The 69,060-nt window shown below is 41.2% G+C and overlaps 8 protein-coding genes and 1 long non-coding RNA gene across 12 annotated transcripts in view; 6 read left to right on the top strand and 3 right to left on the bottom strand.

Annotated features, from left to right (window-relative positions):
* The window catches only part of LOC146498051 (vesicle-trafficking protein SEC22b-like), a 4,665-nt gene extending 1,961 nt beyond the window's left edge, over positions 1 to 2,704 (top strand). Inside the window, exons 4-5 of the mRNA XM_085141304.1 lie at positions 1,476 to 1,622; positions 1,814 to 2,704. Of these exons, the coding sequence (XP_084997430.1) occupies positions 1,476 to 1,622; positions 1,814 to 1,968 (302 nt within the window). The 3' untranslated portion in view covers positions 1,969 to 2,704. The remainder of the gene's footprint in view (positions 1 to 1,475; positions 1,623 to 1,813) is intronic.
* Positions 2,705 to 2,816: 112 nt separating this feature from the next.
* LOC146498050 (vesicle-trafficking protein SEC22b-B-like) lies at positions 2,817 to 9,711 on the top strand. Its single transcript, XM_085141308.1, has 6 exons — positions 2,817 to 5,122; positions 5,545 to 5,559; positions 6,925 to 7,034; positions 7,115 to 7,275; positions 7,377 to 7,520; positions 7,682 to 9,711. The coding sequence occupies exons 1-6, from the start codon at positions 5,060 to 5,062 to the stop codon at positions 7,831 to 7,833; spliced, it is 645 nt and encodes a 214-aa protein (XP_084997434.1). The 5' UTR covers positions 2,817 to 5,059; the 3' UTR covers positions 7,834 to 9,711.
* Positions 9,680 to 13,029, bottom strand: imp3 (IMP U3 small nucleolar ribonucleoprotein 3). Its single transcript, XM_085141305.1, has 7 exons — positions 12,796 to 13,029; positions 12,549 to 12,656; positions 12,275 to 12,349; positions 11,314 to 11,393; positions 11,156 to 11,207; positions 10,955 to 11,027; positions 9,680 to 10,823 (listed from the first exon to the last, which is right to left on the bottom strand). The coding sequence occupies exons 1-7, from the start codon at positions 12,930 to 12,932 to the stop codon at positions 10,797 to 10,799; spliced, it is 552 nt and encodes a 183-aa protein (XP_084997431.1). The 5' UTR covers positions 12,933 to 13,029; the 3' UTR covers positions 9,680 to 10,796.
* A 277-nt stretch (positions 13,030 to 13,306) lies between these two features.
* Positions 13,307 to 21,197, top strand: LOC146498048 (uncharacterized). Of its 2 annotated transcripts, XM_085141303.1 has the most exons (3): positions 13,307 to 14,103; positions 14,250 to 14,324; positions 14,544 to 21,197. In XM_085141303.1, the coding sequence occupies exon 3, from the start codon at positions 15,231 to 15,233 to the stop codon at positions 21,195 to 21,197; it is 5,967 nt and encodes a 1,988-aa protein (XP_084997429.1). In that variant the 5' UTR covers positions 13,307 to 14,103; positions 14,250 to 14,324; positions 14,544 to 15,230. The 2 variants fall into 2 exon arrangements, with proteins under 2 accessions (XP_084997429.1, XP_084997427.1); XM_085141301.1 differs by lacking the exon at positions 13,307 to 14,103 and having other exon boundaries at positions 14,151 to 14,324.
* Positions 21,198 to 24,892: 3,695 nt separating this feature from the next.
* Positions 24,893 to 50,224, top strand: slc35a3b (solute carrier family 35 member A3b). Of its 3 annotated transcripts, XM_085140513.1 has the most exons (8): positions 26,007 to 29,922; positions 30,646 to 30,857; positions 30,939 to 31,093; positions 32,632 to 32,754; positions 32,906 to 33,080; positions 46,465 to 46,583; positions 46,692 to 46,825; positions 48,694 to 50,224. In XM_085140513.1, exons 1-8 carry the CDS (start codon positions 29,825 to 29,827, stop codon positions 48,785 to 48,787), a joined length of 1,110 nt encoding a protein of 369 aa, XP_084996639.1. In that variant the 5' UTR covers positions 26,007 to 29,824; the 3' UTR covers positions 48,788 to 50,224. The 3 variants fall into 3 exon arrangements, with proteins under 3 accessions (XP_084996640.1, XP_084996639.1, XP_084996638.1); XM_085140514.1 differs by lacking the exon at positions 26,007 to 29,922 and adding an exon at positions 24,893 to 26,000 and having other exon boundaries at positions 46,465 to 46,825; XM_085140512.1 differs by having other exon boundaries at positions 46,465 to 46,825.
* On the top strand, positions 33,851 to 46,034 carry LOC146498047 (uncharacterized). The gene is made up of 2 exons (XR_014870607.1): positions 33,851 to 40,057; positions 40,132 to 46,034. It is a non-coding gene; the product is annotated as an uncharacterized LOC146498047 (long non-coding RNA).
* A 583-nt stretch (positions 50,225 to 50,807) lies between the features above and the next one.
* Positions 50,808 to 55,202, bottom strand: fam78ba (family with sequence similarity 78 member Ba). The gene is made up of 3 exons (XM_085140515.1): positions 53,949 to 55,202; positions 53,481 to 53,760; positions 50,808 to 53,129 (listed from the first exon to the last, which is right to left on the bottom strand). Exons 1-3 carry the CDS (start codon positions 54,281 to 54,283, stop codon positions 52,887 to 52,889), a joined length of 858 nt encoding a protein of 285 aa, XP_084996641.1. The 5' UTR covers positions 54,284 to 55,202; the 3' UTR covers positions 50,808 to 52,886.
* Positions 55,203 to 55,303: 101 nt separating this feature from the next.
* cmpk1 (cytidine/uridine monophosphate kinase 1) lies at positions 55,304 to 61,031 on the top strand. The gene is made up of 6 exons (XM_085140516.1): positions 55,304 to 55,572; positions 56,782 to 56,928; positions 57,411 to 57,563; positions 57,912 to 57,988; positions 58,239 to 58,335; positions 60,512 to 61,031. The coding sequence occupies exons 1-6, from the start codon at positions 55,429 to 55,431 to the stop codon at positions 60,551 to 60,553; spliced, it is 660 nt and encodes a 219-aa protein (XP_084996642.1). The 5' UTR covers positions 55,304 to 55,428; the 3' UTR covers positions 60,554 to 61,031.
* A 1,790-nt stretch (positions 61,032 to 62,821) lies between these two features.
* Positions 62,822 to 68,465, bottom strand: bcl6ab (BCL6A transcription repressor b). The gene is made up of 9 exons (XM_085140511.1): positions 68,348 to 68,465; positions 66,668 to 66,839; positions 66,269 to 66,490; positions 65,373 to 66,179; positions 65,140 to 65,267; positions 64,854 to 65,021; positions 64,640 to 64,770; positions 64,378 to 64,515; positions 62,822 to 64,177 (listed from the first exon to the last, which is right to left on the bottom strand). Exons 1-9 carry the CDS (start codon positions 68,376 to 68,378, stop codon positions 64,034 to 64,036), a joined length of 1,941 nt encoding a protein of 646 aa, XP_084996637.1. The 5' UTR covers positions 68,379 to 68,465; the 3' UTR covers positions 62,822 to 64,033.
* Positions 68,466 to 69,060: the final 595 nt, after the last annotated feature.

Below are 69,060 nucleotides of genomic sequence, written 5' to 3'. Positions count from 1 at the left end.
ATTCTAGAATAGATTAACTTTATTTTTCACCCCAGAATTCTTTACACAATACCCCATAATGACAAAGTGAAAAAAGTCTGCAATAGAAGTTTAAAACTCTTGCAAATTTATTTAAAATATATATATATATATAACATGTACATGTTCACAGCCTTTACTCAATACTTTGTTGAAGCACCTTTTGTATCCTTACCTGTCCTTTCTGAGTATGATTCTGCAAGCTTGGCACACCTATTTTGGGGGGAATTTCTCCCATTCTTCTTTGCTGATCCTCTCTAGCTCCGTTAGTTTGGATGGGGCGCATCGGTGCATAGCTTTTTTCAGATCTCCCCAGAGATCTTCTATCAAGTTTAATCCTGGGCTCTGACTAGGCAAATGAATGACACAGAGTGGCCCTGAAGCCATTTTTGTGTTATCTTGGCTGCGTGTTTAGGGTCGTTGTCCTGTTGGAAAATAAACCTTCACCCCAATCTGAGGTAGCAACAATCTGTAGCGATGGTATTGGCCAGGTGATGCTTAGACATGATGCTTGGCATTCAGGCCAAAGAGTTCAATGTTTGTTTCACCAAACCAGAGAATTATGTTTCTCAAGGTTCGAAAGTCCTTCAGGTGCATTTTGGCAAACTCCAGGTGGGCTGTCATGTGCCTTTTACTGAGTGGCTTCCCTCTGGTCACTCTACCAATCTGTCCTGATTTCTGGAGTGCTGCAGAAATGGTTGTCCTTCTGGAAGATTCCCCCCTCCCTATAGAACAATGCTGGAGCTGGAGCTATCTGTCTGTCTGTCTAGACTGACTACCAGGTTCTCGGCCACCTCCCTGATTAAGCCCTTTCTATTCCAGACGCTCAGCTCTAGGGAAAGTCCTGGTGGTTTCAAACTTCTCCCATTTACAAATGATGGAAGCCACTGTGCTCACTGGGACCTTCAGTGCTGCAGACATTTTTCTGCACCCTTCACCAGATCTGTACCTCGACACGATCCTATCTTGGAGGTCTACAGACAACTCCTTGGAGTTGGGCATGGCCTGGTTTGTGTTCTTGCATGCACTGTCAAGTGTGGGACCTTATATAGAAAGATGTGTGCTTTTCCAAATCATATCCAATGACCTGACTTTACTACAGGTGAACTCCAGTCAAGGTGTGCAAACATCTAACAGATGCTCAGTGGAAACAGGATGCGCCTGAGCTCAAAATTGGGAGTCATTGCAAAGCCTGCAAATATTTATGTGTGTTATTTTTAGATTTTTTTATTTGTTACAAATTTTCAGGACTTTCAATCTTTTTTCACTTTGCCATTATGTCATTTAGAGGTGAAAATGAATTTAATCTATTTTGGAATAAGGCTGTAATGTGACAAAATTTAGAATAAGGGAAGTGCTGTGAATACTTTCTGGATGCATCGCAAACAAATACGTGGCACTACTCACTTTCTACAAAAAGAAAGAAAATTTTTATAGCATCCTACATGTTGTTCCAGACACCTACATCCAGAAAGTTAAGAAGTCATATGTGGACAGCAGAGCTCGGAGGACCTTGAGCAGTGTTAACACAGAGCTGCAGGACATCCAGAGAATTATGGTTGGAAATATTGAGGAGGTCCTGCAGAGAGGAGAAGCTCTTTCTGGTAAGTACTAAAAAAGAACTGGATGATATTCAGAAAATAATGGTGGCAAATATTGATGAAGTCCTGCAGAGAGACTCTCTCTGTGGTAAGCGTAGCCAGTGTTGGTAACACATGCCATCAAATGGGAGATTCTGATCAAAATGACCAATCAGAACAAAATTAATGTTTCCTTCATCCTATTTCTTTCTCAGCTATCTGCACAAAAGCCAGCAATCTCTCCAACATGGCAGAAAAGTACCACAAGGATGCCAAATATCTCAACACCCGCTCCACCTATGCTAAGTTTGCAGCTGTGGCAGTGTTCTTTGTCACACTCATCATCTACGTGCGTTTCTGGTGGCTCTGATGTACGTCCAGACAAGGATTTCGACACGGAGCTGGAGTTTCTCCTCGAAGAGCACTTAAACTCATGTTACAGTCTGTTATATACCAGGGTGCCTTGAAACAGTCTTAAGGACTGTTTCAGTCTTACGGACCTGTGTTGAATGTAGACGTTCTTTCTGTGGTTTACTCAGTGGTGGGTTATACAATAGAAGCTGAGCTGTAAGTCTTTATTGGGATGTTTAATGGGTTTTTATATATAGTAAATGTGCATACTGGAAACATTAAAGGGGACCCATCAGGCTCATTTATGCTTTCATATTTATAGCTTCAGAGCAGTTTTGCGTGAGTCAAAGTTCAAATGAAGCTTCTTGATCTTATGCTGGGCCTCAATTAAATTTCATGCAAGCGTCACCTTTTGTAGCTGACTTTTTTCTCATTGGCTGCTGCTCATAAGCAGGTGGGTCTGTGCTCACAGGCAGAGCTGTGTGGCCGAGGTGACCAGATTAGAGATCTGCACTGTTATATATACAAGAGAAAACAAGCAAGAGCATGATAGGTCACCTTTAAGAGCAGAAAGAGTTCATGTTTCTACACACTGATGTTGGAGCTTCTGTTAGCGTGTTTGCACTGATGAGAATCCATGTAAGCACGTGCAGGGGTTAGAGTCTTAAAACTGTGATCAAATGTGAATGTTTGTTTACAAAGTTTACACAAGTGTGAGAAAGTGTTATTAAAAATGTTAAATATTTATCAAGAAATCAATTTGTTTGACTTTTCTTTATATGACACAATTTATGTGAAACTCTTCAAGGCTTCAGTGCTGACGTGAAGTGAGTAACACTGATTATCTCTTCATCGTGGCAGCTGTTAGTGGGTGGGGATATATTAGGGAGCTAGTGAACATTTTGTCCTCAAAGCTGGAAAAATGGGCAGGTGTGAGGTGTTCTCGGTCTGCAATGGTCAGTATCTATCAAAAGTGATCCAAGGAAGGACCAGTGGTGAACCAGCGACAGGGTTACTGATGCACTTGTGGTCCAATCCAACAGATAAGCTACTGTAGCTCAAATTACCCAAAAAGTTCATGCTGGTCCTGATAGAACCGTGTCAGAATACAAGGAGCATCACAGTTTGTTGTGTACAGGGCTGCATAGCTGCAGACCAGTCAGGGTGTCCATGCTGAATATTGTCCACTGCCTAAAGCACCAACAATGGACACGTGAGGATCAGAAATGGACCACGGTGCAATGCGAGAAGGTGATCTGGTCTGACTAATGTTTTATTTTACCTCACGTGGATGACTGGGTGCATGTGCATCACTTACCAGGGAACACCGGGCAGCATGATGCACTATGGGAGGAAGGCAAGCTGGTGGAGGCAGTGTGATGTTTGGGCAATGCTCTGCTGGGAAACCTGTCATCCATGTGGATGTCACTTTGACACGTACTACCTTCTTAAGTAGAAGACCATGTGCACCCCTTCATGGAAACAGCATTCCTTGATGGCTATGGCCTCTTTCAGCAGGATGATGCACCCTGCCACAAAGCAGGAATTTGAGGAGCACAACAGCGAGTTTGAGGTGTTGATTTGGCCTCCAAATTACCCAGATATCAATCCAACTGTGTCAGGTTGGTTGTGTTGGTCACTCTGGTACGAACAACACGCCCGAGGTGATACCACGATCAGTTCGGGCAGGTTGTTCCATCTTCTTCACTCCCAATTCTGGAGGTAGTCTGATAAAACCCGGCTCTGTTTTTGTGATTAATTGTTGTGCTTGATTGATTTCTCTCTCCTCTGTTTAATTTTAAACAAGTTTTTGACAGATTCATAAACTGTACTTTCTTATTTTTAGGTCAGGTCATCTAATAAATTTGTTCAGCACTATAAAGACTTTAACTGCCATTTCAATTGATCACATACAAATTTGCAACTTGGTTTAAACAATTAACAAATTTCTAAAGTATTTGTGCTTTGTTGTTTTTAGTACAGAGCGTCTAATAAATTTGTTAATCCCTCTATAGACAAACCAAGCAGCTCGTGTTTACACAAACTCAGAGCGAACAAGAAAAACAGAAAAAGCGAGTCGGACCAGCGAGGCTGAGCTGCTTTTTATGATTACTTTTATGACAATCACTGAGCTCTGACTGTAAATGAAGAAAGACAACAAAGACTCTGTTCATTTTTAAACTGTATATAAAAGATGTACAGCCAGCCACTGTGGCATCACCCTCTGGTTTCCTGTTCTTTAATTAGACTAAGTTATAAGTTTGTGCCAACATAATATTAAGGCCTCATTAAACGGTTGTAGAGACATTTAAATATCCTCTTTTTATTGCAGAAAATGTTTTTGATTAATATGCTTCATTAATTCATTTGAATTTATAAATAGTCTCATCTACTGTTTATTTACCTGCTGTGATAGTAACGTTGGTCTTTCACCTTCTGAGTCTGTATGTGTGCCAAAGTACTTAAAACTTCCTGATATACTTCCTGTTGCAGTAGCAGGATGTCATTAGTTATGAGTACTTTGGTATGTGTTTACAATACTGTGCAAAACTTTCGAGACATTCCTCATTTGTATTTATTTTGCTTCCAAGGAGCCAACTTTAAATTATGTATTTAGGCACTTTGTTACAGCTTCCTGTTGCAAAAAATATAATGAATAAATTAATCAGTGAAAAATATCAAAGATTGTCAAGACTGACAAACATAAAATAGTATTTTTGCACCAACAAGGTGATTCCTAAAGAGCAATTAGTTAGAAACTTGGCCTCAGCATGGTGCACTGTGTGTTCTTAAGAAATGTGAGGAAACTGTAGACAGACAGACAGACAGACAGATAGATAGATGGAATTCAAACAATAAAAACTAACAATAATAATAATAACTGGTACACAGTGTAACTTTTTTCTCTTCTCCGCTGCTGGCTGATGGACCACCATCGGTACAGGTGATAAACCGGTTGTATCACATACTTTGCACACTGCCTCTGACTGACAGCAGAGCTCACTGCAGGCAGATGAGCCATCCCCCGATTGCCAGCGGACAGTCAATACACTCTCCCGGCTGGATAATAAACTCCCCTAGCTGACGGCAGATCCTCAACCTCAAACACCATGATTTTGCTGACAGTGATCACTCGTCTGACGGACGGACTTCCGCTCGCTGCATCTGTACAGGTATGAATGAAAGCTGAGGACCCCAGTATGAAGATACCTGCACACCAAACTCCTCTTAGAAAAGGATTTGTTTCTTACACTTGGTGCTCAAGGATCCATGAGTTTATTGCAGCTTCAGCTCAAGTTGTAATTTATTGAGCAGCACTAGGTGTAAGATGTTTTACAAACAAGAAGCGACTGAAAGTTGAGCTGAATATAAGATTTTCTGGTCCCAGAAAATCTTGCAAAAGTACTAATGTGATGGAATATGTGCTAATAACATGACGCAAAACCTAAGAGTCTATCTCTGCCTGTAACTGTGGGGATCATTTTATTACAAGAAATAATCAGATGCATTATTAACAAGGCTGGTTCAGATCACACCGTTACCTCTATATAAAGTACCCCATTATCAGGTTTAATTGTGCAAATAATCCAGATAGAGAGACGACCAGACTGTGATTTTCCAGTGAATGAGAGCAAATATTTTTGTAAATATTTTGTAATTTCACACAAAAAGCTTTAAAAGGAAAAGCATGAAAAAGAAATGTATCTCAATTTTCCTCCATACAGAGACATTTTGCAGGTTCCACGTGTGAACGACTCTCTGATGAGAATAATGTATACACGCTCTCATCAGATAGTGTATTATGTACACGTGTTCAACTCCTCATTAATGTAAATATCTAATCACCCAAACACATGACAGCAACTCAATGCGCTCTATGCATTTAGACATGGTTAAGATGACAACCGAGCATCAGAATGAGGAAGAAAGGTGATTTAAGGGACTTTGAATGTTGAATGATTGTTGTTGTCAGACAGGCTGCTCTGAATATTGTAGGAACTGATTATTTGTTGGGATTTCCCCACACAGGAGAGGATTATAAAGAATGACCAGAGAAAGAGAAAATAGCCAGTGAGCAGTGTAATGATCAGACTGGCTCAAGCTGACAGGGAAGGCAACAGAAACTCAAATGACAGTTTTTCAAATTCATAGTATGAAATAAAGCATCTCTGTATGCACAAAACATCATATCTTGAAGCAGGCAGGCTACAGGAGCAGAAGACCGCATTGGGTGCTGCTTCTGCCAGCTATGAACAGGAAACTGAGGCTACAATTTACACAAAACTTTCCCAAAGTCGTGCAACAGAAGATGAAAAATGCTGTCTGGTCTCATAAATCTTTGTTTCTGCAGCAACATTCACATGGTAGGCTCAGAATTTAGCATAAAAAACATGCAGGCATAGATCTATCCTGCTTCGCGTCAGTGGTTTATTCTACTGGTGGTGGTGTAATGTTGAGAATATTGGCACAGCTGAGCATCGTTTAAACACCACCTGAGCGTTGTTACTAACTGCATCCACCCTTTTATGAGAACATTTACTGATGGCTGCTTCCAGCAGGATAACACACCATGTCCCCCAGCTCATTTCATATCAAACTGGTTTCTTGAACATGACATCAGATATTAATCCAATAGAGCAGCTTTGGGATGTGATGCAACAGAAGAATCACATAATGGTTGTGCAACCAACTGAGTTGCTGTCATGTCAACTTGGACCAAAATCTCTGAGGACAGTTTCCGGCACCTTTTGACTTTGCATCATAACGAATTAAAACAGTTTGAAAGGTAAAAGGATCCAACATGGTGCTAGCAAGGTGTATCTAATAAAGTTTCTGAGTTTGTAGGCATTGCTTCTTGAATTTTATACTGTTTACACTGTGTGGGTACTTGGTGATGAATGCATAAATGACTAATCATTTTAACTTTAGGTGAGATAAGAATGAGCTAAAGTCTGTTTTTATCTGTCTTTGTCAGTCAGAAATAGACCTCCAGCTGTACCAGAGCCAGGTCAAGCAGTTGTGCCGTAAACTGGACGCTCAGAGTCCAGAACGTTGTACCCTTGATACCGGGGACAAGAACTTTCAGTAAGATCACACATTTTGTTGATAATTTTGGTGAGGTTTAACTTGAGTCAAATATAACTAATGGTTAGGCCTCGTTTCAGTTTTTTAATATCCCAGGGTGTGTGTTACATTATCCTCTGCGAGGCTTCTTTTCCCAAAACGATGGCTTTTGAATACCTCGAAGACCTCAGCAAAGAGTTTTATGTCCAGCATGGAAAAAAAGTACCCACAGTAACCAGGCCCTACTCTTTCATAGAGTTTGGTAAGACTGAAGTCCAACATCTTTTATCACACAGAGACATGACACTAATCCCTGTAAACAAATAAAATGAACATTTTATAGCATCTTACATCTTGTTCCAGACACATATATCCAAAAAGTGAATAAGCCATCTGTGTCGATCAAACTCCGGAGGACCTTGGAAAGTACTAAAAAAGAGCTGGATGATACTCAGAAAATAATGGTGGCAAATATTGTTGAAGTCCTGCAGAGAGACCCTCTCTGTGGTAAGTGTAGCAGGCGTTGGTAACACATCCCATCAAATGGGAGGTGCTGATTCTATTCAGAATTATGTAGACAATTTGTTGTTATTCCAATTTACAAATTACAATGTACACGTATTCAGAGATGTTCAGTTCATCCCAATGTTTCGATTTTATCCCCTCAGGTATTGCCAAAAAAGTCAGCAACCTGAGCAGCTTTTCAAAAAGTTACCGCAGCAATGCCAAAGATGTCAACAGCTCCCCCGGCTATGCTAAGGCTGTAGCTGTGGCTGTGTTCATCACACTCATCATCTACATGCGTTTCTGGTGGCCCTGATAGACTCTTGGACAAGGACTTCTCCTCGACCGGCACCTAAACTAATTATACATTGTGTGCCATATACAGCCCACTTTGATGTGAAGTGTGCCGGACCAGTGATAAACATATAAAGTTACAGAAAAGTTTCCTTTTTAGCAAACTTGCTTCACATTGGCTTTCCCTCATAAACAGGTTGGTGGAGCTTCTGTCAGCGTTTCAGCACTGATGGAGACTCCATGTAAGCATGTCCAGAGGTTAGAGTCTTAAAACTGCGATGTTTGTAATTAAAGTTTAAACAAGTGTGAGAAAGTGTTATTAAAAATGTTGAATATTTACCAAGAAATCTGTTTGAGTTTTATATATGACAGTTTATGTGAACATCATGAAGGATGCAGGCCCTTTCTATATATACACAGAGGGTAAAATAAGTATTGAACACCTCACTAATTTTCTAAGTAAATATATTTCTAACGGATCTATTGCTATGAAATTCTCACCATGTGTTGTTCACAGTTTCCCCACACAGGAAGCATCTTGAAGCTGTAATCACCAACGAAGGCTTTTGTACAAAGCATTCAATTATTTTCAGTATGTACAACGCTTTTTCCCTCTATCATTTCCCATTACTACACATAATCTATGACCACCTGTGATTTTATGTTCTTACTTGTGTGGACTGGACAGGTTTTTACTGACATGTGGTGGGAATTTCATGTCAGTAGCACCTTTAGAAATGTATTTACTTAGAAAATTGGTGACATGTTCAACACTTATTTTACACACTGTTTGTACAGTGGTGTGAAAAAGTCTTTTATCCCATTCCTGGTTTTCTTTTTTGTATGTTAGTCACACTGAAATGTTTCAGATCGTCAAACAAATTTAAGTGTTAGACAAAGATAACACAAGCAAACACAAAATGCAGTTTTTTCTAAATGAAGGTGGGGGGATTACCCTAAGAGCACAGCGACAACTCATACAAGTGATTATAAGAGACCACAAGAGAAAGAACGACATCCAAAGAACTGCAGGCCTCACTTGTCTGAGTTCAAAACTCCATCATAAGAAAGAGACTGAGCAAAAATGGCATCCATGGCACAGTTACAACACGAAAACCGAGAACAGGAATCCAAACGAAAAGAAGCATCATGCCAACATTAAAATATGGCAGTAGTAGTGTGATGGTCTGCAGATTTTTTGCTGCCTCAGGACTGGAAGACTTGCTGTGATAAATGGAACCATGACTTCTGTCTACCAAAACATCCTGAAGGAGAATATCCAGCCATGTGTCCGTGACCTCAAGCTGAAGCACACTTGGGTTCTACAAGAGGACAATGATCCAAAACACACCAGTAAGTCCGCCTCTGAATGACTTAAGAAAAACAAAATGAAGACTTTGGAGTGGCCCAGTCAGAGTCCTGACCTGAATCCGATTTTAAGGTCATGAGTGGCATGACCTTAAAAAGGCAGTTCATGGTGGATAAGTGGGCCAAAATTCCTCCACAGCGACGTGAAAGACTCACAATTGCAGTTGTTGCTGCTATGACTGAGCCAACCAGTTATTAGATTTAGGGGGCAATCACTTTTCACACAGGGCCATGTGGGTTTGGATTTTTTTCCACTTCACACTAAACGTTTAGTTTAGTGTGCACTTTGTACTTACTTGTGTTATCTTTGTCATATATTTATATTTGTTTGATACGAAACCCCCCACAGAATATCAGGAAGAGTACTGGTGATTACCAAAATCATCTTTGATATTTTTGTTGTAACTTTTTATCCACCAGTATGCATAAGTGCTTCAAACTATTTATAATATAAAAATATAATTAAACACATTTCCAGTTCAATTTTACAAATAAAAATCTGAAAAAATAGACGAGCACTTTATTTTGTGATAAAGATGTCAAATTACAGTTAATTACTTGCATTCCTGAACATAAAATTCTGTTTTGAATGTTTGAGTGCATTTGCCTAATAAATAAAAATGCTTTTTTTGTCGTACTAAAAAGGTTTTTGACAAATTTCTAAAATATTTGTTCTTTCTTGTTTCAGTACAAAGGGTCTAATAAATTTGTTAATCCCCGCATAGACAAACCAAGGAGCTCGTGTTTACACAAACACAGAACAAATAAGAAAAACAAAAAAGCAAGTCAGACTAGAGAGGCTAAGTTGCTCTTTATGATCCCTCGGACAACAACCACTAAGCAGCTCTGATGGAAGAATGAACAAAGATGACAAAGGCTTACTGCTGTATTAAAGACTTGTACTGTATATATATATAAGATGGGTGTAGCCACTGTGACATGATCCACTAGTTCGAAAAGCTTTTTTATTTTTTTAAATTTGAGCTACACTTTTTTCGCCATTGCCATTTGTCCTTCACACTATAAAACTGAGGGATGTTGGACACCAACAAGGACCATGACGTACAAAATAAACACGCTGTATTAACTAAGGCTGAGAACTGGTGATTGAGTCCATGAACGCATCAGGGAATCATTTCTTGAGGTTACAAAAAGAGGGCGCTAAGAGGCATTTTCCTATAAACTTCTATAAACCTGGCAAACACCAAAGTCGCCCCCTGCTGGTCATTAGAATAAATGTAGGTTTAGGGTATGCCCATCTTTTAAAAAAAAGTTTACAAAATCTTGTGGTAGTGGCGTCTCTGCAGCTTTAGTGACAACAATACAGACTCACCTCAACTTTTACAATCAGTTATACTTGGAAACTCACTGACACACATTTTACAGCTGCCGTTCAAATATAAGAGAGCTTCTGTCAAAGTGTGACAACAGTAAAATTCGTCTTTGTTCTCCGGACTGCTCAAGTCCTGGGTTCTGGGGACGCAGGAGGACTTTTCACTTTCCCCCCAGTTTCCATAATAAAAGGAACCCACACTGTCGTTTTTCCTCAGCACAGTAAAAAAAGCAGAGATCTTCTTTCCATCGCTCAGTGTGATGAATGACTTTGGGAGAACAGATTTATGCCATCATATCAAAGTCGTCCCGCTGCAAAAGAAACACAGTGATGAGCTTCAAGGCATCAGAATTAGGATTCAGTCCTGAAAACTGTCGATTTAAGTAACAGATAATCATTCATAACTGAAATATGTACATACAAAGTCTGACAAATCACTCACCTCTTCATTGTAATTCATCACGTGCTGCTTGATCTTCGAGGAGTCCACCCACGTGACGAAATCTTCCATATTTCTTACATTTAAAAAGGTTACAGTAATAGTGTCAGCATTTTCACATGTGCAGTATAGTGAAGCATCTGTGTCAAAGGCCCTCTGTGTTGGTAAAGATATTGTGAGAAGACTAAATACCCGGAGACCAACCTTGTGACGAGAAACGCTGGGTCTGTAACAATATCCGGGCCAACACGCACATCTGTGACTGAGTCAAGGACAACAATGAATCTGTTTTAATCCTTGAATGAAGACAAATCTGAAGTGTTAAGCATAACAATTTACAGTAACACAGCAGTCAAGGATACGCCCTTGTTCGATGAAAGTAATTGCTGTCTTCAGGTTCTGAGCCATACGAAGATTCAACATGATGCTGGGCAGCCGCCTCCTGCAGGAATCACACAGACAAAGTATACATAGAGGCTTGCATTTATACACAGCACTGTATAAAAGCCTCAAGCCACCTCTCATTTCTTTATTTTTGCTAGGAAGATGGGAAATACATGCAGAGATTTAATGAAACATGTCCAAACATGCATTGAAATACAGTATATAATAAACAGTCTGTACAATTCTAACAAGCTTGAAACTCAAAATATGACCACCTTCATGCTTCAACATAGCTTTCTTGTCATTTCTTTAAGTAGTGTTCAGGAATATTTCTCCTTGCTTCTGGAAGAACATTCAAAGCTCTTCCTTGGATGTTCGCTGCCGTTTGTTCTGTTTTCTATCAAGATGATCACACACTGAGATCCAGACTCTGGGGAGGCCAATCAACGACTGATACTGTTGCATAGTGTGTTCTTCTATCCAGGTATGGATAGAAGCCTTGACTGACAAATGAAGCCATTGCCAATCACCTGTTTTCCAAGTGGTACTGCATGGTGGATCAAAATCTGATGGTAGTTGTCTGTGTTCATAATTAAATGAAATTTGACAAGATCCCAAACACCGCTGACTGAAATGTAGCCTCAAAGCCAGGAGTGACAAAAGAGCCTTTATGCTTGAACAGTTCATAAGTCAGTTTTAAGTGGCTTAGCAAAACAAACAATGATCGGGCACAAGCAATGGACTAAGAATGAGTGAAAAAGCAGCCAATCTCCAATAAGGAACTTTCAGAAAGCCTGTAGAACTTTGCACAAGACCACTTTAAAAATTACATGAAATTCTGGCGCCTCAGAAGCAAAATATTTAAAAAATGAGGAGCACCTCCAGACTTTTCCACAGTACAGTACACTTTATGAGTTGAAGATAAAAACATAAATGTACCTGCAGAATGAAGAAGCTGTGACTTTCTCTGTGAGGGACAAATTCTGTCTGGTGGGGATGAGACCAATGCTGTATCTGAGGTGAAGGAAGAAAAAGATTCTCTGTGTAATATCAACAAAGGTTTAGAAAACAATAAACAACACAGCAATCAAAATCAAATCTGCTCAAAACCAAACAGGAAACAAGCACAGAGTTAAAAAAAAAATGTCAGCTTGACTTAACATTAAGAGGATTTTATCTATATTAAATAACTGTGTAATATCCAAAACCTTACAGTTTTTCCAGTAATCGATGTGTGTTCTGTGCTCTGAAGCCATCTTTCTCATCCAGGTCTCTGATTTTTCTGGCCAGGTCTCTGACATTCCGACTGAGCTTGTTGTACCTGAGACACAGGAGGAAAAAATGTTATGGTGTCTGTGTGATTTGTAAATATCAGCTGAAATATGGTATAAAAATGTGTTTATACGTCTATACAGTGTAAATAACCGATGCTAAAAGCTAGCTAGCAGCCACAGACTTACTTGGTGTAGTCCTCCCTTTTCTCGATGTGATACTTCCGCAACACCTTGACCTCGTGCAGGTTGTTGTCCACCTCCCAGTTGATGAAGTCGACCTTCTTCAATAACTTCTGTTCGTGATACTTTAATTTACGAACCATTTTCACAGCGTTTCACACCACCTCTGGAGAAACAGGAAGCACGTGCTGTTATTTTTCTTCTTCGTCATCGAGAACTGAAGGTGGTGGCCCGCAACAGCGCCCCCACCCCGCAACCTCAGTTATCGTCTGTGCTACCGTGTTTTATTGTAACAGAAACACCTCGTGGTTTTTTTAAATAATATTTTTTTAATACTAATGTAATAGTTAGCTTACTCCCAAATATCAAATGTGATTGGAAAGTCACGCTAGGTTGTTATTATTAGAGTTATATAAATAACAGTTTTAAATTACTGATAATATCTGAATTATTATTTTTTTTTACAGCCCAGTAAATGTCAGCAGATAGCTCTTGAATCAGAGGGAGACTTGAAGTGCTTTGAAGAACTATTCCAGCGAAATATGGTGTAAAGCCAAGGGCGTAGATTTGGCATGGACGGAAGGGACATGTCCCCACCAATATCCAGCGATTATTGAATTGTCCCCACCAATAATTTTTGGTGGGGACAAAACAAAAACAAAACAAAACCGATAGAAATAAAAAAAAAAAAAAAAAAAAGCGATCTGTCAACGTCTCATTCACCCAGCGGTGCAGAAAGAGTTAAATTACGTTCGCCACTGAAGTCCTACCTCATGTGACAAATATGGCCAATGTGATTGGCTGTGCCTTTCAGGGAGCTCTGTTTAGTTTTAGCAGCGGCAATCCTGCGCTGCGAGGACCTGCAAGGAGGAGGATGGCAGCAAAAATAACCTGAATACAAGAAAGTATTTTTCAAAGAAACCTGTAAGTCACTCAAAGTCAAGTTCACTCGTAAAATCTGTCCATCATAATAACGTTACAGGCTATGCAGGGCAATACATGCCCCTCTTATTACTCTTTCTGGGTTGCAAAATAAACTTTTACAATTTTTTCAGGCGAGAATGTAGCTGTGCAAAATTCCAATATCTGAACCTGGGAGAACAGCAAACTCCCGGCACATCGTTTTAGGCTTTGGCCCACATCAGTCTAAAATTGTATGTAACCATGAATAACGTGTTACCATGGCCACTGTAAATGCCGGCAAAGCCACTTTACTTTGCGCTTTTATTTTGAAGAGTACATTAGCACTTCCTCTTTTATTGTGTCAGACTTCCTGTTCTGTTCTCAGCGAAACGACAAACACGTTGCTTCAGAGTGAGTAAAAAAGTTTATTTTTTGAAAATACTCGTGCAAACTATGTATTTTATTTATCTGTCACATGCTATAACTGAAAGTTTACTCAATGTGGTTGAATTCGTTTTTTATTGTATATGCATGTCATTTGTTTGTGGTGTGGAAAGACTGGCTAAGAGATGTGCATGGAGGAGGTTGGCTAGCTGGTTCAGCATGATTAGCACCCTTGGAAGCAGAAAGAGGTTGGTTTAATGATGCAAATGATTGTTTATGTATTTAAGAAACAGAAAGGTTGTTGTTAATTCATTTTATTAAATGCTGTAACATAAATAGTTTAAAAACTATTGATTTATGTCAATGTTACTATTTAAGCTAATCAAAATAATTTTCTATGGTAAAATGTGAACATTTCTGCACTTTTACTTAAATGTTTAATGGTATTTGTTTGTGCATCTTTATAGTTTTCACGGTGCCATATTGTCGGTGGTTTAAAGAGGAGAGAATAAAGTTGCATCAGTCGAAGCTCTCTGCGTCACAAGTGGTAATTCCAAGTGGGCAGCTACAGTGAAAACTCCTTGACTGCAAGAGACCTGCCATCCCTGCAGAGAACCTGACACCATTTCATCAGAGATCCAGATACCAACCTGTTACCAGCCAGCTGATTCCACTCGCATAACACAAACTGCACTCGCAAGGTTAGAAAGAACAGCATACTAAAGCTCAGGACCCCAGATACTGAACGAGACATTGACTATCAAGAAGAAACACGGGACTGCTTACACCCATGCACAAGCTTAATGCATAACTAGAAACTCTTTAAATAATATTACGAGGCCATAATTTATGGACTTCCAACACATAATATTCTTGAATCTGGTTAATGTTTCTTGGTGAGCAAAATGTGTTTTTTGTTGAATAATAATTCACAAGATGTCTGTTTATGAAAAGGTTTAAAAGGTGAAGCTTATTAACTAATTTATGAACATTTGTTGTTGCTGTCTTATACTAAACATACCTTTGAATGTCCATAAACAGTAAATGTTTGACACAGCGTTACTCTGTGGTAAAGATTAACTACAGCTTAAAAGTATAGTCAGGCAGTAAGGCAATCAAAGCTATAATCGACTTAAGGCAGCTACGGAAACAAAATGTCACTACCAGAAGAGCAAACAGACAACCCCACAAGGGCACCATGTGAATCCAGCTCACCAGAAGAAGAAACAAGCAACCCTACAAACGCACCATGCAAATCTAGCTCACGTGAGAGAAAATTAACAGAGAAAGGCCTAGAGATGCAAAAGCACGATATCAGAAAACGTGAAAAATCATTCAACAAGACTTATGACTCTTGGAAGCTCGTAGCAAGGGAAACTAGAACAAAACTAAAATCCCTCTGCTCAGCAGAAGACCTCAATAAACTGCAACAAAACATTGAAGCAAAGCACGACGCTGTAAGTTCACAGTATGAACCTATCCTGCGTAACAGTAACACCACACCTGACATTGTCAACAAAATGGACGCCTGTGTTACGCTAACAAAAGAGGTATGTAACCTCATAAGTGACCGTCTAAAGACTGTTCATGAGGAATATAATAACCATCTTGAGAAAGAAAGAGTAAGAGAAGTGTTAAGCAAGAACAAATATGGGTCTGTTTTTGGCGACAGCATAACGGAAACTGCAAGCTCTATAGAGTTGTCAGAGCAATTGAGCCATCACTCTGGTTCATCCTGTACCCGCAGCAGTAGAGTAGATGCAGAAGCAGAGCTTGCTGCCAAGCTGGAGCAATCAAAGGCTATGGAAGAAATTAGAGCACAGCAAGCACATCTTCACAAGTTAGAAAGTGAATGGAAACTCAAAGAGGCAAAAATGTTGTCAGAAATTAAACTAAAAGAGGTGGAAATGCAACAACAGTTGGAACAAGAAAGAGCAAAACTACAGCAGTTACAAGCAGACAAAGAAGTTGCTATAGCAATAGCTCGCGTGAAGGCGTACAACAGCCTTGAAGGGTTTGAGAACCACAACGGGGAAATTGATAGTAAAATTAGCTCTGCTTGCTACAGAAGGCAAATTGAACCTCAGATGAATCCAAATGCCGCATCATTCCAACCCCACCAAGCAATTCCAGAAATGACAATGACCCAGGAGTCTGTCAGCTTAGCACAAGCAATCGCTAGCTCATTAAGTATGAATCGCTTGCCAGTCCCTGAGCCTGCCACATTCAGTGGGGACCCTTTGCAGTTTACCGATTGGAAAATGTCATTCATGAATCTGATTGACCGAAAACCCCTTCCAGCAAGCGAGAAGATGTTTTATCTGAAAAATTATCTCGCAGGAGAAGCACGCAAAGCGGTAGAAGGTTTCTTTTACCAAGATTCAGAAAATGCATACAAGGGAGCATGGAAGGTCTTAGAGGACAGATATGGGAACCCATTCATTGTACAGAAAGCATTTCGTGATAAACTCATGAGATGGCCAAAAATCAGCGCAAATGACCCACTAGCGCTACGAGAGTTTGCCGATTTCCTCAAAGGATGCTCTGAAGCAATCCCACACGTCAAAGGACTAGCTATCCTAAACGATTGTGAAGAAAATCACAAATTGCTCAAAAAACTGCCAGAATGGATCGTGCGCAAGTGGAGTCGAATTGTTGTAGATGAACTTGACAAATCTGGCACCTATCCAAATCTTGCATGCTTCACAGACTTCCTGAGTAGAGAAGCACGGATAGCTTGCAACCCGATAGCTTCTCCACTGTTGATGAATTTCAAACCTGTAGATGATCGAATCCCAAAGAGAGCCAAAGTCTTCAACACAAACATGCAACCAAAGAGTTCCGCTCAAGAGAAACAAGACACAAACATTAGTAAACCAAAATCACCTTGTTCTGTTTGTAGAAATGAAACTCATGGAATCTCAAAGTGTCCCATCTTTGCAGCTAAGAGTGTTGAGGATAAAAAGGCATTCATCCATGAAAACCGGCTCTGCTTTGGATGTTTAAGAAAAGGTCATATCACCAAAGATTGCAAAAGGCGACACACGTGCAACATTTGTGAACGTCGTCATCCAACCTGCCTGCACGAAAACAGGAAGCAAAACCCTGCAGAAGCAGTAACAAATAGCTCCACTCCCACGGAAGAACCTGTAAACCAGGAAACACACAAGGTCATGTCTCATACATCAACACAACGCGTTTCGGCTACCTCAAGTATTGTCCCAGTCTTTGTGTCTTCTGTACAAGAGCCACACAGAGAAATACTCACCTATGCATTGCTAGACACACAAAGTGACTCAACATTTGTCTTGGACGACATACTTGATAAGCTGAATGTGGATGTCCAACCAGTAAAACTGAAACTCAGTACCATGACGGCTATTGACACAGTCATCTCGAGTAAGAGTGTTTATGGTTTACAAGTTAGAGGACTCCACTCTGAGAGTTGTATCCAACTGCAACAGGCTTATAGCCGCGACTTTATCCCAGTTGATAAGTCGTACATCCCAACGAAGGAGACAGCATTACTGTGGCCTCATCTCAGAAGCTTGGCAAATAAGTTGCCACCTCTCCAAGATTGTGATGTAGGGCTCCTGATTGGATATGACTGTCCATCTGCGCTGGCTCCTCTTGAAGTCATCATAGGTGACAAGCATGAACCCTTCGCACAAAGGTCAGAACTAGGATGGAGTATAATTGGCTCATCAAACCCCCACCTAGACAGACAAGGAAACCAGAGCTTTGTGCATCGGCTCACAGTAAAAGAGTTGCCTGTTCCATCAGCGACAGATGTTCTAAAAGCCCTGGAATCAGATTTTGCTGAGAGAACCTATGAGAACAAATATGTCTCCCAAGAAGATGTCCATTTCATACAGTTCCTCAGTAATCACATCACACAAAGAGAAGACGGACATTACGAAATGCCTCTCCCTTTCAAAGGGAACAGCCCACCCAACCTGCCAAACAACAAGAGGTTAGCCACGGTACGTCTACAGTGTCTCAAGAAAAAACTAAAGGCCAACAAACAATACTACGATCAGTACCGAACATTCATGGAAGAAACCATCAACAGGGGTGATGCAGAGCCTGCTCCTATAGCATCTCAGGGACAGACCGAGTGGTACCTGCCACATCATGGAATCTATCACCCCAGGAAGCCGGACAAACTAAGAGTTGTTTTTGATTGTTCGGCCAAATCCCATGGTGTCTCTCTAAATGATACCCTATTAACTGGACCTGATCTCATCAACCCTCTGGTTGGAGTGCTTTGCAGATTTTGGAAAGAAGCCGTGGCCGTAATCTGTGACATTGAAAGAATGTTCTATCAATTTGCTGTCACCCCTGAATCCAGAAACTATCTGAAATTCCTCTGGTGGAAAGAAGGTGATTTGGAGAAAGAACCTCAGGAGTACAGAATGGCAGTTCATCTGTTTGGAGCTGCATCATCTCCAGGATGCGCCAATTTCGGTTTAAAGCATCTTGCACGACAACATCAAACAGACTATCCTCTAGCATCAGCCTTTGTGGAGAAAAACTTCTACGTTGATGATGGATTAGCCAGCGTTCCATCAGTTGAGGAAGCCAAAGAACTGATCACTCAGTCACAAGAGTTGTGCAGAAAAGGAGGCCTGCGCCTTCACAAATTCAACTCAAATGAAGAAGCTGCTCTCTCCAACTTAGATCCTTCTGAAAGAGCAGCAACCATTGAACCTCGTGGGTTTGACCCATCCCCTTCAGAACGCGCTCTTGGCATTCAATGGTCGATAAAGGATGACACCTTCAGCTTTAACATCAGCCTGAAAGATCAGTCTTCGACCCGCCGTGGTTGTTTGTCTGTCATTGCCTCACTCTACGATCCACTTGGATTTATCGCTCCATTCAGCCTAAGTGGAAAACATATCCTACAAGAGCTTTGTCACAGAGGCATTGGATGGGACGACCCACTCCCAGAAGATGTGAAGCCACGGTGGGAGAAATGGATAAATGGTCTTTTCAAGTTGAAGGAGGTCTCGATTCCAAGGTGTTACCACCCACATGACTTCCAAAACATTGTCAGAGTAGAGCTACACCATTTTTCGGACGCCAGCTGCGTAGGATATGGTGCATGTTCTTACCTGAGATATAAAAATGACAAGGATGAGGTTCATTGCAGCCTTGTGATGGGAAAAGCAAGGGTGGCACCCTCAAAGGTCACAAGTATCCCGAGGCTTGAACTCGCAGCGGCGGTGGTTTCTGCAAAAGTAAGCGTCCTGTTAAAGGCTGAGCTTGACATGAAAATTGATGATGAGTTCTTCTGGACCGATTCTCAAGTGGTACTTGGTTACATCAACAATGACGCTCGCAGGTTCCACATATTTGTTGCAAACCGTGTTCAACTCATTAGAGACAACAGCAATCCCAATCAATGGTATTATGTGGACACCTCAGAAAACCCAGCGGATCATGCATCCAGAGGGCTTCATGTTTCAGACATCCACTCTACAAACTGGCTGCAAGGACCAAAGTTTCTCTGGGAACGTGAGTTACGTCTAACACCCAGCACTCCAGCTGAGTTACTTGTTGGTGATCCCGAAGTCAAAACAATTCAGGTGCTCGCAACTGACGTCAGTACCTTCAATGATATTCTCGATCGTCTGAATCAGTTTTCATCTTGGACGAAACTCATAAAGGTGGTTGCAAGAATCAAAAGACTGAGGTCTCAACAAAAGCATACTGAACATGCAACGATCGAAGAGCGTGAGAAGGCTGCTGAAGCAGTGATAAAGATCGTACAGCAGCACGCCTTCCCTCATGAAATAAAAACGCTTCAAGCAAAAAGGGACCTTCCAAACTCAAGCTCTCTCTTCAGTCTTGACCCCATGTGGTCTGATGGACTCTTGCGTGTTGGTGGCAGATTAAAGTGGTCGTCTCTTTGCCACAAAGTGAAGCACCCACTCATCTTACCAAGCAACAGTCATATAACCAAGCTGATTGTGTCCCACTACCATGCTAAGACATGCCATCAAGGTCGAAGCCAGACACAAATGGAGCTTAGAGCAAATGGACTCTGGGTCATTGGTGGGAGCAAGCTGGTGGCCAGAATGATACACATCTGTGTGCTTTGCAGGAAACTTCGACGGCCTACAGAGAGCCAGCGAATGGCTGAACTCCCTAAAGAGCGTCTTGAAGCCTCAGCACCCTTCACATTTAGCGGCATGGACTGCTTTGGCCCGTTCATTGTAAAGACAGCACGCAAAGAGCACAAAAGATATGGTCTGATTTTCACGTGTCTGTACTCAAGAGCTGTCCATATTGAGATGCTTGAAGATTTGTCAACAGACTCTTTCATCAATGCATTGAGATGCTTCATCAGCCTTAGAGGAGCTGTCCAACAATTACACTGCGACCAAGGTTCCAACTTTGTTGGTGCAAGGAACGAATTCAAGGAAGCACTTAAGCAATGCGACACCAAGCAATTGGAGACCTTCTTATCTGAAAACCAGTGCGAATTTGTCTTCAACGCCCCTTCCGCCAGCCATGCAGGAGGTGTCTGGGAAAGGCAAATAAGAACGGTTAGGAATGTGTTGAATGCTACCTTCGCACAGTGCCCAGGTCGACTTGATGATGCCTCTCTCAGAACGCTGCTATATGAAGCCATGGCTATTGTCAACAGTCGCCCATTATCAGTTGATGGAATCAACGATCCTCATGCACTGGAACCTTTAACGCCGAATCATCTCATCATGATGAAAACAAAGGTCGCTCTTCCACCCCCCGGAGTGTTCGTGAAGGAAGATTTGTATGCTACAAAAAGATGGAGAAGAGTCCAATATCTTATTGAACAGTTCTGGGGCCGCTGGAAAAGAGAGTATCTGCTCAACATTTCAACAAGGCAAAAATGGCACTTACCTCGGCGTAACCTCAAGGTCAATGATATCGTTGTTATCAAGGACGACAACCTCCCACGAAACCATTGGCAGCTAGGTCGAGTTGTGGAGACCTTTCAAGACAATGATGGCTTAGTCCGTCGAGTCAAAGTACGAGTTGGGGAGAGAAAGCCGCAAAGAAAGCAAGATGCCCCTTCTAAACCTTCAGTTATTGAGAGACCAATCCAAAAACTAGTACTACTCCTTGAGAATTAAATAAAACAAAATATGTTAAGACAATAATAGTTATGTTTATACACTACCTCAATGCATGAAGTACACTTACCTGTATAACTCTGATAGTTCAATTCAGTCATCCATTTATTAGTATAAGAAATCCTGTACAATTCATTTGCTTTGTGAATTTGTTCGTTCATTGTATCAGGATTTGGTGGGAGTGTAAATGCCGGCAAAGCCACTTTACTTTGCGCTTTTATTTTGAAGAGTACATTAGCACTTCCTCTTTTATTGTGTCAGACTTCCTGTTCTGTTCTCAGCGAAACGACAAACACGTTGCTTCAGAGTGAGTAAAAAAGTTTATTTTTTGAAAATACTCGTGCAAACTATGTATTTTATTTATCTGTCACATGCTATAACTGAAAGTTTACTCAATGTGGTTGAATTCGTTTTTTATTGTATATGCATGTCATTTGTTTGTGGTGTGGAAAGACTGGCTAAGAGATGTGCATGGAGGAGGTTGGCTAGCTGGTTCAGCATGATTAGCACCCTTGGAAGCAGAAAGAGGTTGGTTTAATGATGCAAATGATTGTTTATGTATTTAAGAAACAGAAAGGTTGTTGTTAATTCATTTTATTAAATGCTGTAACATAAATAGTTTAAAAACTATTGATTTATGTCAATGTTACTATTTAAGCTAATCAAAATAATTTTCTATGGTAAAATGTGAACATTTCTGCACTTTTACTTAAATGTTTAATGGTATTTGTTTGTGCATCTTTATAGTTTTCACGGTGCCATATTGTCGGTGGTTTAAAGAGGAGAGAATAAAGTTGCATCAGTCGAAGCTCTCTGCGTCACAAGTGGTAATTCCAAGTGGGCAGCTACAGCCACCAGGAGAGACTGGACAGTATAGATGTAAAACAAATATGCCAGCAGTTTATCTCAGTTAATAAGAGGAGAAGGCATGTGTTTGGCTCCTTCACGTAGTGGACATTGAGTTGTTGTGTGGGACACCAGTAGTCCATGTCTGTTGCTGTAACAGTAGTTCATGTTTAGAGTAAAACATCCCAGCTCACTGACTTGATAGGGGCAATAGTGTGCCTAAAATGTTGCATAATTTTGCTAAGAGATCTGTTACTTTGTGGTAATCTTAGACAGTGTTGGGAAGGTTACTTTTAAAATGTATTCCATTACAGAATACAGAATACATGCCCCAAAATGTATTCTGTAACGTATTCCGTTACGTTACTCAATGAGAGTAACGTATTCTGAATACTTTGGATTACTTAATATATTATCATGCTGTTTACAACTACGTGAATGTACTATTGCTGTGATTTATTACTGTTACTGAAGCTCCGAACCTAGTAAAGGGACCTCTGGCTAATACGGTGGGTTCTGTGTCGGGCTCGTAGCCGAAAAATAGCTTTACTTTGTTGTCTGGGTCAACTTTGCTTGCAAGAGACAGAGAGAGGCGTTGAAAAGCTGCTCCAACAGAACTTATTGTTTTTGGAGGAAAACACGAACACGGTGTACAGTCGAGTCTTAATAGCTTACTTACAACTGGGCTCGTCAGGCACTTTTCTTGGCTGCAGTGGTTATTATTATATTTACATGCTTCCAGCTCCTGTTTTTGCTGGATGACAGCTCGTACTTTTCCTTTTTCTCCCTCCCTCGCTCACAGACACATAACGGGTATGGCAGTCCATTCTCCCTGCAGCACGGACTACACTTCCTATGATGCTACAATCTTTAGAGCTATACCTGTAGCATTCTGCCTATTAGCTTAGCACAACAACAACAGGCGCTCTCTCACCCAGGAAACACGCAGAGAGAGAGCGTCACCCTGTAACCATGGCAACCGTAACGCTGCCGCCTGGAACAACAGAACATAGCTGTCAAACAAACCCAAACAATCCTGATCCGCGACCAGTAGCGGTTTTAGATACGGGCAACACGGGCGGTTGCCCAGGGCGGCATCGTGGTGGGGGGCGGCATCACGGGCATCGGCAAAAAAAAATGCTCGTACTCGTGCTGCCCCGACGTCATGCCAGCGCATACTGGGAATGGCATAAGCACCGATCGGTTTTCTATCGCCCATTTGCTGGGAGCAAGGGCGCCCTTCGTTTGCGAGGTGCACCTGCTGCTTGCGGCGCAGAGAGGAGAGGGCGGGGATTTTCTGACCGGCTGTAGCAGCATCTAATAACCAACTCGCAAAGTTAAACAAAATAAAAACAAACCAACAAACACGAAAACACCAGACATTATAATACAGACTTATAATTTGCACCGATGTTTTTTCGAAATTCTGTACACGAAAAGTGAGCCTTCGGTGCGCCTGCTCGCTGCTGAAGTCAAAGTAAACTTTATTGTCATCTCCGCTACAGTCCAGTAGAGAGACGAGACGACGAGGCTCCAGTTACAACAGTGCAAGTAAACAAACAATAAATATAAGAAGAGTAAGAAAATAAATATACACTTTAGGACTCGGGGTAAAGGGATCAATAACAATTTAAAATTTACAGTTTGATGATTTAAAGTCTCACACACAAGCCGTCGAAAGGGGAGGGGGTCCAGTTGCTTCTGTTAGGGATAAGAGAAATATTTTTAATGTGTGTCTGCTCATTATATTGTTTTATGTACTTTAATAAAGGCTTGTAGAACAAGGCCACTTTTAACTCACAAACTAAGTGCTCAGCCAGACTGAAAAACAGGAAGTTTTAGTGCACAGGCATATTAATAGATAAGACACTGAAATGAGGAACTTGCCATATAAGCAATGTTTGAGACTGTGTGACGTGTAAAGTACCAAAATAACACCTATATGAGCCACAGTTTATGATTCTAATGTTAGAGAGCTCTTGCAACTGGCGTTTGAGCTGTGCAGAGGTCTCTCTCTTCCGGAAGATGAATGAATAAAAGAAATATCCATATTTTAACACACTATGAGTCGGTTTTCTCTGTTCTGTCATGGGGACAAAAGAATCGGGGTTTAATACTTCCAAATAGAGCACATTTGATTTATAATGTTGTAAATCCAAGTCCATTATGTATTCATGATTTGAATCCTGGGTTGTTTGAAACCTCAGAAATGCACCCTAGACAAAGTGAATCTGTGAACTAAGGTGTAGGTGTGTTAGATTATGTTGTGGTGATCCTCGGGTTGGGGGATGGGTGTTCATACTGGAGTGCAAAATTAAATCCAATGGAAGATGGACAAGAAAAGTTCAAAGCCATCAGGTCCTCAGTTTAGAAAAAAGAGAAAAGAAGAGGAGGAGAAACGAGCAAAAGATACAGGTAAGCAGATGTGTGATTGGATAATGGCAGATCATCCTGAAACAATCAGAATCAGAATACTTTATTAATCCCTAAGGAAATTATGTGGATTACAGCTGCTCCAAGAAGAAATGGTAAAAATAGCAACAGTAACAGACTAAACTCCAAACAATACATTATGTTACAGATTTTAATATTAATTAGTCATTGTCAATTGTTGATTTGTCCTGTTCTCAATGTATGACGAATTATGATGGCTGTTTGGTAGCTGTTTGCATACTCTCTTTCTCTTCATGTGTGTGTGTGTGTGTGTGTGTGAATACAACAGTTTTATGTTAATGTACAATCCTTAATATGTTTTGTGTGTGTGTGTGTGTGTGGGGGGGGGGGGGGGCGCCAGAGGGAGTGTTCGCCCAGGGCGCCAAACAGGCTAAGACCGCCACTGATGCCAGCAGTTTATCTCAGTTAATAAGAGGAGAAGGCATGTGTTTGGCTCCTTCACGTAGTGGACATTGAGTTGTTGTGTGGGACACCAGTAGTCCATGTCTGTTGCTGTAACAGTAGTTCATGTTTAGAGTAAAACATCCCAGCTCACTGACTTGATAGGGGCAATAGTGTGCCTAAAATGTTGCATAATTTTGCTAAGAGATCTGTTACTTTGTGGTAATCTTAGATGAGTAGTTTTATGGACAAAAACCACCAGGTCATTCAGTGTTCCCTTAGTGCTAATGTATAAGAGATGTTGGTGTAGTATAACTGAAGTAATGTTGTTAAGTCCTTAAAGTCATATTCTTTTATTGTCATGACTGTATTTTAAGGTATTTTTTATTTTTGTATGATATCTGATTTATATGGAATATGGTTGAAGTAAACTAAAGTATAAAATACTTAGTCATTTGTTTAATAGTAACTTAACATTATATAATTCACATATAAAACTATGAATTGTAATTTTAAATGGTTTAAAAGCATGTAGAATAGCATATGTAGGCAAGTATATTTCTCCTTTTTTTTTTTTATCAAGAAGCAAAGACGAAAAGGAAAAAAAAAAAGAAACGGGCAGGGGTCGATGGTTGAATCATCCGTCCCCACCAATGCCACAACCAAATCTACGCCCTTGTGTAAAGCTGTGCATGTGAATATCGTTTTAGTCATTAGCCTTTGTTAGGGATATTTATTACATTTTATTATGTATATTTAAAAAAAATCTATTGTTGAGGACAAAAGAGAGGCCTTTGGTGTGAAACTGTTCCCCCCCTCGGTGTATTCTTGTTTACTTTGTCATATTTCGGCAGGTGTCACCAAACTTCTAAACTGAGTCCTCCTCAGCTACACGTGGGTTCATTCATTGAGTGTAGCCTCCAGAGGAGGAAGCACCGCGTCTGCTATATGCGTAAAAACCAAAAGCGTGCCTTAAATTACAGCTGAGACAGCTATGCTGACTGTTAGTTTAGCGCCATGAGAGTCAATCTTTAGTAAAGAGAAAAGCGAGGACAGGACTATCAAGTGAGCGGGCGCCCACATCCGGTCATCTACACCCTAAGCTGAGCTCCAGACCCACAGGTAAGTTTCACCGAGATAAGAATTTGCTGTTTAAAAAAGCCTGTTAAATATCCGATTGTCTGCGGAGACATCTTTTGTGGCTAACTTTAACAGTGAACACCTTCTGCTTCCTTTTTAAATCTGTGAAGATTCCTTCAGAGACACCGTGTTTCACTATCAGCAACATTTGGGGGAACCATAACCAGCACATACGTCTTTAATTAAACAACAGGGCATTCACTCACTCTAACTTTCACACCTTCCCTTCACACGTGGGTTTGCCCTTCAACAGGTCCGCATCCTTACAAGTGTGATGTTTGCTCAGCTTAACTACCGCCAAACAAATACGTCAAAGTTTTCTGGTGATGGAGGTCAGCTCTACTCCACGTCACTATATGTAATATTACTCCGTTTCTCAGAATTCCAGCAGAGCAAAGCTCCACTTTAGACTTCATTTCTTCACACTGACTTGGAAGTTCTGCCGGTGCTGTGCTACCCTGTCCTGTTGTAGTGAATTCTCTGAAAATCGAAAAGCCCCCAAATGTGGCACAAAGTCTCCAAACACTGTCCCTTTGAGTCCGGGTTTATGCGCTTGAGCGGGAGTAGTGCGTTGGCAGTTTCGGAGTTTCCGTGAGCGTGCGGAATAACCGGTTTGTGGGTCACTCTTCCTGGTGCTATTGTCGGTCAGTCCCTGAAGTGCTGAAAGGAATTAAAAGTGTCCACTGTCTGTGCTTTATTTTTTATGATTCTTGCTTCTCCCGTTCCCGGTGAACTCCTGGTGTCGCTCCTTTCCGGCCCACTCATCAACCAATCAGCACTCAGACAGGCTCCCCAAACGAAAAAGCGCACGCACGTCTTAAACTGATAATGTGACTTGAAAAAGTTAAAAAGTGTAAACTGCTCTGTTTGTAACTTGATTTCAATGCTGAGCTAAACCTGACTGTTGAGTGACAGCTTGATACTCAGTGATACTCAATGAGATGCTCTCTATGGCAGAGAAGAGCTGTTTATAAACTCATTTCAAGGAGCTGGCAAAAGATTTCCTGTTGTCTAGTGTGAATCTGCGTGGGTTGTTGATAAGTCTGTGACAAATTAATGTTGATGTCTCATTATTCTGTTGCAGATAACTTTAAATATCTTTTTTTTTTTACAGTAGGAAATGTGTTTCATTAATGAATTAGTATTTGTAAATAGTCTCATCTACTGTATATTTATCAGCTGTGATAGCAATGTTGGTCTTTTCACATTCCCAACCTGTATGTGTGCTAAAACCTCCTGGTGTACTTCCTGTTACAGTAGCTGTCACCAGGGTATCATGAGTGTGACATGTGTTTACAGTACTGTACAAAAGTCTTGAGTCACTGTCCATTTCTATATATTTTTTCTATATATTTGCAGAGTTTATTCTAACTTTTAAAGGGGCCTTGAACAGCAGACCTCCAGGCTTTCTAAGGTCTTTCAACATCCATCTTTATATTTTCAGAGAAATTGGTTTGTTAAGTCACTTTACACCGACCTATGAATGATTCAAGCATAAAGAGGCACCTAAGTTTAAGGATGAACCAGTGTTGTATCTACACATAACAGATAACGTAGAAAAGAACCAACTTTAAATTGTATCTTTAGGCATCCCCTTTTAAGAAAAGTCAACATTTTTAATTGATTCAGTGAAAAACACCACAAATAGCAGAGTTTGACAGAAATAAAATAATATTTTTGTACCGATAAGGTGATTCCCAAAGAACTATAAGCTGAAAACTCAACATGGTGTACAGTGTGTTCTTAGAAAAATGTGAGGCGATCAAACAAGTGGAGGACAAGGGAAAAAGCATCTACCCTGAAAAACTATCTACCGCAGATCATCAGTATCTGAGATTCATGTCCTTAAGAAATAGGAAAATCCAGCAAAGACCTCAAACAGGACCTGCAAGATGCATCTGGCCCTTCAGCTGATCCTACTGTTCACTGAAGCCTCATCAGTGAAATTTAAATATTTGGTTTAAATGATCATCAAGGAGGAGAAGGTCTGAAGACACCGTAAGGTTCTGTTGGGAGTCAAGCTAGTTAGAAGTGTACAAGCTCTCTTTTTGCCTTATATGCTGTATGTTCAGTTTGCATCTTTCAATAAATAGTTGGCCCTAGTTCCCATTTTCTATATAAAACACAAAAAATTAAGTGTGACTCAAGAATTTTGCACAGTACTGTAAGTCTGTCTGTGGGCAGAATTTCCAACTCCTCCAAACCGCAAAGCAAAATGCAATCAGAAAGATTTACAGGTGTGTAGTATTGGTCAGAATAAAAGTGATGTCTGAAGGTTGGTAGGGTCTGAGTCACTCTTTGCCTCAGTCTCCAATTCTTTATCATTCTTTATGTATTTATTGCCCTTTGTATGAGATGTAGATACAACGTTACAAAGATAAACACGGTCCAGATCCATCGCAGGGGTAGCGCAGAGAGACAGATAACAATTTAAGCGGATATTCATGAAGCACCTAGAAAACATGCAAATTTAATTCAAAGAGGCTTGAGCCAACCAGCTGTTTCACAACCAGCACCTTCCTGCTGCTGCGAGGCGACAGCGCTAACCACTGCACCACCAGCCAGCAGATCAATATTATTTGCACGTAGCAAAATGCCGGAAAGGTGAACTGTTCATGGTAATTACATTATAGTTTTGTCTAAGTCATTCAAGTATTCGAATTAAAATTAATATGACTTAGTGGAGAATAGTTTTCTTTATCTAGGTAAAAGTTTGGCTTTAAATTGGTTTGCATATAGAAATATAACCTTTCTTTACATCTTTTAAACCTTGAGCAGTAACAGTGAGACATTTTTAAGGTTGTAATACTACTGATGTTACTAATTTGAACGTGACACGATCACATACTGTATACTGTCCATTTTCTTTTCATTCATATGTAGGTTAAGCGTGAGCATATTTACATCTGTAATATTCCTGCTGCAGTGGTTAGCATCGTCACCTCACAGCAACATGGTCCTGGGTTTGAATGCACCAGCTAGCTGGTGCTCTTTTGCGTGGAGTTTGCACACTCTCCCATGTCTGGGTGGGTTCTCTCCAGGTACTTCGTCCCACACTCTGACGACATGCATGTTAGCTTTACTGGTGATTCTAAAGTGGCCATAGATGTCATCGGGAGTGTGAAGAGGACCATCACTTAAGAAAGTGGATGGATGGACGTGAATAAGCAAGAACACAGATGACACTACCTAAAAATAAAGTTTGAAATATACTTGGAGAGAGTTGGCAGAGTGTGTTGGGTGTAGACACTGCAGGCTGTAAGGAGAGCACTCACGCACACACTGACACACACAGAAACAGAGAGGGACTGTGCAGCCGTGCCCCTCTGCTAAGCAGAGCTCCTACATAAAGAGGTCACTGTGCTGAAAACATAGCACCTCCTTCTCTGCCACAACTTCAAGGCGTTCATCTTGGCTAGTTGTACATCCCTTTTTGAAAAAACTAAATCGAATTTTTAAACTAAATCCCTGTTCAAATACAGCACACATAAATGCTTCACAGTATAACAGAGTCACAAGTTTGCGCTGACATTACTTTTGCTCGAGGTCCGTTTGTTTGAGATGATGTCATGAATCAATAAGAACAAGAAGGAACTGCAAACTGTGTGTGAGTCAGATTCGGTGTGCGTAATTGTCTGAAGACAGTGGAGATACAGAGACCTCGCTGTTAACAGGGATTAACTAATAATCGTGCTGTGCAAACAGTCCACCTGAGCCGATCCCACACTTTCACCTTGTGAGAAAATGAGCACGATCCCTCAGTTCCTCCTACTATTTGAAGGTGGGCTGACTCTGTGAGTCTTGTGATGAAGGCAAGTGGACGATGCCTCAATTTGGAAATAAAAGATAAAAGAATGAGGACTGTTTCTCTTCAGACGCCCCAGATGCCAGAGTCAGGAGACGGGTTAGTAATTGTCTCATCACTGTCAGCTAAAAGTTCACAGTTGTATAATTCACTCGTGTATAAAATCCTTCCTAATTTTAACCAAATTATTTATTTAAATTTTAGGACTTTACAATTTGCTGTGCTTTTTCATCTTTAAGCCACAAACCTCTGACAAGTTTAGACGAGAAATGATTTGCATTTTTTTTATAAATGACACCTGTGACAGCTGCCGTCGAATCTTATTAGAATTCTGGTGCGAGTGTGGATAAGTAGTGCACAGCTATGTCATTAGCCAGGGTAGATGGTGGCTATGGTTTTCCAGCTGGTCGCTTAACAGTTTCAGCAATGGTTGACCGACACGTTCCTCTCCTGCACTAAATCTGCACTTGTCTTGCTGGAGGACAGATTTCCAATAACAAGACAAAGGAAAGGTGACAGCTGTTTCCGACATGTTCCCCATTACTTTTTATTGTTAGACTGTCTGTGAAGGAGCAGTCACAGCCTGTTAATCCAAAGTCTCTTCCACTGTTGTCTCGTGCATTTCTGCAACTTCTTAAGTGTCCGAGGCAGAAGTCAATTTCTAGCTCAAGGACACTGCAGCAGCCTTGCTCAGCGTGTCAGGACGCTCTCTGTGAGTCCTTATGTTTGTGTGAACAAGCTGAATGAACCTTTCAGTTCACTCTTCTTTTTTTCATTTTCTTCCTGTCCACCCTAAAAGGCTCCTTTACTGTCTCTCTGCAGAGTCAAACATTCCTCCACAATGGCGCTTTCCTCCAGGCTAAAATACGTGTCTCTGGGGGTTCTGGTGCTGCAAACCACCCTGCTGGTTCTCACCATGCGCTACTCCCGTACCCTGAAGGAGAACGGTCCTCGCTACCTCGCCTCCTCTGCCGTAGTGTCAGCTGAAGTGCTCAAGATTTTTATGTGCACTCTCCTCATCTTCAGTGAGAACAGTGAGTAAGGAGGAAAATAGTTTTGGATCCTACTTGGGTAGAAAATCCCCAGTCTTGTTAATAAACTTCTGTTTCTCTTAGATTTCAGCTTGAGGGCGATGTACGAGCTGCTGAACAAGGAGATTCTGAACAAGCCCGTGGAGCTCGTGAAGCTGGCCGTCCCTGCAGGGATCTACACTCTGCAGAACAATCTGCTCTATGTTGCCCTGTCCAACCTGGACGCAGCCACCTATCAGGTTACATACAAATGAATGAATGTGCTTGTTCAAGCTCACTGAGTTTGTGTGCGTGAACTGGTTTCTTTATGGTTTCACATGGCTGGTTTGTATTGTGTACATTTCTGAATTCACAATGTACAGTGGATATCCTGGTAAATATTTACATAAATCTATCTCATAAAATGATCTCTAAAACAACAGATGTCATCTGTTCTCATCTCATTAGGCTTGTTTGATTAATTTAAGTGGTACTAAAGCTATATTCTGTAAATATTAAAGAGGAAAATGCTAGTTATTGAGTTTTGTAACACTGGAAAAAAATCATAAAACATATAAAATATGTTTGTTTAAATTTAAGCTTCACATCCCTCATTTCTAAAATGATATTTTTTATAAATAACATTTATAATTGGATGTGAACAAACTCTCTAGTGATCTAAAACAACAATAAACCAAAAAAACATACTTTGGAAAACAATTCAAACTGACTGAAGCTGTTTTGTGAACTTGGAAAATTAATTTAAAAAATAATTTAAAAAAATACAGACGACTAGCTGGTAAAAAGGCCATGTTCACTTTTCTTCTTTGTCACAAAGTAACCATTTTCAAAAGAACACCAAGATTTATACGTTCATGACATCCAGTTCCAGTTTCTGTCCTTTTCATATACTCAGTTCTTTACATAAATGAATAACGCAATAACATTTTTTAAGTAGAATTGTGAGACTATCATTACCGTATTAATAATACTACCCATTTGTCCTTGAGCGCTAAAAAACCTGAAGAAGAAAGTGAATAAGAGGCACTTGGGAACATTTAAGATCATCCTTTTAACAGCAACTCAGTGACAAAAACCTTGCAAATGAAGCTTTCCCTATAGGAATGAAGCACAACAAGTTCAATGTATATTTCCGGAGTGCAAACACGTGTCCTCTTATCTATCGCAGAGAGGATTCTTAGAAATGGCGTCTCTTCCATTTTTAAACAGATCTGTCCTGACCCCTACACAGTGGGCTGCTGAATGAAAGGCATCAAAGTACAGATGAAGAATCAGAATACAGTAGATCTTCTAAAAGAACGAGAAGTAGCTGGAAAGAAGATTTCTGGATATGAATGCATTTTCTGTAACTGTGGCATTTCTATACTACCCATTATTGTGTGTTAAATAATAAATAAATAAAGTTTGTGTTTGTAACACTCTGAAAAACAGAGTTGCGATATGCTTTGAAGAGCACAATAAAAAACAGGAAAATATGACTGTAGCATGAGATATAATTGTGGACACAGTCAAAATGAACAAGTAAGAGTGTAAATAACAAGAAAAATTAAATATGGCAGAGAAGAAATTGAAAGCAACAGGATGTTATTTAAGAAAAAGAAGGAGAATAGGTAGCAACTTAATCAACATTGATCAACTCTACTGTAACTCAGACTGTAGCCAGGCCAGCCTGTGGCTCAGATATAACAAGTGTTATATCAGTTTTTATGTGCTGTAGTGAGGATGGGAGTAATCCATCATTTACTTAAAGCATCACTTGTGTTTTTGTGTCTAACAGGTCACGTACCAGTTGAAGATCCTCACCACAGCTCTGTTCTCTGTCTCCATGCTCGGGAAAAAGTTAGGCAGCTACCAGTGGCTCTCCCTGCTCTTCCTTATGGCCGGGGTCACTCTGGTGCAGGTAACAGCGCTCGCCGTCACCACAATTATTACTAATGTTTCATTTCTACCTTTCTAATGTTCTTTTTGGTGAAATGAGTCTCAGTGTATTCATGTGTTTTGATAAAAGCCTATGCCTTTGCACACGCTCATCAGTGATTCAACCTTCACAGTTGCCCGTCGAGTCTCTGGGTGACTCTGAACAGAAAGTAATGTCTGCAAGCTCCCAGTTTGTGGGCCTGATCGCTGTGCTGATGGCCTGTGTGTCCAGTGGTTTTGCTGGAGTTTACTTTGAGAAGATCCTCAAAGGGACAAGCCAGAGTCTGTGGCTTCGTAATATACAGCTGGGTGAGTGGCTATACCTCCATTTATATGACAGGCTGAGCGAGGAATGTATGGTTCCTTACAAACAAAGGCTTTCTCAGAAAGTTATGCAACTCCTGCGAAAAAGTACACCGCACGATTTAGCAGCTTGCAGAACCACCTTTAACAGCAAGAACTTGTAGCACTTGTTTTCTTGTTGACTTAGTCTCTCACATTTTTGTAGAGGAATTTTTACTCTGTCTTACAGTGAGGTTTGCAGACAGTCATTTGTGCACAACTCCCGCAGCACTTCAGGCAGGTTGAGGTCTGGACTTCTTTTATTTTTCAGCTGTTCTGCTGTAGATTCACTGCTGCGCTAGGGATCATTTAGCTGTCAGACAGATGGGGTTGCATTTGACTCTAGAATACTGTATGTAGAGGAGTTCATGGTCGGCTTAATGACTACAATGTATCCAATAATAACATGACTGTAAATAAAACTAAAGAGAGACTATTATAAGAAATTCAGTGCAAAATTAAATAAGAGCCGTATGCATGAAAAATGGTGCAACATGCAAGACTTCTCTGTATCTAATTTAACATAATTTAACTGTTGACATTCAGTCAGGGAAAATCTCATTTTATACCAGGGGTTTCTACAGAGTTCGGACAGCATTTCGTTTACAAGCCTCAGGCTCCATTGGTAAGTTAATGTGCTAACAGAAGGAGGACATGTTCAGCGATAACAATAAGTCTAAATAAGTGTATATCTAAATAAGTATATATATATATATATATATATATATATATATATATATATATATATATATATATATATATATATATATTAGGGGTGCAACGATACTCGTATCGATATCGAACCGTTCGATACAGTGCTTTCGGTTCGGTACGCATATGTATCGAACGATACAACATTTTTAATTTATTTTATCAACTTTCCTTCTGATGATGCTGTCTGTGTTGAGCGCTCAGTGGATCTGCGCTCGACAGTGCAGCCTAGGCGGAGTAGTCGAACACAGATTCACTGAGCGCAGGGCAAGCTAGCGAGACAGAAGCTAGGCTAGTTGCAACATGGCAAATTGAACCTCCCCCACCCTCATTCAGATCTGGCGTTTGGAACTATTTTGGTTTTCATGTGATGTATGACCCTGAAGGTAAGCCTGTCATGGACAAAAGTAAAACAGTATGTTGGATGTGCCAGCAATGCTCAATTGGTGGGAACTAGTGTGTTAGCGCAGTTAGCTCGTTAATGTGTTGACGTCTTCCAGCCCCACTCATGAGGTGATCCGCGGTAGCTCGTTAACGGAGATTTGCCGTGTTGTGACGTTAATGTCATTTCAGATTTACGCTGACAGCACTAGTGGGAACACAACCAATATGACTGCACATTTACTCCGACATCATCCTAGTGCAAAGACAAGTGGAAGCAGAGAAAAACAACAAGCAGCATGCTACAAACTTTACCCGAGTCATTTAGACAGCCGTTAGCACACGATTCTCCTTATGGGGACCTGATATGTTTAATATGCTGCTGAGAATATAGCCCAGAAGAAGCGTATAGTATAGCTTTTATTTTGGAAAGAGACATTTCTCCATAATAAACTCTCTTTTCCAAAGATGAGTGATTCCTCAATCAGATACAGGGCTCGCAAAATCGCTAGCCCGACGGGGCTTTTTTCCAGTCGGGCTACCAAAATCTATCTCTGCCCTGCCCGTCGGCCTATCCTAGGAAGGAAAAATATATGTCAATGCTTTTGCATTCTTTTGGAAATGTAGCTGGGTAATTATGTCATTGGCATCGGCCACTGTCAATATGTGACATACTGAAATCGCGTTTGAATTTGCGCTTGTTTTTTGCTTTCACTTTGCAATCGCGTGAACTGTGTATAGAGAGCGACAGTACTGATTGGTGAGTGATGATAATTTGCGCACCAATTCCTCTGACATCGTCTTATCAATCGTTAGCTTACTATGCAAACATGACAAGTGAAATCTCCCGCAGCTTAAACATGTGAGAGGTTGATCGCGCAGAGAATCGCTGAGCGTTATGTTAGTGCGTGTGTAAAAGCAGCAGGATATATATTTTAGTTCTGCTGAGCCAAATAAGACAGGTCAGCGTGAAGAAGTGACAGCCAAAGAAAAGCTTACCACAAAACGGAAAGGTTATGACAAATCAGACTATAAGGAAAAAAGAAAGTGCAGCTTTATGGTTTCATGGACAAAAGAATTTCTGTGGCTGCAATATGACGAGCTAAATAACCAGGGCTGCACATAAGTGGTCCGCAGGTGCGCATTCGCTGTCAAAATAAAAACCCGCACAAGATAAGAAGTTGCAACGCGTGTTTGCGTACATAAGATTTTCAGGAGGACAGACATTTGTTTAGAACTCTTAAAGATGTCGAAGAAGCTCCTTTAAGCAGTTACTGTGATGTTCCTCCACCTCCAAAGAAATGTCAGAAGGAGTCCGAACCACAAAAGAAGCGCGTATTCTCTGAAAAGTGGTTGCAGGAGGTGAGCTGGCTTCAAACAAATGATGAACGCACAGAGATGTGGTGCAGAATGTGCCGTGAAAATTTAATAAATGACAAATTAATAAAAAGGCATGAACATTTTTTTTTGTATCGAAAAAATATCGAACCGTGACACCAAAGTATCGAACCGAACCGAACCGTGAATTTTGTGTATCGTTGCACCCCTAATATATATATATATATATATATTAGGGGTGCAACGATACTCGTATCGATCTTGAACCGTTCGATACAGTGCTTTCGGTTCGGTACGCATATGTATCGAACAATACAACATTTTTAATTTATTTTATCAACTTTCCTTCTGACGGTGCTGTCTGTGTTGAGCGCTCAGTGGATCTGCGCTTGACAGTGCAGCCTAGGCAGAGTAGTCGAACACAGGTTCACTGAGCGCAGGGCAAGCTAGCGAGACAGAAGTTAAGCTCTCCTTGCAACATGGCAAATTGAACCTCCCCCACCCTCATTCAGATCTGGCGTTTGGAACTATTTTGGTTTTCATGTGATGTATGACCCTGAAGGTAAGCCTGTCATGGACTAAAGTAAAACAGTATGTTGGATGTGCCACGCAATGCTCAATTACATGGGTGGGAACTAGTGTGTTAGCGCAGTTAGCTCGTTAACGTGTTGGCTGTCCAGCCCCACACACGGGGCAATCCGCGGTAGCTCGTTAACGGAGATTTGCCGTGTTGTGGCGTTAACGTCATTTCAGATTAACGCTGACAGCACTAGTGGGAACACAACGAATATGACTGCACATTTACGCCGACATCAACCGCGATAAAGTGAGCCGTCATTTGTGAGCCGCGGTCAAGCCAGCCGCCTCTTATCCGCCGCATAAATTTCCTTGCGCTTTTACACCAGTCTTTACGGTAGCGCCTTTTCGCTTTATATCCCAATTGAGAGCCTAGACTGTGCGCACGCGCGCACACATTACGATGGAACAGCCCAATACAGTCAATACAATTATGTAAATTTCAAAAATTCATTAAAAATCATCCTTAGTAGTTGAGGTCCAACTTTCAACACATCCCTCCTCTGGGACACCTACTGTACCTGTGTGCCAAGTTTCATCCAGATTTACTGTAAAATTCCTCAGAAATTAAAGGAAATTTATATTCAATGCAATACAGTCAATACACTACAATTATGTAAATTTCAAAAATTCATTAAAAATCATCCTTAGTAGTTGAGGTCCAACTTTCAACAGATTCCTTCTCTGGGACACCTACTGTACCTGTGTGCCAAGTTTCATCCAGATTTACTGTAAAATTCCTCAGAAATTAAAGGACATTTATATTCAATGCAATACAGTCAATACACTACAATTATGTAAATTTCAAAAATTCATTAAAAATCATCCTTAATAGTTGAGGTCCAACTTTCAACACATCCCTCCTCTGGGACACCTACTGTACCTGTGTGCCAAGTTTCATCCAGATTTACTGTAAAATTCCTCAAAAATTAAAGGACATTTATATTGAATTCAATACACTTACTTAAATATTGCATCATATTCAAAAATTCATTAAAAATCATCCTTAGTAGTTGAGGTCCAACTTTCAACAGATTCCTTCTCTGGGACACCTACTGTACCTGTGTGCCAAGTTTCATCCAGATTTACTGTAAAATTCCTCAGAAATTAAAGGACATTTATATTCAATGCAATACAGTCAATACACTACAATTATGTAAATTTCAAAAATTCATTAAAAATCATCCTTAATAGTTGAGGTCCAACTTTCAACACATCCCTCCTCTGGGACACCTACTGTACCTGTGTGCCAAGTTTCATCCAGATTTACTGTAAAATTCCTCAAAAATTAAAGGACATGTATATTGAATTCAATACACTTACTTAAATATTGCATCATATTCAAAAATTCATTAAAAATCATCCTTAGTAGTTGAGGTCCAACTTTCAACAGATTCCTTCTCTGGGACACCTACTGTACCTGTGTGCCAAGTTTCATCCAGATTTACTGTAAAATTCCTCAGAAATTAAAGGACATTTATATTCAATGCAATACAGTCAATACACTACAATTATGTAAATTTCAAAAATTCATTAAAAATCATCCTTAATAGTTGAGGTCCAACTTTCAACACATCCCTCCTCTGGGACACCTACTGTACCTGTGTGCCAAGTTTCATCCAGATTTACTGTAAAATTCCTCAAAAATTAAAGGACATGTATATTGAATTCAATACACTTACTTAAATATTGCATCATATTCAAAAATTCATTAAAAATCATCCATAATAGTTGATGTCCAACTTTCAACACCGTCTTACTCTGGGCGACCTACGGTATCTCTGGGCCAAGTTACATCTCAATTCACTGTAATCTTTATCAAAAATTGAAAGAACAATTATATGTCAATGCTGGCTGTGTGCCTTTCAAAGTGACACTAAATAACAGAACTCAGGCACATCAGGGAATAATCCAAAAGGCGGATTTATTAAACAAAAACAACATACAAAATATCCCTAACCCATACTACATAACCTAAAAAGAAACAAAGGGACACTTAGAAGCACAAGAAAACAATACTATACTGAAAGGGCAAGAGACACAGCCCAAACATAATCCACAACTAAAACGCCAAAAGAACAAGTCATCCCACATAGCAGACGGGTGTTGCCTGGATCTGGTGTGAAGCCGGCACTGCTGGCTGACTTCTGGCATGGTAAGATGGCACTGTTTATGTGATGGCATGCTACATCTGGCCTGATTGGGTGAATGTGACATGTTGTATAGAGCACTTTGAGTAATATGGGTGAGTAAAAAGGCGCTATATAAGAATCAGTCCATTCACTGTCTGAACAGAGTTTTGTCATGACAGCATATTTGATTGTCTTCACTGACTCGCTATCCGCCTTAGTGCAGCTGCCGTACCATCCTGGGATGCAGTAAGTTAGTAGGCTCTCAATGGGCGAGTGGTGGAAGGTCAGCAGAGGATGTCTGGGATGATTGCATTAAAGGCTGAGCTGTAGTCCACAAAGAGCATTCTGGCATAGCTCTGCCGCTGTTCACCCTCCACTCAGCACCAAGTGGAGGGTGATGGCATCTTCTGTGAATCTGTTTGCGCGGTATGCAAACTGGTGGGGGTCGAATACTGGGGGGAGGTAATCCTTGGTGTGCTGAAGGACTAGTCTCTCAAAGCATTTCATGATTACCGGTGTGAGGGCCACAGGGCAATAATAGTTCAGGCTGGTGATGGGAGACTTCTTTGGCACTGGGATGATTGTGGCTGATTTTAGACAGGATGGGATGGCTGCTTCATCCAGTGAGAGGTTGAAGATTCTGGTGAAGATGAGGGTGAGCTGGTGGGCACATGGTCTTAGCACTTTACCATGTATTCCGTCTGGACCGGCCGCCTTCCTGGGGTTCACTGCTTGGAACACACATCTGACATCGTGCTCTGTTACAATGAATGGAGCAGTGCAGGAACTAGGTGAGGATGAGGATGGGAGCAGGGCTGAGGCAGATGAATGCTGCTGTTGTGGTGTTTCAAAGCGGGCGAAGAAGCTGTTTATTTCCTCTGCTAGCTGCACACTCAGGTTTTCTGTTTTCACAGTTCTGCCTCTGTGGTTTATGATGTCTATTATTCCCTGCCACACCTCTCGTGTGTTGTTGCTGGACAGGTGGGACCCCTGTTCAGGTCAGCTCGAGCAGACCTGTACAGAGCTCTGTCAACAGACCTGAAGTCGGCATTGTGGGCTTTGAGCAGACCTCGCTGGTCATCCAGGGTTTTTGGTTTGGGAAAACCCGAATGCTTTTGTCCACAGTCACATTTGTGGTGTAATCTGTTTGAGTATAACCTGTTTTATTGTAAAAGGGGGTCCTGAAACAGGAAGTAGATAATAAAGGTCGGAGTTTGAGTGCTCTACAAGGTGTCGCCTAAATTCTTGCCTAAAACCACGACAACATTTGCAATACAGAACTTGATATAGTCCAGTACTGATCCTGTGAAAGTTTCTAATGCAATATATTATACTTTACCAATGTAACACTGCATGCCAAATCACTTTTGAAAATATCTGTGAATTTTGTATTGAAAAATGCAGGTATCTTTCAGATTTATTTTTATGTTATCAAAAATGTATTAAAAGTACAAGCATGAAAAATTACAAGAATGCAATAAAAAATATAACCAAACAAGCTTAATTTACAGTTTGAAATACAGAACATAATAAAAATATATAAATAACTACCTATTAATCCCCATATCCAAGTATCAAGACGTGTAAAAACAAATTACATTCTTTCCTCAGTTTCTATTAATAAGACTTAAATTTACATGAAATTATTCAAAATTATATACATTATTCATAAGGTGACAAAGAATTCAGAAACAACATGGAGAATGTCATCCAGTTAATTAAATCCCTAAAGGTTGATTCTGTTCATCTGGACATAGCGTTTTCAATGGGAGAAAAGTTTCGTCACTCATCCAAGTGACTTCTGCAGTCTCAGTTGACTGCAGGTTTCCCTAATATAATAATAATAATAATAATAATAATAATGGATTCCATTTATATAGCGCTTTTCGGGACCCCTCAAAGCGCTTTACAATGCCACTATTCATTCACTCTCACATTCACATACTGGTTGAGGCAGCTACAGTTGTAGCCACAGCTGCCCTGGGGCAGACTGACAGAAGCGAGGCTGCCATATCGCGCCATCGGCCCCTGTGGCCAACACCAGTAGGCGGTAGGTGAAGTGTCTTGCCCAAGGACACAACGACCGAGACTGTGGGAGCTGGGGCTCGAACCAGCAACCTTCCGGTTACAAGACGAACTGCCAACTCTCATTATGCAATGTACTGTTTAAAAGAAAAAACTTTTTTTTTGCCTTGACAACATACATTCATCTTCATTTCAAATAAGTAGTTATTTTTCACACAGAGAGCAATACCATTCTCCAGCCTCTGCTGTCCAAAACTACTCTGTATTCATCTGGAGGCACTGTGTGTGAAACCACTTTAAATAGCTCTCATGCAGGAACAAAGCAATTGTATAAAATGAAGTGAGGGAATGGAGCTATAAATAGATTAATATAGAGATATGAAAATAAACTTATATATAGACATAGGAACACAAGTTTTAACATTAATGTTTCTGGGATATAATAAACAATATAAGCATACAGGTGTCTAAGCAAACATTGTGGCATACAAAGTGAGAGAGTGCAGTGAGTCATGTTTATTCCTGTTCAATATGTGTCTGACACAAGTGGATGGATTAAAAAGTCTGACAGCAGCAGCAACAACAGGCAATGCCTTCCTGATGACTTTCTATCTGGTTACATCTTTGTCTTTGATGCCTGTATCCCAGCTTGAAGAGTCCTGGACCTTTTTTCTAGTCAGTGGGTGTGTAGGCAAACAACTCTGGCTTGTCACCCAGTTGGATTTCCTGGTAATTGTCAGGTGGCACTATCTACAAATCAGGACACATTAACTATGATATTAAAAAATTGACATGATGACATAGTCCTTGGTCAGTTTACCAAGCATTTCTCAGTTTTGTTCTTTATAGTTCTGTTCATCATATCATTGTTTGTGAGTCCTGGATTATTTGATGATATGTTTACATTATGTATTCTTTTGTTTTCAGTTCCATATTGCTTTTAAGTGTAGTTCTTTTTAAGCATTCCACAAGTGGATGGAACACTCTAGTGTTAAAGCCAGTCATGTATTCATGTCTGTTTACGGTTTTGTCTGTGTCAAGCTCGTGTGTCTTAGTCTGTGTTTTAGTTTGGTGGCCTCTTGTCTCTTTCTTGTGTTGAGTCTTACTTCCATTGTCTTCTTATTCCCAATGTATCCCTGCTGTGTTACACAGCTGTCTCCAATTCCCCTAATCACCATCCTATTTATACATTTTGCCAATCTCCCGGTCTAAAGTACATTATTCTATTCTATTCGATTCTATTATATTATATTTATACAGCACCAAACCACAACAACAGTCACCTAAAGACACTTTATGTTGCCGGGTAAAAACACAACAATAATACAAAGAAAGCCCCAACAATTTAAGTACCCCATATGAGCTAATATTTAGTGTGAGTGGGAAGGAAAAACTCCATTTGAAGAGGTAGAAACATCTGGCAGAAACAGGCTCAAGGAGAGACAGCCATCTACTGTGACTGGCTGAGGTTGATGAAAAGGAGACAGGACAACATATACACTGTGCAAGAGATACATACTAACTAATGATTAAATGCAGAGAGGTGTATAAACACAGAAAGAGCAAAGAAGGAAAAAATTCATACATGATGGGAAGCCCACAAGAGCCTAGGCTTATTGCAGCACAAATAAGGGAAGATTCAGGGTCACCTGATCCACTCTAACTGTATTATTTGTCAAAACAGGGTTTTAATGCTAATCTCAAAAGCAGAGACGGGTGTTTGTCTTCTGAATTAATATAGAATAGAATAGAATTCAACTTTATTGTCATTGCACATGTCACAGGTACAAGGCAACGAAATGCAGTTTGCATCCATCAAGAAGTGCTTTAGCCATGATATAGATATATTACAATATATATTAGCAATAATATAGGTATGTAAGTATATTACAGAAATGGGTCTATTATGGTATGTTACAATGTACACGGTATGAAGGTATGTTATGAATATGCTATAACTATAAGTATGTACGGGCTATGAACAGGATATAAACATGAAAAACTATACAGAATATGAAATTTAAAAAACTATACAGAAATATGAGATATACAGCTATACACAAATGTGAACTATGCAGGTTATAAACAGTTGTAGAATTAAAAATTATCGTATTGTACAGAATGATGTGAGCTGCATCCACAGAAGAGAGGCCTGAGAGATGATTCCTGTTCAACCTTAAAATTCTATAGGAACCACAAGTACACTTAATATTCCAAAATTAAAATCTGGATTTCAAAGCGAGTCAGTGAAGACAATCAAATATGCTGTCATGACAAAACTCTGTTCAGACAGTGAATGGACTGATTCTTATATAGCGCCTTTTTACTCACCCATATTACTCAAAGTGCTCTATACAACATGTCACATTCACCCAATCAGGCCAGATGTAGCATGCCATCACATAAACAGTGCCATCTTACCATGCCAGAAGTCAGCCAGCAGTGCCGGCTTCACACCAGATCCAGGCAACACCCGTCTGCTATGTGGGATGACTTGTTCTTTTGGCGTTTTAGTTGTGGATTATGTTTGGGCTGTGTCTCTTGCCCTTTCAGTATAGTATTGTTTTCTTGTGCTTCTAAGTGTCCCTTTGTTTCTTTTTAGGTTATGTAGTATGGGTTAGGGATATTTTGTATGTTGTTTTTGTTTAATAAATCCGCCTTTTGGATTATTCCCTGATGTGCCTGAGTTCTGTTATTTAGTGTCACTTTGAAAGGCACACAGCCAGCATTGACATATAATTGTTCTTTCAATTTTTGATAAAGATTACAGTGAATTGAGATGTAACTTGGCCCAGAGATACCGTAGGTCGCCCAGAGTAAGTCGGTGTTGAAAGTTGGACATCAACTATTATGGATGATTTTTAATGAATTTTTGAATATGATGCAATATTTAAGTAAGTGTATTGAATTCAATATACATGTCCTTTAATTTTTGAGGAATTTTACAGTAAATCTGGGTGAAACTTGGCACACAGGTACAGTAGGTGTCACAGAGAAGGAATGTGTTGAAAGTTGGACCTCAACTATTAAGGATGATTTTTAATGAATTTTTGAAATTTACATAATTGTAGTGTATTGACTGTATTGCATTGAATATAAGTTTCCTTTAATTTCTGAGGAATTTTACAGTAAATCTGGATGAAACTTGGCACACAGGTACAGTTGTCAGGCGTGGTGTGGAGGCGAGGAAGAAGGAACCCAAACGCAGGACTCACAGGTGGGTGAAGACTGGTGTTTATTGTGATGGCGTGAGCAAACAGAACAGAGGTAGGAAATGGCTGGCTGGCTGGACGACTGACTGAATGAATGAATGAATGAAGGAAGGACGAACGGACTGAGTGGCTGGCTGGCTGGCTGGCGGAAACGACGACATAACATCAACATCAATGACACGACAAAGAACGAGTAGAAACAGAAGACTTAAATACACAGACTGATGAGGATGATAATGAGAGACCGGTGAGTACACAGCTGAACATAATCTGGCTAATGGCACGAGACGAGCTGACACAGGAACAAACAGGAAGTGAAACAGGCAGTGGCAAAATAAACTGAACATGAACAAAACCGAAAACACTGGGTCGATGACCCAGGAACCCTGACAACAGTAGGTGTCCCAGAGAAGGAATCTGTTGAAAGTTGGACCTCAACTACTAAGGATGATTTTTAATTAATTTTTGAAATTTACATAATTGTAGTGTATTGACTGTATTGCATTGAATATAAGTTTCCTTTAATTTCTGAGGAATTTTACAGTAAATCTGGATGAAACTTGGCACACAGGTACAGTAGGTGTCCCAGAGGAGGGATGTGTTGAAAGTTGGACCTCAACTACTAAGGATGATTTTTAATGAATTTTCGAAATTTACATAATTGTAGTGTATTGACTGTATTGCATTGAATATAAATGTCCTTTAATTTCTGAGGAATTTTACAGTAAATCTGGATGAAACTTGGCACACAGGTACAGTAGGTGTCCCAGAGAAGGAATCTGTTGAAAGTTGGACCTCAACTACTAAGGATGATTTTTAATGAATTTATGAAATTTACATAATTGTAGTGTATTGACTGTATTGCATTGAATATAAGTTTCCTTTAATTTCTGAGGAATTTTACAGTAAATCTGGATGAAACTTGGCACACAGGTACAGTAGGTGAGCCAGAGAAGGAATCTGTTGAAAGTTGGACCTCAACTACTAAGGATGATTTTTAATGAATTTTTGAAATTTACATAATTGTATTGACTGTATTGGGCTGTTCCATCGTAATGTGTGCGCGCGCGTGCGCGTGTGCGCGGGTCTAGGCTCTCAATCGGGATATAAAGCGAAAAGGCGCTACCGTAAAGACTGGTGTAAAAGCGCAAGGACATTTATGCGGCGGATAAGAGGCGGCTGGCTTGACCGCGGCTCACAAATGACGGCTCACTTTACCGCGGTCGACATCATCCTAGTGCAAAGACAAGTGGAAGCAGAGAAAAACAACAAGCAGGCATGCTACAAACTTTACCGGAGTCAGCGGTTAGCACATGATTCTCCTTATGGGGACCTGATATGTTTAATATGCTGCTGAGAATATAGCCCAGAAGAAGCGTATATTATAGCTTTTATTTTGGAAAGAGCCATTCCTCTGTAATAAACTCTCTTTTCCAAAGATGAGTGATTCCTCAATCAGATACAGGGCTCGCAAAATCGCTAGCCCGACGTCCCGGGGCTAGCGATTTTTCCAGTCGGGCTGCCCTGCCCTGCCCGTCGGCCTATCGTAGGAAAGAAAAATATATGTCAATGCTTTTGCATTCTTTCGGAAATGTAGCTGGGTAATTATGTCATTGGCATCGGTGAGCCACTGTGAATATGTGACATATTGAAATCGCGTTTGAATTTGCGCTTGTTTTTTGCTTTCACTTTGCAATCGCGCGAACTGTGTATAGAGAGCGACAGCACTGATCGGTGAGTGATGATAATTTGCGCACCAATTCCTTTGACATCATCTTATCAATCGTTAGCTTACTATGCAAACATGACAAGTGAAATCTCCCGCAGCAAGCTTAAACATGTGAGAGGTTGATCGCGCAGAGAATCGCTGAGCGTTATGTGAGTGCGTGTGTAAAAGCAGCAGGATATATATTTTAGTTCTGCTGAGCCAAATAAGACAGGTCAGGGTGAAGAAGTGACAGCCAAAGGAAAGCTTACCACAAAACGGAAACGTTATGACAAATCAGACTATAAGGCAAAAAGAAAGTGGAGCTTTATGGTTTCATGGACAAAATAATTTCTGTGGCTGCAATATGACGAGCTAAATAACCAGGGCTGCACATAAGTGGTCCGCAGGTGCGTATTCACTGTCAAAATAAAAAACGCGCACAAGATAAGAAGTTGCAACGCCTGTTTGCATACATAAGATTTTCTGGAGGAGGACAGACATTTGTTTAGAACTCTTAAAGATGTCGAAGAAGCTCCTTTAAGCAGTTACTTTGGTGCTCCTCCACCTCCAAAGAAATGTCAGAAGGAATCCAAACCACAAAAGAAGCGCGTATTCTCGGAAAAGTGGTTGCAGGAGGTGAGCTGGCTTCAAACAAATGATGAACGCACAGAGATGTGGTGCAGAATGTGCCGTGAAAATTTAATAAATGACAAATTAATAAAAAGGCATGAACATCTTTTTTGTATCGAAAAAATATCGAACCGTGACACCAAAGTATCGAACCGAACCGTGAATTTTGTGTATCGTTGCACCCCTAATATATATATATATATATATATATATATATATATATATATATATATGTGTGTGTGTGTGTGTACATATATGTATGTATGTACATATATGTATATATACACATATATGTACATACATACCTTTGTACAAGCGCAACGTTAGACTGATTTATTTGGCAAATAAAACTGTTCTTGGCATATGGATATGGATGTGAGTTTCTTGGGATATTTTGTTCTACGTGTATAACAATAAAGATTGAACAGATGAGGTGGACGTTCAAGGTGAGTTTATGGACTGGATATTGATAAAACTTGATGGCATCTTAGGACTGCAGTCTGCTTTAAGACAGCATGGCTATGGCTCATTTCCTTTTGTTCTTCTTGCCTTATATTGCTCCATAGTTAAAACACCACCTTTGTCTTACTTGTCCCAGCAAGGACCTGACCTTTATCACTTTCTCTTGTCTCTTTCAGGTTTGTTCAGCTTTGTGTTTGGCTTGACAGGCATGATGGTGTATGATGGCGAAAGCGTGAAGCAGGAGGGGATTTTCCAGGGATACAACATTATTACCTGCATAGTTGTCGTCTTACAGGTTGCGCCATCATGTTTCACTACAGTAGATCATTTGACTTCCATGAGTTTTATGGCAGTCTTTGTGGAGTTGTTCATGTCTGCCTTTGTGTTGTTTGCATGTCTTCAGGCTCTCGGCGGGCTGATCGTGGCTGTAGTCATTAAATATGCTGACAACATCCTCAAAGGATTTGCCACCTCTCTATCAATCATGGTGTCTACACTCATTTCGTATTTCCTGTTGAAGGACTTTAATCCCACAAGGTAAACACAAGCGCGCTTATGCACAATAAAAAAAATATTAATTTGCTAACACTTTATCAGTGGGAAACACTGCCTCCACCACAGTCTATTTTACAGAAAACAATCATGATTTCAAATCCACTGTGGTGGTGTAACGAGGCGTGCTATTAAAAACTATCATTTTTGGACCTACCTGTGTGTCAGCAATTGACACTGATTATCAGGAAACCAGTTCAAACAGAATCCAGATGTCTTTTAACAGTCACCTGACTGCGCTGACCACCTTCACATTTGTGGATTTTCATCAGGTTTTGTGTTGATTAAAAAATAGTTCTTCCATCACAAACTCCAGTTTAGCGTTTTTGGTTTTAACTAATAAAATCTGCCTTATTTTAATACTAATCAGCAAGTCTTTGCTTCCAAACATGTTAAACTGTGCAGTGAAAAGTTTTTGCCACCTTCCTGATTTTGTAGTTTTTTGCATATTTGTTAAATTTAAATGTTTCAGATCATCAAATGAATTTTAGAATTAGAAAAGATAAGCCAAGTAAATAACTGGGTTAGTTATTAAAACGTAATAAGTGATTGTGCCGCCTTCGGCAGAAGCAGTCTGCAAGGCCTGCAAGACATGGTGATGCCGCATAAGCCGAGAAACCTTGAGCTTCAGGGCAGAAACTCATGGCCGGAGATTCTTCTTCAGGATTTTATGGTACAGAGCAGAATTCATGGTTCCATCAAGTACAGCAAGTTGTCCAATTCCTGAAGCAGAAAAACAGCTCCCGAACATCACCACCACCATGTTTGACTGCTGGTATAAAATTCTTTTAGGAGATGCTGTGTAACAGCATGTAACAGGAACGAAAGCTTCCAAGAAGTTCACCTTTCGTCTTGTCGGAGAATATTTTCTAAAAAGTCTTGGGAGTCATCAAGATATTTTTGGTAAATGTAAGATGAGTCTTTGTGTTCTTTTGGTCAGCACTGGTTTTTGCCTTAGACTCTCACACTGATGCTATTTTTGCACAGTCTCTTTTATGTTGTTCACTTGTGGAGTGACTTTAAGTCAGACAAGTTAGGCCTGCAGTTCTTTAGACCAGGGGTAGGCTACTCCAAGCCTCAAGTGTCAGTGTCCTGCAAGTTTTAGATGTGTCCTTGATCCAACACAGCTGATTTAAATGGCTAAATTACCCCCTCAACATGTCTTGAAGTTCTCCAGAGGCCTGGTACTAAACTAATCATTAACACCTGCAGGACACCAGCACTTGAGGCCTGGAGTTGTCTACTTCTGCTTTAGATGGTCTTCTAAGTTCATTTGTGACCGTTGATCATCTTGGAGTAATTTTGGTAGGATAGCTGCCGCTGAGAAGATTCACCACTGTTGCAAGTTTTCTCCATTTGTGGATAATGACTCTCACCGTGGTTCACTGAAGTTCTAAAGCCTTAGAAATGGCTTTGTAACCCCTTTCCACACTAATAGATGTCAGTGACTTTGCTTCTCACCATGCTTTCTGAGATCTTTTAGCCTACTTCACTTCGCCATCCAGCTTCTGTTCAAGGGATTTCTCAATTCAGCTGGTCTGGCAGTAATCAGGCCTGCGTGTGACTACTGTACATGTCAGCTTTCCAAAAACAATGTGGAAAATCAGAATTAAGTCACGTCATAACATAACAAGAAAGAAATCCTGAAGAGGGCAACCACTGTTTCGCTGCACTGTAGTAAACTTGCTATCTTCCAATCAGCAGCAACGTTTTTGAAAGGCGCTGTATTCAAAATCTTGGCAAAGCTCAACACAGAACTAGTAATAGTAACAGTCATAACTGTCAGACACACAAGTTGCCTCACGTGTTGTGCTTCCAACTTAATGCATTTTCTTTTTCTCTGTGTCTCTCAGCGTATTTTTTCTAGGTGCAGTGCTGGTTATTGCTGCCACATTTCTTTACGGCTATGAGCAGAAACCTGCCAGCAGCAGCACCAACAAAGTGTAATCAGAGACTTGCGTGAATTGTGGATCCACGAACTGTGACCAGGAATTTGCCACATGAACAATTTCATTACAGAAAAAGTAAAGACAAGTTACTGGTAAATACAGTCTTTTGGAAGTGGGCCTTCTCTGAGAAAGTGCAAAATGGATGATAGCAGTGACTCATGTGAAAGCTATTGTTTTGAGCATGTCAGGTAAACTTAACAGCACAGAAAAGCAAACAGCGTAAGGAGAACAGGAGGACATGATAAGCAAACCTTATCCTTGCTGGCAAACTAATGTGAAACTAGTTCACGTGTGTCAGTATTAGAACTGTGACCTTCCACCTGAAGAGGTACAGGTGTTACATTTAAGCTTTGGGTTGCTAAAGAATTGTAATTTTAAAATGATCACGTCTTTTGAAGAAGTGGCGCATAATTTTAGTGCAAATGGAAAGTCCAGCCATCCATTCACTTCCGCTTATCCTTTTCAGGGTCACGGGAGCAAATGGAAAGTGTTTCTTTAGATATCAGCAGAGACGTTTTGAAAAAGCACAACAGCATATTGCACTTACTAGATCCCTACAAGCACGTGCTAAAATAATAATAACAAAGGAGCGCGTCGCATCAGATTTTTATAATCTGTCTGGATCCTCCACCACATTGCAAAGGTGCTCTACTGGAGGCTGTTTGAGTACAGCGAGCTGTCATGTTCAAAAAAACAGTTTGACATGATTTGCGCTTCATGATAGGGTCGATTATCCTGTTGGAAGCACCAGAAGATGGGTCGTTAAGGGATAGACGGGTTTAGCAACAATACTCAGGGCTGTCATACATACAAGGGCTTGTGTTCTGCTTAAAGCGTGCCAGGAAAATACCTCTAAAACTATCATGTATTAACTGTAACCCCAGTTTCTTAGCTGACAGCAGGTTCGATGTGTTATGCATTCAGAGATGCTCTTCTCCCTACCTTGACTGTAACAAGTGTTTATTCGAGTCGCTGTTGTCTTCCTGTCATTTCAAAGCAGTCTGATCATTCTCCTCTGAACTCAACAAGGCATTTTCACTACTGTGCACAGTTTTCTTACCTGTTTGGATCATTCTTTATGAACTGTAGAGATAGTTGTGTGTAAAAATAGACCAGCAGTTTCTGAATTACTCAGACCAACCTGTTCAAAGTCAATGAAATCACTGTTCTTCCACATTCTGACACTCAGTTTTCAGCAGCTCATCCTGACTATGTCAAAATGTCCTAATGTGCAGAGTTGCTGCAATGTGATTGGATGATCGTAGATATCCAATGAGCAGTCTGACAGGTGTACCTAATGAAGCTGCCGCTGAGTGTACGCTTAAGATTACATTTAACATATTCCAGACACTGCCAAACACGGTGTGTAGAAAAATTAAAACATGTTGAGAAGCGGACAGACCGACTTCATCTTTTTTTGTTGTTTTTTTTTGTTTCATACAGAACAACATAGATATGGCAAACAATAGAGAACCTCAGTCATAAACCAGATGTTACATGCTGGATAAGACAGATAACGTCTTCGTTCAGAAACAAACAAACAAACCAAAGCATATATTGTAAATCACAAAGAAAAAACATTTGGGCACTTTGGGACCTTTCGTAAACTTTCTATAAGTCAGTCATTTAGTCTGTTTAAATAACCAGTTCTTGTCGTCCATGTGGTGTTCAGTTTGTTTCGAAGGGGCTAAAACATTTTTATTTCCTATACTTGAACATTTTTTCTGAAAGGGCAAAAGAGCTGTTTGTATTATCAGTACGAGGAGCTTGTGTGGTTTTTGTTTGTGTGTTTTCTTTCTTTGACATTAGTGGGAGGTTTTCTAAGTAATAATAAAAACATTGTTTGGGAACGAAAGAACTGCGATAAGAAATACTGTGTATTCATTTACAAAGCAAACGGGAGGCGAATCCTTGACAGCACTTCCATCTAGTGGTGGAAGGAGGAGTAAACTTGCTGCAAAGAGGAGGGGTTACCTCTGTCCAAAGATGCTGAATGTCCTTTTTCCCCTTTTTTAAAAAAAAATAAAAGATGAAATTTCACATAAAACTGAAACGACTGCTTTGACCTTGCTACTCATAGTCTGAACATGTATATCAAAAGCGCTCGTTTTAGGGTTATTTAAATTCAGAAAAACAAAAAGAAAAGCTTTTTATGTAACAACAAATGAATAAATTAAAGTCTTTTTTCATGCTGAAACAACCAGCGCTGCCTTGATCTCATCTTACATCAAAGTCTACCTGCGTGTGTGTGTGTGTGTGAGCGCCCCCACACATACACTCTCTCTAATCCTCGCACACAGATGTCGGCACACCCATGAATATTTTGAACAGTTCTTTTCGTTTTCTTTCCTTTTCTTTTTTTTCAGTTCCAGTTGCAGTGCACTCAGGAAAACCAAACCGGTCTCTATAGCAACAGATGGCTGAATGAGCCGAGGTGCTGTGACCAATGAAGATACACTGAATTAATATGACCTATTTTAACCTCTGTGTACTTTTTAATTGGTAGCAACAATCATTTTTATTCAACATTGATCCCAGCAGATAAAAGCAGCATAAAATAAGATGGCAGGGCGTTGGTGGGAGAACTCATTTAGCCTATTTTCCTGTTTATTTTGCAGTGTTTCCAGCAGTTTTACTCCAGACACAGACAATGTTTGCATAGTTGTGGATCTCAGAAAGGATTTGTGACTTCGGTATGGCCCTAGCCTGCGTGTATGAGGTGTGCAACCAGGGGAGAAAAGAGAGCGGGCATATGGGAAGGTGAGGCGTGAACCTGGAGAGAAGCACAGATGGAAGATGAGTCATGTGACTTGTGCAGAGTGGCAGGCAGGGACCTGGACGGAGGCCCAGGACGGGCCGTGGCCACGACGCCGTGACGGTCTTCATCTGCGTGTTTATCTGCAGAAATCTGCCGGACAAATAATCAGTATGACGTCACAGAAGCAGCGCTGGTACGGATCCAAATAAAACCCATTTTTAAAATGGTGTCTGGCTTAGTTTCACACCGGCAAAACCATCACGGGTACATTTCTATTCCCTGGATTGTAGTGCAACATCAAATGTAGCCTCGGGACAGTTTGGCCTCGCTCCACCTGTGATATATGTGCTGACTGCTATCGCCTTCTTGTTTCAAATCTGTTGTCCGGCACTGCTCCAAGTCATTTACGCTGCACTTATTGAACGCATAGCTGACATTATTTATTTAAGGTAGCAACAGATTTGGCTCATCCCTCCGACAAATCTGACACCCATCCAAAAAAAACCCCCCAAAAAAACAAAACAGCATCAGCTGCACAACTGAGGCAAGAAACTATGCTGGGTGCGTAAGTTTGGTGTATTAGCAGAACTCAAGTGAAAACTACAGCAGGCTGTTTTTTTTTCTCTTCTCCCAGACTTTTATGCCAAGTGGGTGCTGTTGTTACAATCTGGTCGATGTACGAGTTTATTCTTCACCTAAAAAGATTTGTATAATACTTTGTCTCTTTTAAATGATCTGTATACATCCTTTAATACTGAGATTGCTGAAGGCCTTTGTTGGCACTGATGAGGTTTACCAGCCCTCTGTATTTTTTGTTTTCTTTTTGGCTGACTTTTCAATCAAAATGTCTTCAGGTAACAAGTTATACAAAACAAATGCTATTCGAAAGTTCTCCAAGGAGAGGGTTTTTTTTGTGTGTTCCTCTCATTCTCATGCAATAGGGTCTACATAAGGATGCAGGATGCAGTTCTTGTTGTGGTCTAATACCTCTGCGATACATCTAAAAACAGCTTTTCCTTCTCAGCTAAAAGGCAGGCATAACTCTATATTCCAGTCCAAAGCATGTGAGGGGGTTCAAACAAGCTTTGATGCAGCTCCAGGTCCTTGACAAATAGTTTGCTGTGGACTTCTTGTGCTACGTCAGATCCCAGATGTAATATCCGTACCGGCTAATCGCGATAGTCCATTTGAATCATTCAGGAAGAAGAAGCCACAGAGGGGTGGAGGGGGGGGGGCAACCATCGGGCTTACTTTCCTATCCATTTACACCCCCCCCTCCACTTCTTTTTTTTCCAAAAGGGAACAATCATATTTTTGTGTGTGCAAACATTTCACTCTCTTATTTTGGCGGTATGACGACAAGCGGCGCCCCTCTCCGCGGCCTCCACATTAGCACTTGGGCATCGTTGGCGTTCGGCCTCCCCAGCGCGTTGGGAGGGATGGGTTCCTGGTAGTTGAGGATGTGCGGTTGCTCCTGGTAGGGGCGGCCCACCAGTGAGGCCCGAGAGCCCAGCGGCATGTCTGGATCCACGGCGATATCCACCCGCATCCGCCACCGCACCGTCTGCAACACTATACGCTCCTGGAAGAGGAGACAGAGCCATCGTGTTAATATGGTTGATGTGCTTGCTGATGATCATTTAAGACCAAGACCAATATTTAATAAAATATCTCTTTTAAAAGACAACACATCCAGATTCACATGTTGTGCTGGACTGACTTCTGATGCCGCTGCTACATCAGGAGAGTTGAAGGTAATGATGAGATATTTTGTAACTTTACACCAGACTGGGAAAGTGCAGGAGAAAGTGATTACATCATAGCCAGTGTGAAATGGGAGAGTGGTTTCTGAAGATATACGGCTGTTTTTCTCCCCCCTCCCCTCTTATCGTGATGTGGGAACAAAGGCAGGATCGCTGTGTTTCGGGCCTACCTTTGTGACAGAGTTCATGGCCACCAACCAGGTGATGAAACTCTGGTCCCTGGTGATGTGGGTCAGCATGGGTGTGTTGCTGTTGCTGATGGGGACAGCCCAGGTCACACTGGGGTAGAAGTTGTCGTTCATGCTGACCGTCAGACGGGACGGTTTGGATGTAGGGCCGGTGAGGGTGACCGTCTCTGTGGTGTTGCCATACCAGGGGTAGCTGACACCATCCGAGTCACTGATGGCCTTGACCCGACCCTCTCGCAGTTCTGGTAACTCCCAGCTGGACCTGCAGCAGCGGACAAAGGAGGACACAGAGAAGCAGAGGATGAGAGACTTTGTTTTTGTGTGAGTGTGTGTGTGGCAGTGCCAGGTCCAGGGTTTTGGTCTAGATGTGTGTGTGTGAGAGAATCACATGCAAACCTTAGAGGCCCACAGTGAGCAAGAGAAGTTTGATGGCGTCTTCTACACACTTACATGCCAATATCGCCATAGGTATTGTAGAACTCCATCTGGGTGCAAGCTTGGATCCAGCCCACCACCCAGGTTTCGTTGCGGGGCACTGGTGGCATCACGACTCCCGCTGAGGCCCTGAAGTAAGGCGTCTTGTAGCGGAGCACAATCGGTGAGTTCTCCTCAATGATGGTGGGACATTGGTCAATAGAGGCGGACACCTCATACACTACAATGTTCTCCCGTCTGATGCGGGGCTTGCATGCGATGCTCTGAATACAGCCCATAGTGCAGGCGACAAGCAGAATGAGCAAAGCCAGAGAAGACGGGAGCCGATGATACCTGGCCAGTATGCACATCAGTCCCCTCAGGGTTCCACCCTTGCCTCAAGAGCAGATCTAATCCTTTAATTGCACATAATCACTGATTGGATAAAGGAAGAAAGGGGCAAGAAGAAGAAGAAAAAAGCTAGGGGAATAAGCAACAGTCACCATTGATGAAAAATTAAAACTTCCACCATAAGATCTTTAGGATGATATGGAGGTGAGACAGCAGTGTTGACTTGGGGGGAAGTATCGCAGATCTTCGCAGCCTCCTCCCCCCGGTCTGCCTGCTGACTGCCGCACTGCCCTTGGCGCTCGTCCCCAGAAACTGCAATCCGGCCTCCCCTGGGCTGCTGCTGCTGCCTCTCCGCCGAGCGTCCGCAGGCTCCTGTGTTCCCCGTCGAGTCCGCACGTCCGGCCGCACGTCGGTGCCCCTTGATCCTGCTGCTCTGCTCCCGGCTCTGCGCTGTCATGTCAAGTGGCGACAGGGCAGCCAGGTGCGTCAGAGGAGGAGGGGGTCTGGATGCCTTTTGTTTGCTCGGCTTTTCCCGTACTAGCCCTACATTCGCGAGGCGCCCTCACAAGCCAAAATCGGGGGTCCTCATCACTTTAAGCCCGCCATGAAAAGGAAGCTTCACCAAAAAACGAGCGAGGACGATGTCTTACGAAAGCGAGCCACCGGGGCCGCAGAGGGTTATTTTAATGTTTCTCTTTTTTTTCCCTTTCCTCGCAGCGAGTTTCCATTCTTGGGGATGCATGAATGGTGCAATATGAATGGAGGCAGCGAGGCGGCATAAACGTGCAGGCAGGGAAACAGCGACTATACCGTCAGGCTATCGGTCTCGTTGTTGCCGCGCAGCCTCACGGGCCGGAGAGCATCCTCTTCCCGCGGAGGGTCGAGTTGTTCGGTTTCGAGGTGCTGATGCTGTGTGGAGGTAGAGGAGGGAGGGGCGTCACCCGACCTCTGCATTGAAAAAAAATAACAAGTGCACGCGGGCGTGTCTACGAGCATGCGTCACGCTAGAGTGGAACGCCATTGGTGGATTTGCTCGATAGCGGAAGTAGTGTCGTTTGACATCAACTTGCACTGACACGCATACACCGGCCAGCTCGGCTTATTAATACTATTATTATATATCCATACGTCGCCGGGTCGTACCCGCAGCCGGTGGCGCTAGTTTATGATCGGCCGTTTGTTCGGTAACTTGTCGCAGAAGGTCCCGAGCTTGCTGTACCGGGTGTCGCTGGTGATGAAGCCGCAGGTTGTGTTCGTGTTGGGCGGGCCTGGCGCCGGCAAAGGAACCCAGTGCTCCAAAATCGTGGAGGTATGAGAGAAAGGGCAATGAAAAGGGCCCTCTTCATCGAGCAGGGTTGTGAATGACGTGGTGCAAATGTGGTTCAGGGGGATATGTCTTTATATCTCTTTTTTAATTGTTGCGACTTTAGTAGCATCTTTTATTATCGGATAGTATCCCAGTTTTCTGTCACTTCCGGTTGTCCTCTAAAACGAACCTATGCGTTAGCCAGGCAGCTAGCTTGTTCACCTCACAGGATATCCAGATTAAGTGCCGAAAGAGAAGCAGGAGCTATATTTTAATATATTTATTTCTTCAAGGAGACTCGATGACAATAATTCTTCACAATTGAGTGAGAGCAGCAAAGAATAAGGTATTTGTGGAGTCCTGCGACTGGATGAATGGGCTAAATAATACCTGTTTTCGTAGAACAAACAGGAGATAGGGTGATAGCACTGAAGAAAAGTCAATACACTATCTGTGCAGATGGGGTTATGTAATGTCAGTGCGAGTCTGGAGTGCACTTGGCCACACTAGCCTTGACTTTGAACGATCAGAAACAAATAATGACATAGATACAGACAGGTTTGGACAAGGAACTAATCACCCCACCCTGCTGATAAGGCAAGGCACACGTCAACACATGTCAGTAATATCTGTTGTCAGGAATGTAGTAAGAAAACATTTTTTAAAAGAATCAAAGTATCGGGGGAAAGAGGCTGTTGTACATTACTGGAAGTTTTCTTTAACCCATAATTTATTTGTTCAGTCGGGCCAGAACAAAAAGTTATTTTATTTATTTCATCAGATCATCCTGAAAGTCAGCAAAGCAAAGCCAGGACTCGTAATGAGGCTGCTGCTTTGATGTTTGTCTGAAGCTCCTGAAGCTGCAGCTCTACTGGGGGCCGCCGTGGATTCTTTGATGTGTGTTTGGCAGACACAGCTTCTTTGAGAGAGAGACTTTATAGCTACCCTTGTTCACGGATGTTACTGGGTGTTGGCTGCCATGCTTCAAGTGCAGCGATCGGGCCTTGTGGCAGCTAGAGGCATAGAGGCTCCTTTCATTCAGTGCTTTCATTCAGGACTGACTCTTTTTTTCTGCTCAGCCTGCGAGTTAGAAAGATTTATGCTGTCTGTAAAGGCTGTCGCAGTGTTCACAGAAATGTACACACCCGGAAAATAGTTTTCCATTCTCATCACAGTTACTTGATTCAATTTAGAAATTTGTGTGTTTCTCAGAGTTATGGCTACACCCATTTGTCAGCTGGGGATTTACTCAGGGAAGAGCGAGCCAGAGAAGAGTCAGAGTTTGGACAGCTCATTGCCAACTACATCAAAGAGGGCAAAATCGTCCCAGTGGAGATCACCATCAACTTACTCAGGAAGGTGTGTATTGAATACAGGTTGTAAATCTGGTTCGCCTAGAAAGAAAATCCTGTTTGTTTGTGTCGGCTGCAGGTCAGACCTGTTTTCAACTACACTTTTACACTATTTGTTCAAACAAAAAAATTCTACAAAACGGAGTTTTAACTTTTAATATTTACATTTTTCTCCAAAACCCCGACAATTTAGTTATTTGAATGTAATGTGAATGATTTCTTTCTGTTTATCATTCAGGTTATAATGCTTTGTTTTTCTAAACTAAAGAGACAAAAAATGTATTTTAAGTTGTATGTTAGATACTTTTGCTAGAGTTTACTGGTAGTGTTTCAGAATCACTTTCTTGGGTGACTGTGGTCTGTTTGCTGCACTGAGAGACTAATTTTAATTTTAAGTATGTCAGCATCATGATATCAACTGTTACAGATGCAAAAAAAAAAAAATCTCAAATGCAAAATATTTCCTGTTTGTTCTTCCCGTTTTGTTAGGCCATGGAAGCGACGATGAAGGAAAATGAGAATAAGTTCCGGTTTCTCATCGATGGTTTCCCCCGAAACGAGGACAACCTTCAGGGGTGGAATAGTGTCATGGATGAAAAAGCTGATGTTAAATTTGTGCTTTTCTTTGACTGCAGCAATGAGGTAAGTCATGGACCTTTTATTGTCCATTTCACAGCAGGGGTTGCTGTTTAAATGAGGATACAGAGAAATCATTTAACATTTATTTGCTTCATTCTCATCTTCTGTATTGCTACCACCTGCTGAAGTAGAGTGATGTCAAATTGTTGTGTAGTCACCCACAAACCTAAAGTGTAAAAAGAGCATGTTCTTACATCTGGCAAATCATCTTAAGTTTTTAGATTTCAGTGGGGAAAAAACATCCTGGAATTAAAAGTTCTTAAAAGTACTTTTGGTGGAAATGTGGTTCTGCTGTGCTGAGCTGATGTTTTGCGAGTTATTTTGCACTGATTTTGACTCTTCTGTCTACAGGTTTGCATCAACAGATGTCTAGAAAGAGGAAAGAGCAGTGGACGAACAGATGACAACAGGGAGAGCCTGGAGAAAAGGTGCAGTTCTCTACTGAGTCAGACCTTTAATCTGTTTTAATTTAATAATATACCACTGAGTCCTCCATTTCCTGTGTTCGTTTTTTCCCCTCTATAGGAAAAACATGCATGTCTGATCACTATACATTTGTCTGCCCCATTTAACTTACTGGTGGATACCTGCACAAATGTTTTTGACCTAATTTATGTCTGCTCGGAGTCCCTTGTGTCATCTGACCCCGATAACATGCCATATTTTTCTTCATTGCAGAATCCAAACCTACCTGCAGTCTACACGACCAATCATTGACCTGTATGAGAAACAAGGCAAGGTGCACACTATAGATGCTTCTCGCTCAGTGGATGAGGTGAGTAAACAGCGTCGACTGCAGGAAAACATTCAGGAATGCCTCCCATAGAGGCCAGTTAAGGCAAACAAGCCCTGAATATGTGAGAGAGATTATGTGAAGAATGCTACTTGTAGATTCAGTCCCCCATCATGCACCCAGGATGTTTTCAAGTTGTAATTTTTCACATTTTAGATCGAATGCTGTTGGGACTGTTGGGGGGAACTGGTAGTTTGGGCAAACAGGTATTTTGACAGGTTTTCGTACCAAGGCTGCCATCATATGGTGGTTGTGATGTTCAGTAAATCCACCAATCTCCCTTTCAGGGTCATTTCCTTGTGCACCTCTGCATCACTATTTTTAGATAAGGCCTGTTCTGCAGTTTCACATTGGGCCCAAAGTTTCCCAGAGAAAATCATCGCTGGTGATGAGAGCTCATCTCATCACTTCTCACTCAACTTTTCAGAGAAGGAATCTTTCATCCCAGCGTTTTCTATTCTCCTGTCGTTAACATTTAACACAGTCTCACAGCAGTTCATGAAATAGTCATGACCTTTAGTCTACTAATTCATTTCCATAGACACAAATCTTACACTTTTTTCACGCACGCACAAATTTCCAAACAGTATTTTGGTGTAACCGTGACCATGCGCACAAAATGACCTTTTTCCACTTTTAAAAGTGGAAGAAGAAAAAAGTGCTGGAGCAAGTTATTTGTTTTTTCTCATGCTACAACCCAAACCTGAGTCACACTAATCAGAGAGTTTAAGACATTTTAGGTTTTTTTTTTTTTTAATAACTAAATTGTCTTTATAATTATTTGCATATACATTAGCCCTTTGACAGACTGGCAACCTGTCCTGGGTTTACCTGGCATGTCTGTCATTTACTGCATCCAAAGATTTGTTACCCATATGACATCATCCACTTTTATCTGCCACTCGGACACACTTGACGGACATCCAGCACTCATCGCAGACACAAAAGTGCCCATAGAATGACTTGTGGTGTGCCCCAAGGGTCGGTTTTAGGCCCTGTACTTTTTAATTTGTATATGCTCCCTCTTGGCGGTGTCAACAGGAGGCATGGAGTGAACTTCCACAGTTACGCTGATGATACTCAGCTGTACATCTCCGTGTCTCCTGATGACACTAGACCAATGGATGCCCTTTTTAACTGTATTCTAGATATAAAATCTTGGATGGCAGAAAACTTTTTACAGCTTAACCAGGACAAGACTGAAGTTTTAATCATCGGTCTTGAGGCTCAGAGAGAGAAACTCTTGTCTAAATTACAGGCATTTTCACTATGTCCTTCACTAGAAGTGAAAAACCTGGGTGTTATTTTTGACTCTGAGCTTGGTTTTATCCCACATATTAAACATGTAACCAAAATTGGATTTTATCATCTAAAGAATATAGCCAGAGTCTGTTCTATTCTCTCTCGGGCCAACACGGAGATGTTGATGCATGCTTTTATTACCAGTCGCATTGATTACTGTAATGCCCTGCTCTCTGGTCTTCCTAAAAAGAATATTTCACCTTTACAACTTTTACAAAACTCTGCAGCTCGTGTGCTGACGAAGACCAGAGGGCGGGCCCACATTACACCGGTTTTAGAATCGCTGCACTGGCTCCCCGAGTGTTTCAGGATCGATTTTAAAGTTCTTTTATTGTTTTTTAAATGTCTTAATGGTCTCGGGTCTTCTTATCTTTCAGATCTGCTTCTACCATATGAACCCTCGCGGACCCTGAGGTCCTCTGGCACTGGCCTTTTGATTGTTCCTAAAGTCAGGACACATACTCACGGAGAGGCAGCTTTTCAGTGGTATGGTCCTTGTCTGTGGAACAGCCTGCCGGAGGAGCTCAGTGTGTATCCATGACCGCTTATGTTAATGAGAGTGTGGGGAGTGAATTGGAGGGCGGGATGGGGTGGGCTGCTTTTAACCATGTAAAGCACTTTGTGCTACATTTCTGTATGAAAAGTGCTTTATAAATAAAGATTGATTGAAGTATTCAGAACAGCTGCTCAGGCATGTCAAAGAGGCGACCTTTACTGGACTTCTAGTTTTTATTGAGTTTTTGTTGCACCTGTGATTAAAAACAGTACTTCATAGCCACGGACAGCGAGATAAGCTTCACCTGCAGCTCTTCCAGTAGTTCAGGCTTTCTAACACGTTGCTTTTTGTCTCTTCCAGGTGTTCGCTGATGTGAAAGCCATCCTAGACAAAGAGGGTTGAGTTTCGCCAACTGCCAACATTCATTTATCTTTTATTTTTCTTTTTATCAACTGCATTTACACTATAATAAGTTTATATGTTCATTCATATGACTTTTTACATTTGGTTAATCTTGACTTTGTGTCTTTTGTAAACGCTGTACTGTTTATTTGTGAGGATGTAAAATGTGTATGAATGTGGAGGTAGCAATGCCAAGCGGCTACTTGTGATGAACTAGTTATTATTCAGAAGAGGTCACAGTGTAGTCTTTCCTCATCGTCTGGGGCCTCAGCTTAGAGACACACTTCTTTTGTCAAAGGCACTCGCAGCACCGAAAGTCTAAGAAAAACTGTACGTATTACAAATGTTTTCAGGGTCATTGGTAGAAGCTATCTCGCTCTTGATAAAAAAATGTTTGATCTGATGACAAGGAAGGAGTTAAGTCTGTACTGAACCACATATAGCCTCTCTGCCATCCAAATAAAATGAATACAACATCCATCTCATGTTTACTTGTCCAGTAAACACTACAGCATGAACACTTGCTTTTGTGCCGCGTGTCAGTATCTGCTACGTGTTCCTGTGATAAGCTTCAATTTGACGATGAATGCCCACATTATTATTCCAGAACACGCATCATCGCGCCTATGCGAGCTGGAATTAGTGATAGTGAAAATGAAGATTAGGTGACGTTAAGTATGCGCTGTGTCCGCTTTTAAGTTCTTTTAAGAGTGCCGTCTCTTTTGTGTTACCTCTGTCGACACCGCAGTGGATTATAAAACCAATCAATATGTGACTAAAATGCCGTGTTTCACTTTTTCAGATGTTTTTCTTTAATTGTTTAGGAATTGCAACCATTTAATACAGTCTCCTATTTTCAGAGGGTCCAAAGTAAAGCACATAGTTTTAAATACAAGAATTGTTTTTAGTACTTGGATGAAAATACTGTAGAACAAATGGATAAATATGTTTTTCTGAATCTGCGCAGGGAGTATAGCCCTGAACACTTCGTTTTTCATCCTGCTGCTTCTATCAGCAGTCACATAATCATAAACACTAGTGAGCCGGTTCCACTGGCAGCCATTCATCCACATGTCACAATACTTCCTCCACATATAATGAGGTGAGCTTCAGATCAGATGAGCAGTTTCTCCCCTTCTCCACACGTCTCTCTTCCCATCATTCTGCTACAAGTTCATCTTGGTTTCATCTGTCCAAAGATTCTCTGATGTTTTCTGGAAAAGTCTAATCTGGCTTTCTTGTTCTTGAGTGTAACCAGTAGTTTCAGCCTTGCTGTAAACTCTGTATTTACATCCGTGAAGGTTCCTCGTGATTGTAGACCTCAACAGTGATACACTCATCTCCTCAAGCGTGTTCTTGACTTGGTTAAATACGCCCAATTACAGCGTCCTTCACTTTAATCAACATTTCTTTTTGACATTCATCATATTGTGAGTTTCAATGAAAAGATACCAAATGCATGGAATAATCATGAAACTGGCGTCACCAGGCCAGGAAACTGCACCTCCAGTTAATTTTAAGCCTCTGAATGTGGCTGTAATTCCTGATTAGATCCCTTGGATTAAAGATGAAAGTCTACACTTTTGTTTAAAATTATATGCCACCTTTGTGACGGTGAACAGATGCAAAACTTAAAAAAAAGTGTCATTGTCCAACAGTTTATGTATCTGACTGGATGTAGTTTGTAGACAAGCCACAGCTCCTCGTTTCCATACTAATAAACCAGCAGGTGGCGCCAAACATCACAGTATATGCTCGGTGAAGCGCAATTTCCATAATATGTCTGTTTTAATATGTCATAAAGAAAAGCTGATGTAAATAAAAATAAATAAATAAAATAAAATAAGAAACTAGTTTGTGTGATTGTTTGGAATTTCACTAACTGAGTAAAAATATAGAAAAGGGTGCTGGCAGCATTTGTCCTGTGATATTTCTGGAGCTTTGTCTTTTAATTGTTTATCTTTTACTGAACTGATGTAACAATCAAAGCATGTGCATCTCTGTCAGTAAGAAGAATATGTACCTTCAAATGTACATACATATCTCAGCATTTCATTCAGCCATTGCTTTGTTGGTCTTCATAGGAACTGATTCCCTCCATCACTAATTTTTTAAAAAACAAATATAAACTGACAACAAAGGGAGATGAGGTTTTATATATACTCTACATTTCCCACATGTCTACAATATTCAGTTATGAATTTTAAATGCTGGGATGACTCATTGCTCGAATCATGTTTCTTAAAAATAATGAAAACAAATGCTGCATTGTGTGCTATATAATAAACATTTTATTTTTGTGTTTGTAATAAAATCTGTAGTTACAGACATTTGCTTACATATTACTAATATTCCTGAGTGTTTTAGCTTGAGGCCTGGTGTCTGCATTTAAAGAGCTACACATTACAGAACAGAAGCTTTCAAAAAAAACCAGTACCTTGACATGCTTTCACATAATAACAGGGCAAAGTACCAAATGCGAAACGGGAAATGCATCACAGAAGCAGTTCACTGCAGCAGTCGTATTGTTGACAGTAAAATGCCTTAATGGGCAGTCAGAGAAAGCAGCTAGCAGAAACGTGTGACTGTAAGGCACTAATGATTCAACTGGTTAGTCCGATTGAACTATGACACACAAGGTAAAAAGATTATCAAAGTTTAATGATCCTGCTGAGAAAAACGGATCAATGCAGCACCAAATGCAAAAGAATTCAGCCAAGAAAAATAAAAAAATATATATAAATAAGAATGCAAGTGCTGAGAACTGATTTTAACAAGCTTTTTTGACATGTTAAGTAGAAATACGTGAATAAAAGTAAGAAAATATATGAATTACAGCATCATGTGCATGTGCAAAACAACAACATTAACCCAGAAATAAAAAGGGAAAACTGTACAATACAATAAAAACATTTGCTTAAATGACTGACAAGCTATGCTTATTGCAATAAGTACCACAACCTATGACACATCAAAACAACAATTCCTGGTGTTACTGACAGTCAGTAAAGCTTACTGCATTAAGAAAAATGTAAATATATTCGTACTCTGCCAGCAGATGGCAATCTTAAAATATATATATATTATCTTATTTACAGGCAAGCCTTGGCAAACAAACAAATAACGGCGTAAGACTGCAAAAGACCACACTAACGGGCGAAGTCATATCTACAGCTGAAGCACAAGTGTAACAGTGATTCTCAATGCGTACGAAAATGAGGGCTGTCCTTCAATTCAGACACTGTGTTGAGTGATTTGCCAAAAAAGAAGTTTTAAATTCACATTAAAAAAAAAAGTACATTCTGTCGCTAAACATTCACAAAGAACTTACATAAAGTATGTGCATCACGTACAAATACGTAAAGGGCAACACAAATTTCTGGTTGTGTTTAGAAAAAAAATTGAATTTTTGACAGCATGCTGGCTGGTGAAAGAAAAAAGTTTGGGGGGGGGGGGGGGGAATGAAGGTCTGCAGCACGCTCAGCAGGAGTTCGCCAGGCCTGTAATGATGTTGCCGGGAGACCTGCGATACTGAGCCTTGGTGTTAGTGACGGCCCCGTGCTTCTGTCGCAGGTGAAGCCTCAGCTGACTCTTGTGTCTGAAGTGGAGGTCACATTTTTCACACTAAAGTAAAGGAGAAATAAAAGCATTATTTAGAATCCCTGTTTATAAATGGACAGCTCAGATCAGTTAGCTCTTTCCAGGATTACCAGTCAGGAATTATAACTATTGACAGGCATATGGATCACCGGCATGATGGGATTACTCTCTTTTTAGCCAGCAGACACGTTGGATAAAGAGGGGAAGGTGACTAGGAAGCTTACATGATAAGGCTTCTCTCCGGTATGAATGCGCATGTGGCTCTTGAGCGTCTGAAGGTGACGGAAGTGCGTTCCACAGATCTCACAAGGGTACGGTTTCTCCCCCGTGTGAATTAACACATGTGCACGAAGGTGGGCCACCTGCGGGAGAAAATGACTAATGTTAATAATGAGGCTACACTTGAATTTTTTCCTAAAGATGAGAAGGGTTTGTTTGTTTTTTTGTTTTTGTTTTTTTTGGGGGGGAGGGGTGTCTTCTCCTCACCTGGACAAATCGGGACCCACACGTTTCGCACTTGTATGGCTTTTCTCCAGAGTGGATACGAGTATGAGTCTTGAGATTGGCTGGCCGGTTAAACTGAGCTCCGCAGATGTTGCAGTGGTACGGCTTTGCACCTGGAGGTTAAGAAAAGCAGGTGAATACAACAACTCCCTTCCTTGAGTTCTGAAAATGAGGCAGAGCCTGCAGTGACTCTTACCTGTGTGAACAGTCTTATGGCTGGCCAGGTTGCCCTTGTAGCGGAAGGCAGCCTGGCAGCAGTCACACTTGTATGGCTTGTCGCTGTGGACCTGGGCCATGTGCTCTTTGAGAGAATCTTCGTCTGAGAACTTTGAGTCGCACCCGTTGCAGATGTAACTGTTGTTTTCTGCAAAAAGAAGCAGAAATAAATGAAAATGTGACTAACATTGACACAAAATCTGATCAAATGGCTTCTTAGAGCTTAAAGACAAGCTAACAGTTTAATATTTGTGCGTTCCTCTTACCACAGCTGGAGATGGAATAATCCGAGTGTAGCTTGGTGGAGTCATCTTTGCTGTATGAGTCAGGAGACAGGTGGCCTGCTTCCATACACTGAGGGCTGTCGCAGCCACATGTGGAGCATCTGTTGTTGCTGCAACGAGGAAGACGAGCACCGTTAGCATGAAGCTACTTTAAGCTCCTTAACGTCTTAAAGCGCTGATTTCATATTAGATCTGTCTGTGAGTTGCACTTTTACCTGACACTGCTGCAGCTTGTGCTGTCCACACTCTGAGATCTGGGACTTTCTTCTTGATGGTCACCAGCTCCTTCTTCTGCCTGGGCATCACTGTGTCCTCCTGCCTCACCGCTCTTGCCAGGGCTTGGTGTAGGGGACATGGCGCCGGTAGCATTAGCGTTGTTTCCTTGAGCCTCCTTTTCATTCTCATCAGAAGTCTGGTTCATGACGATGAACTTGTACTTCTTCCAGTTGCGGGCCTTCATATCTTTGGGGCAGTCTGATGGCCACTTGAGGCTCATGCTTGCATTTCTGCTGCTGCTCGACTCAGTGGGTGAGTTTGGCTGGCAGTCAGATCTAAGGGGGCTTTGGGGACTGCAAATGACACCTTTGCTAAAGCCTGGGGACGTTCTTACACAGTTGGTTTGTGGGTGCTGAATGCTGTCTTCCTCCATTGGAGGAACAGGTCCTTGGAAGCTGCTGTGAGCTACTGCCGGGCGGATGATACTGGGGAGGTAACCGACGTGGGATGGGAGTGAGTGGGAGATAATGGCATTGGACTCATTGTGAGCCATGTTGGTGGTGGGTACTAGTGAGCATCTAATGTTCGGAGAACCTTCTAATTTCTCAGCAGCAATACAGACGTCACCATAGACGTGATAGGAGCCAGAGGTGTTGATCCCCCTGAAAACACTGGGCATGTAGCCTCTGGACTCGTGAGGAAGGGGCATGTTTGCTGTACAGTTGTTTACATAGTCGGGCCTTAAAGCAGAGATTTCTTCAGCCAGATGCAATGAGTTCCTCTGTATCTCTTCACTCTGCACGCTCCTGTAAAAACACATTCATCTCTAAGTCAGATCTCTTTAATTTTCCCCCAAGACAAGGCATTTTCTTTTATTTATTTTTTAGGTTTTTACCTGGACTTAATGAATCTGTGGCAAGTGTTGGCCACGTGTTCCATCTGGAGGTAGATGGCTGTATTCAGGGTGGTCACGACCACAGTGTCGTTAAGGTTCAGACAGGATGTGTACATGAAATCTAGAAGGATGGAGAAAGCCTTGGGGTCTACTTTGGGGTCTAAGCTGATGGCACTGAGGTTTGCATTCTCAGGATCCATGAACACGGAATAAAAGAAGCCACTGTAAAACAGAAAGAGAGATAGTTATCGTGAAGGTTAGCGTTTACACAAACTGTTTGGTATGAGCTACGAAACCAAATTTCCCAATTCCAACTTGTTCACTATAAATAATGACATAGTAGTTACATATATAGTCTCGTGTTGGTGAACTCGAGTCAGATTTTTTGACAGTGTATACCTGCAAGCCACCAGGATGGCCTTGTGAGCTCGGAAAAGCTGTCCGTCCACCTGTATGGACACATCGGTGAGGATGTTCCTGCTGCGCAGGCGGTTGAAGTTGAGCAGGACGTCACCTGCATGGCGTGTGAACTGAATGCAGTCGTCTGCAGTCATGGCCATGTTGTCATAACCTGTGCAAAAGTTGTAAAGGGTGTGATCAATATGGAAAACTCTACAACTGATCCACAGTGGGCTGAATGTAGGAAGAAAAAACAAACAAGGTGAAAATAAAGTTACACGATTTTATTTGTATGAACATTTCAATTATTCCACAAATAAAAACCTGGAGTGACAGAAAATTTTAACTGGTTCAAAACATGCTGCTGCTTTTCAGTATGAGCAACGTAGCTTCAAAACAAACTTCAAACCAAAACAAGTGACAATGTTAGGACAAAAGGAGGCGCCATTGCAAAGAGAAACGCAAACAAGGGAGGCTCACTAAACCTTTACAGCCCTGCTCTGACAATAATTGAGCCTATATGACGGTGATATTACAGAGTACAACCTCTAATCAGCATTTTAACATATTATGGAAAACAGCCGCGCTGCTTCACTGGGTCAATGTCTACACAAGCTTCTGCCAAGTGGCAGCAAATCTTGACCGCGGGAAATAAAGCGCAAACATAAAGCGTAAAACCGGTGACTTGTGTCCGCGTCACAAGTGTTTAACTCGTCTCGTCTTTCCGCTTCAGCGGCACAGCGTGTGGACAAACACAGCAAACTATCTGCTGGCAGCCCACAGTCCGTGAACGCGTTTGACGTTGAGCACATTCCGTCCCGGCTGCTCAGATTAGGTTGCCAGCGCGCACAGAGAGGTTTCCTGTTCCCCGATTTAACTGCAACCCATCTCCTTTAACCCATTAACATTCACTCCTCCTCACCCCACCCAAAGATATGTTTCTAAACCTTCGCAGTTTCAGACTAAACCGAGGCGGCATGATTTCGTAGGATGTGATTTCAAGGAGTGGCGGCTGAGTAATCTCGCTGCTGTGCGTTAAAGCCGAGCAGGTCAGCGCAAGCCCTGTCAAGTATGGAAATACTACTCAGCTGTCATGTCCGAAGGGCTGTCGCGAAGTTTCGTAATATGTTTTCATGGTGTTTAAACACCGATTGCGGAGTTAGAACTGATAGTTTACGAATCAAAGATCAAAAAAAAGTAGTCGGCTCAGTTTGAAGGGCACAATTAAACAAGTGAAAATAGTGTCGACAAAAGAAATACGCAGAGGAAATCTAGATGTTGACTGAACTAGTCCGACCGGTCCTGTTGCGCCACTGTTTCCCGGTTGATGTGTAACCTCGATCATGTGAAAGGGTGGTATCAACTGAACGGCTTTTTAAAAATAATAAAAAATAATAAAAATACAATAAGACAAACAGGCCTCGTGAGCTGGAATAAACACATAAAAGGAAAGTTTAAGACCGTTTTACTAACTATCCCATCTGAACAGCTACCACGGCTCAAATCGTTTACTTCACTCCTGGCTAACGGAGCCATAAAACCTTCGCAATAATGAAAATAAGTGGCACAGAAAGAAAAGGAGAAAGAAAGATATAGAGGCGAGGAAGCCACACGAGCATCTGCTACTTCTCTACACTTCTGAGGGTAATGCTGAGAAAATAGGAAGGGAAAAAAAGTCACCTTGTAAAAGTTTCCTCGAAACTCTGTGCATCACCAGTTCTGAGAATCCAGTTCTGAGAATCCAGTTCTAAGAAACAGAGCGGCTCAATTCTCGGAATTTCAACACAGGGCCGTACCATCCTCCGAGCAGCGGAGGAGCTGCTCTCCGCCGCCGGCGGCCTTTCAGCCATGGGCCCGCAGCACTGCGGGGAGTAACCGACATTTGATCAATAAACGCCGGGATTAAAACACAGCTGTGGGGTTATTAAAGCCCGTGTCAAAAATCGCAATTTTTAATGTGTTTTTTATTTCCCGTCTGACTTCGCATCCCCCGCGAAGTGGATCAGTCCAAGTGCAAGGTCAGCTGACCGAGTTATAAATACCGAGGGGAACATGAGCGCCTGCTGTAGCTCTAAAACCCTCCCATACTCCTAAGAAGAGTTTAGATGTCATCTTACACCCAAATAATTCAAACGCTAATAGCGGCTTACTTGTTTGTTTTGTTGTTGTTTTTAACACGTGGGTTTCATTTCACACTCGGCTTGCCCTAAAAATGCCTTTCCGCCGCTGGTTAAACTCGATTAAGATCACTTCAAACTGAAGCATTTTCTTTTGATCTAATAGAAAAGTTCTACTGATTATTTGTTCATGTGTTAGAGATCACAACCAACACGCGATCTCACATCATACACACATTTTGTGTGAAGAATCGCACAAACACTGTCTACTATAAA

Source organism: Neolamprologus multifasciatus, chromosome 18 (genome assembly GCF_963576455.1).
Source record: "Neolamprologus multifasciatus chromosome 18, fNeoMul1.2, whole genome shotgun sequence".
Lineage (NCBI taxonomy): Eukaryota > Metazoa > Chordata > Actinopteri > Cichliformes > Cichlidae > Neolamprologus > Neolamprologus multifasciatus.
The sequence above is the reverse complement of the archived record's forward strand: the minus strand, read 5'-3'. Positions and strand labels throughout refer to the sequence as shown.

Coding starts and splice junctions, on each gene's coding strand:
- bcl6ab (XM_085140511.1), bottom strand. CDS start 68,378: ATGCACAGAGTTTCGAGGAAACTTTTACAAG. Junction 66,840..68,347: donor TTCGAGGAAACTTTTACAAG/GTGACTTTTTTT, acceptor ACTTTTGCACAG/GTTATGACAACATGGCCATG. Junction 66,491..66,667: donor GCCATCCTGGTGGCTTGCAG/GTATACACTGTC, acceptor TCTGTTTTACAG/TGGCTTCTTTTATTCCGTGT.
- fam78ba (XM_085140515.1), bottom strand. CDS start 54,283: ATGTGCATACTGGCCAGGTATCATCGGCTCCCGTCTTCTCTGGCTTTG. Junction 53,761..53,948: donor ACCTATGGCGATATTGGCAT/GTAAGTGTGTAG, acceptor CCGCTGCTGCAG/GTCCAGCTGGGAGTTACCAG. Junction 53,130..53,480: donor CCATGAACTCTGTCACAAAG/GTAGGCCCGAAA, acceptor CTCCTCTTCCAG/GAGCGTATAGTGTTGCAGAC.
- imp3 (XM_085141305.1), bottom strand. CDS start 12,932: ATGGTTCGTAAATTAAAGTATCACGAACAGAAGTTATTGAAGAAGGTC. Junction 11,394..12,274: donor ACAGCTTCTTCATTCTGCAG/GTACATTTATGT, acceptor TGATTCCTGCAG/GAGGCGGCTGCCCAGCATCA. Junction 11,208..11,313: donor TACTTTCATCGAACAAGGGC/GTATCCTTGACT, acceptor ACTCAGTCACAG/ATGTGCGTGTTGGCCCGGAT.
- LOC146498050 (XM_085141308.1), top strand. CDS start 5,060: ATGATTTTGCTGACAGTGATCACTCGTCTGACGGACGGACTTCCGCTC. Junction 7,276..7,376: donor CTACTCTTTCATAGAGTTTG/GTAAGACTGAAG, acceptor ATCTTGTTCCAG/ACACATATATCCAAAAAGTG. Junction 7,521..7,681: donor GCAGAGAGACCCTCTCTGTG/GTAAGTGTAGCA, acceptor TTATCCCCTCAG/GTATTGCCAAAAAAGTCAGC.
- slc35a3b (XM_085140512.1), top strand. CDS start 29,825: ATGAAGGCAAGTGGACGATGCCTCAATTTGGAAATAAAAGATAAAAGA. Junction 29,923..30,645: donor ATGCCAGAGTCAGGAGACGG/GTTAGTAATTGT, acceptor GTCTCTCTGCAG/AGTCAAACATTCCTCCACAA. Junction 32,755..32,905: donor CCGGGGTCACTCTGGTGCAG/GTAACAGCGCTC, acceptor CAACCTTCACAG/TTGCCCGTCGAGTCTCTGGG.
- cmpk1 (XM_085140516.1), top strand. CDS start 55,429: ATGATCGGCCGTTTGTTCGGTAACTTGTCGCAGAAGGTCCCGAGCTTG. Junction 57,989..58,238: donor AGGGAGAGCCTGGAGAAAAG/GTGCAGTTCTCT, acceptor TCTTCATTGCAG/AATCCAAACCTACCTGCAGT. Junction 58,336..60,511: donor CTTCTCGCTCAGTGGATGAG/GTGAGTAAACAG, acceptor TGTCTCTTCCAG/GTGTTCGCTGATGTGAAAGC.
- LOC146498048 (XM_085141303.1), top strand. CDS start 15,231: ATGTCACTACCAGAAGAGCAAACAGACAACCCCACAAGGGCACCATGT.